The sequence below is a fragment of the Apodemus sylvaticus genome, chromosome 14 (genome assembly GCF_947179515.1).
Source record: "Apodemus sylvaticus chromosome 14, mApoSyl1.1, whole genome shotgun sequence".
Taxonomy (NCBI): Eukaryota; Metazoa; Chordata; class Mammalia; order Rodentia; family Muridae; genus Apodemus; species Apodemus sylvaticus.
In genome coordinates this window covers 38,969,238-39,041,326 of record NC_067485.1, presented here as the reverse complement: position 1 = coordinate 39,041,326, position 72,089 = coordinate 38,969,238, and the positions used below count along the sequence as shown (strand labels likewise).

General features: G+C 37.3%; 2 protein-coding genes across 2 annotated transcripts; one reads left to right on the top strand and one right to left on the bottom strand.

The window, feature by feature from the left end:
- Nucleotides 1-30,109: 30,109 nt before the first annotated feature.
- LOC127664542 (prolactin-7C1-like) lies at nucleotides 30,110-37,387 on the bottom strand. The gene is made up of 6 exons (XM_052156605.1): nucleotides 37,357-37,387; nucleotides 35,186-35,364; nucleotides 34,524-34,562; nucleotides 32,662-32,769; nucleotides 30,920-31,099; nucleotides 30,110-30,328 (listed from the first exon to the last, which is right to left on the bottom strand). Exons 1-6 carry the CDS (start codon nucleotides 37,385-37,387, stop codon nucleotides 30,110-30,112), a joined length of 756 nt encoding a protein of 251 aa, XP_052012565.1.
- A 21,545-nt stretch (nucleotides 37,388-58,932) lies between these two features.
- Nucleotides 58,933-65,281, top strand: LOC127664333 (prolactin-2A1-like). Its single transcript, XM_052156132.1, has 5 exons — nucleotides 58,933-58,963; nucleotides 61,097-61,272; nucleotides 63,010-63,117; nucleotides 64,137-64,316; nucleotides 65,090-65,281. Exons 1-5 carry the CDS (start codon nucleotides 58,933-58,935, stop codon nucleotides 65,279-65,281), a joined length of 687 nt encoding a protein of 228 aa, XP_052012092.1.
- The last annotated feature ends 6,808 nt before the right edge of the window (nucleotides 65,282-72,089 follow it).

The window sequence follows — 72,089 nt, the reverse complement described above, 5'->3', positions numbered from 1 at the left end:
TATGTTGGCAAACTTTTAAGTTCTTCAGCCTTTCAGAGCAAAGATTTCACCCAAGCCTTCCACCTCCACCCACAGAGAAAGGATCATTAGGACTTTCAAATCTCACAAATCTGTCATGATTACCAGTCTACTTCCTTGTCTTTATCTTGATTATGCAATCTCCAATAACTTAAACCAGTTAAACTCAAGAGGGAAGGGGGATTCATTACACCTCCAAGCATATAGGCACCCAATTGATTGACATCTATCATTGTTACCCTAAATGAACCTGAAGCACTGAGCAGCAATGGATATAATAGGAAATACAGTGATGGGGTTGAAAAATACTCTGATATTTTTTACATTATGCAGGACCCTTTTATTGCTGAAAACTATGTCAGGGACTCATTTCTGCTTAAGATAATGATTATGCACCACAATTGGAAAGTCCTGGCTAGGGTATGAAATGTCACTTAAACTTACTAGTTTGGAAAAAGTGGGAGCAATTGGTTTGGAAAACGTTAATGTAGCCCTGGTCCTTTGAAGTAGAAAGATCTGACCAATGGGACATGCAATGAACATAGGGATCTATAGAGGCAAAAGGACAATGATCATTGTAAACAAGACACTTGGATGGTACATGAGAATTGGCTTCTTCAGTAACTTGAATGACTTGCCAATGGAAGCGCCTGTCAAGATGCTCACTTCTTCACCCTCAGAAAATGAAGCCAAATGCTTCAGTGAAGTGAGAATAATTTTCTGCCTTTTACTTTGTAATTTTTATGAGACAAGGTTTTATCAAGTAATTTTGGCTTGATTGGACCTTGTTGTATAGACCAAACTGACTTTGAACACCTAGAGATTCACCTACCAGCTGTCTCCTTGAACTGAGATTAAAATCATAGGTCTTACCAATGGTGGTGAACATTAGTAATCCCAGCACTTGGGAGACAGAACCAGGTAGAACTCTGAGTTCAAAGCCAACCTAGTCTATAAAGTGAATTCCAGGAGAGCTAGGTCTATACAAAGAAACCATGTCTTGAAATGAGAAATACAGAAATTATTTTTTTAAAAAGGCATGGGTGATCTGAGAATGTCAGTATTTTGTAAAGTTCCAAAAGTTAGAGATCCAAACATTGTGCTGTCTCCCATTTACTCTTCTCTGCTCAAAATTGGTATCTGGAAGAAACAACATAAATAAGCTATGGGAATTTTGCTTTTTAAATTAAATTTTATTAGCTTTTACAATATCTAAAATGGAGGATGCAAATAGTAACTCACACTTGTTTGAAAGGGTTGCCATAGTCTCTTACAAATCTGGTTTATCTTCAGCAAACTTCTTTTATATCATAATAACATCTACTGTCTCAGCAATTCACACAATCAAAACCACCGATAACACAATATAAGTAGCAGAAATGAATTTAGGAAGACATCAGGCCTCAGTGGAGAAACATACACAACAACATCATGAAGTTACTGAACAAATCCCAGAAGCAGCATTGTCTACCCTTTACTAGGTTTGTCTCATAAGTGGTAATGAGCAAAAAACCAAAACCAACCAACCAACACACACACACACACACACACACACAGAGAGAGAGAGAGAGAGAGAGAGAGAGAGAGAGAGAGAGAGAGAGAGAGAGACAGAGACACAGAGACAGTGAGAAACAGAGAGAGAAAGAGAGAGAGAGAAAACAAGCAAACTACATGTGAAATAAAGAAGTTTTCCTTGACTAGCATGGCTCCATTGACATTGAAATAAAGGTCATTTCTGCTAACATGGAAAAGGAAAATCTAATAAGACCCACTTGTTAAAAAGAAAAAACCCAAAACAAAGCAAACAAACAAAAACAAAACTATAGTCGACTAGGTAATAAAGAAGGCAAGAAAAATTGTCTGTTCTAGGGATGAGCCCTATTATCAGTTATTAAATACCAAGTGTCTTAGATACATCCCAGAAATCATAGAAATGCATGTGCCACTAAATGGACTGCGTAAGTTGTATTTATATGTTTAGAAATAAATGCAGGAATCAACAACAACTAAAGAAAAAGAAGTCAAAATTCCAGAGAGAGGAAAGGCAGGTACAAGGGTGCAGTTAAACAGAGGCAAAACAAAGGGAGAAATGATATACTTTAATATGAATAAATGAGTGAATGAATGAATAAATAAATACATGAATAAATAAAAACTGGAGAAAGACTAGGAAGCACACAAATACCAATTCTGTTCCTGTTGTCTCCTATTCTTCAGAACTATACTAGAACTATATCAGGTGTTTTGATCAGATTCTCTGCCACTCTTTCCACTCCAACTCCTCACAGATATCCACGATCTCTTTTCCTTCCCGGTACCAGGTACTCTTTTTAAGGCATCAGAGTAGAATATCACTCCCAGGATGTGCATAGGTACAGATTCTTCCACTGGCACGTGGATATACTTTCAGGGCTGGTATCACTGATGAAAAGTGATTTCAGCCCAGTCATCATCATTTGCCAAAAACTCCTCAGATGAAAGTGAAGCCTAAAAATTCCACCCTAGAATTTTTGCTGATTTGATTTTATACAGATCATAAGTGAACAGTTGGAGTTGCTAGGACTTCTTGTTTGGTGGTACTGTCATTTCTTGGAAATGCTATTTCGCATCAATCCTCCTCTAATTCTGATTCTTAAAATGAAACCACCTAACCCTAACCCTAACCCTAACCCTAACCCTAACCCTAACCCTAACCCCTAACCCCTAACCCTAACCCTAACCCTAACCTAACCCTAACCCTAACCCTAACCTAACCCTAACCCTAACCCTAACCTATTATATATCACTTTCATATATCATATATCACATATTGTATATCACATATCATATATCACCTATCACATATATATTAAATGTTATGTATTAAACATTACATATCATGTATAATTTGTATTACTTATTCCATATAACAAATTATAGTATATATTATATTATATATAATATATTTGCATAATATACATTATATACTCAGTAACTGTGCAGTCCACAATGATGGAAGTCTTAACTGATCTTTAGTATAAGCCAAATTCCTAAAGAATTAGGTTTTATTGTCAGTGAATCAGTGGAATGCCAGCAAAAGTGAAAGCAAGCAGGCAAAGAGAGCAAGCTTCCTTATTGCATGTCCTTTATATAGGCTGCCACCAGAAGGTATGTCCTAGACTAAAGGTAAATCCTCCTACCTTAAAAGCGTAGATTTAAAATATGTCTTTCCACTCCAAATAACTTAATTAAGAAACTTTTCTTGAGCTGGAGAGATGGCTCAGAGATTAAGAGCAATGGCTACTCTTCCAGAGGTACTGAGTTCAATTCCCAGCAACCATATGGGATCTTACAACCATATATAATGGAATCTGATGCCCTCTTCTGGTGTGCTGAAGACAATTTCAGTGTACTCATATGCATAAAATATAGATAAATAAATCTTAAAAGTACATATAAAAAAAGAATAATTTCTCATAGATGTACCCAGATGGTTGATTTTTATTTAATTCAAGATTTAGTCAGGTTGACAACCAAGATGCAAGCAACATACTCCCGATCTTCCATTATGATCTTTGAGAATTTGGAGAAAAAGGTATAATACAGATTTGGGGCTTCGGAGTACATTTGTCTCATACTCTAGATTTTTACCCATGGGCAATCTTTGTATTAATCTCTACTACTACAGAGAAGTTGCTTCATCGATGAGGATTAAGAACTCTACTAATGTATGAGGATAGGTATCTGAGAAACAATTTAATAATAGTATTAAATTATGAAATATTATAGGAATATAAATTATGTTCACCATTAAAAGAACAGCAGCATTTTTCCTATAGACTCTAGGACTTACCTAGCCATGGGTTCTTGACCCATTTAACATTAACAGGTATGGTTCATTTTTTCGAGCAATCCAATCAGAAAGTACAATGGTTTCTCTGATAATGCTCATGCTGCTGTTATGCTGTTATACGAATGGACATAACCTGATAATCCATTCATTATTATAGCCAACAAGGATCGCATCTGGCAAAGACTAATGATTTATTTCCCTCTTCACAGACATATACATCCTATAGCACTTTGAAAGCTTGCTGATAAAGAATAAGCTTATTGACTGTTTGATTTCCCTATTTCCCATGATTCAGATGATATGGACTCTTTAGCAATTAGGGTCTCACTTACTGTTAAGTTCCAGAGCATACTTGACTGTAATGATAACAAGCAGTTTTGTTTTGAGTTTCTAAGGAATAAGCTGACAAAGAACTCAAAGGTAGGTAACCCATACTTGGCAATGTCCTCTCTGTTCAATAGTGTGCTATATCTGGAAGGGGCCTGACAGTCTTGTAAGAAGATTGCATTTCAATCATTTGTTTGTATATGTATATATTGGGAGAAGCTTCTATAATAATGTGTTTCCATGTGGCCCTTTTAAAACATTTTTAGTGTTATTTACTCTCATAAACAATCTTTTATTCTTCTCCGCATGCCACACCCACTAAACCCTTGCAGCCCCAGAATTACCCCTATCTTTTTAATAACTACTATGATCTTCTATTCACCCAACCCTGGAAATCTTGCTCTTCCATCTCAGGAGCTTTTCTCCTTTCCTGACTTCTACAGGTACTTCAATTTAAGCACACAAATTTAAAGACTCAAACTGGTATCCATATGGGAGAGAGAACTTGGTCTGGATTGGATAAGAGTAACTGCATCTATTTAGCTGTAAATGTCATAATTTCATTTTTCTGCAAAGGTGACTAAAATTCCATTCTGTATATATAACATGTTTTTAAAATTATCTTTTTATAATTTGTTGGACATGATTTCTATTTATCAACTATTTGTGAATATAGTTGCAATGAACACTGATAAAGTAATATTTCTGTAGTGGGATATGTTTTTTAATATAAGACTAATACTTATATAGCTGGCCAATGCAGTAGATATATTTTTGGCTTTGAGAATATCCACACTGATTTACAAAGTGGCTGTATCACTACTGTCTCAGTAGCAGGCTGTCTTAGGGATTAAGACCACTGGTTGTGTCATGAGATGCAGTCTCATTATGCTGAAGCAGAATCATCAGATGTTTTGCTAAAATAGGTTTATATGATAGTTTGCTGAAGCAAGACTTCTAAGAGGACATGTAATGTTTGCAGAAATTATAAGTACACTCAACAGACAATGACCACACACTTGGGTTGCTTGCCATGAAAGTATTTGTTGGTCTCAATTCTTAGTCAATATTCCCTTCATGGAGAGGGATATGACAGAGAACTCCTGGTATTCCTGCTGGTTCTGGTTGCTCCTGCTGACTCATGCTGATTCGGCAGAGGCCTGGTTGCTTTTGCTTGTTCATGCTGTCATTGCTAATTCCTCTTTGGTGAACTGGACTGTTGTTATCCTGACACTACTGAACTGGACTGCTGGAATCCTGACAATGCAGATTAGAATTACCCCCCCCCCCCAAAAGAAAAAAACAACTACTTCTAAACAGGTCCAGATCCGTCCAGATCCTCTTTGGTCTGGTAAGGGTTTAAGAAGCCTTATTAAAACAGGTTCTCAAAAATCTAAATCTATAGACAACCTTAAATGGGCAGCTCCATTCCTAGAGCTATATCACATCCCTAATGCATAAATCAGCCTTAAATGCATGAATCAAGTAGCTCACCAAAGTTCAACATTCTTTGCTTTTTGAGGTTCATATTCCTATAATGAACTGTCTCTTCTTAATAAAAATAAAAGAAATAAAACTCTAACCAAAATTGCTTGTGTTAGGCATTGATCTTCATACTCAAAACAGGAATTTGTACAAGTATCATTACCAATGAACCATTAATTTTCATCATTTTGAGGCTCACACACAGAACATTGACCTACCTTAATATAATCATCTCACATTGCTTACACTGTCCAGATGTAAACAGGAATGGACTCATTTTTAGCCACAGCACCATATCACCTTTATCCTTTTGTCTAACTGGCTCTATCCAGAATTGGTGACAACAACCTGTTCATCATCCACATCTCTCTTCTGAAAAGTCCTAGAGAATTTTATGTACCAACATTTATACTGCACACCTCTCATGGTCCAGAAGCCCAAAGTTTGATTTGATTTCAAGTTCTCCATTTCTAGTGTATGCAATATATCCATGCAGGATAACTACCTTAATATATTTCATTATAAGATATACAATGTATATCTTTCATTGATCTAATTACTCACTTCTAATTTTTAGTCACATATACTTTAACTTAATGTTTCTATCTACATATGCTTCTACATCTATCTCTAAATATATCTCTATCTTGCTCTCAAATTCTCCAGTGAATTTCAAGATTATATCCACTTAATATCCAATTAGCATACAGCACAGTATTAAGGTTTCAAGCTTTTCTCCCACATAAGTCCTAATCAGGCCCAAATCTGTTTAGCTTTGGAGATCAGACAAGATCAGACAAAATCAACATATATCAATACATCCATAATTTGATAGTAAGTCTAGTCACAGATGCTCTGTTCATACATGGGTGGGCAATACTGGGCATCCCTAAGGAACTACTTTGGAGTGATTCACATGCAAGGAATCACCTTTACAGTATTAGCACATTCAGTGTCAGAGTCTGTACCACTTGATTCTTCATTAAACTGTCCTTACTACATACTAGTCTTCCAGAAACACATATCACATTAAACTCTTTCAAACTTTCCTTGGAAACTTATTTGCTAAGCCTAGTATTCTCCAATGCTTCCTCTCAGAAACTTTTCTCATTCTTCTTACAAGTCCCATCTCAATTTACACTCCATCTACTATAATGTGGATCCCTCAGAGCATTTTCTGTTCCTATTCCAAAGCTCAGATAGCAGAGGAATATTCCTAATGGGAAGCATCCTAGTTAGTGCCTCCATAGCACCTCCTCTACAGTCCTCATTTGCATACTCACAAAGATTGTTTGTGAGGCACAGAGTATTTGGGAGTTGTTGCTTATCTTTGAGGAAACACATGACTATCTTCCAATATCTATTAACCAAAAGAATGCATCCAACTCTAACAACGAAGCATGACATTCAACTAGAATGTTTACAGGCCACAAGCAACACAGTTTCAATGTTTCTTGTGCATACAAAAATGTATTTAGAGATCCCACAATTTTGAGTGTTTGTTACACAATACAGCAAAAGAAGTATGGAGAGCTCACATTTCAGAGTATACAGAGATTTTATTCCTTATCTACACCTAATAAATAGTTAATCAAGATGATCCTAATGTTTTCTGTATTCTACATGTTAATATAGAAATTAACCCCATATCATTCAGGTGGATTCTGTAACTTAGATACTGGGAATATTACTGTAATAAAACTTAGAGTGTGTAAGATGAGAGAAATTAACCTAAAATATGAGCAAATGAATGCAAAATAAGCAGCAGAGATAACCAAGATGAAATCCTTCTCAAGAAAATGTTAATGTTTCATTCACATAAAGAAAACTCAGGAATGGCACCCCTCTAAAGAAAGGTACCAAGAGCACAAAACAATTGCTATCTAGACTAAAGGAATTCACTGGAGACTCTTCACTAACTTTACTGAGTAACTAGACTTTATTGTCAAGAAAGAAAATAAATAATTAGAATGTTTTTCCCATAGTAAAACCCACTTTATAACCCAAATCTCAGTGTAATTATATGCTAGGAAGGTGCAAAGATAAGACTTCTCTACACTCAAACCACTAGGAATAAATAATTAATCAAACTTGTATTTCTGACTACATTAAGTCAAAACTGTTTCTGGACACCTAGGTTCATATGCTTGTTACTACAATTTTCTATATTCCCCAACGGTTTAAGAAGCAATTTGTTAAAAGAAATCATTGAATTTTCCCAGACAAAAATACTGAAGGAAGGAGAACATTAGCAAATTTAATTCCCTCTGCAATGCATGTTTCCATTTTATAATTCATACAGAGTCATAAATATGTTATAGAGAGTAGTAGGGAATCTCAGTGGTGCATTCCTATGCATAGCATGGCTAGATACTGAGGCTTTTTCCACCGTCTAGTACAGATATAGAGTGTAGCATATATGATGCTTAATAACTGCTCACTGCCAGATTTGTGATGCTATTACCTATTACCATAATAATTGAAGAGAAAAAGGCCTTCAAACATTATTTTATTGGAAATATTGACCTTCCAATTCTTTTATGTTTAACAGATACACTATTTCTCTTACTGTAACCCTATTCATATAGGTAAGTGGTCATACTGCAGTGTTTCTCTGTAAAGAGCATCCTCTCCAGACAGGTATTCAACATAGATCACATATAGAACATCAGATATTTTGCTGGATCTCAGTGCAGAAACTGTCAAGTCTGTGGGGTTTGTGAAATGCTAAGCAATCAAGGTGTGATGATAAAAAGCATAAAAATGGATCACTCAAAAATATGGCAGGAGTTATGCCCATCCCACATAGAATTCCTAGGTAAAATGCTATGACAGGAAATGTTTTTGTACCTATGGGAAGTCTATACAAATTGAACAGAAGTTCATTGATTCAAGAAAGAGTTGCAAGTGGTAGTCTCCTATTGATCTGTACAATGATGGAATTTTGGTAAATGTAAGACCAATAAAATCAATTCACAATAACACCAAAATGCATTTGGGGCACTGCACACCAGTGGATTAATTTGGCTATAGAGAGATGAAGGTAGACACAAAGAAACATTTCTTATGTTGGGTGCTATCAATCCCTAAATAATATACTAATAAGTTTTCTCCAGGAAAAACAACAACAACAACAACAACAAAAACCCAACATTTATTGTTCCTGAGGGACATGATGTATACTAGAGATGAGAATGTTATCTGATGATATAAAGAGTAAACCTATTTTGGAGAAAATGAGAAACTTTGTGTGTTAGAAAATGGTGCCCTTGGTCTTTTAACAAAGCCCTTGGTCTTTTAATGTGTCTGCCTGATAGACAAATAATAGCTCACATTTATTGTTTTATAGATACTGGATCTATCCAAGAGAACAGTAAATAAAGCAGAAGAGGTTTTGTAGGAACACACCTTCCATGAGTGGAAAATGCACTCTACAAAGCATGAGGTTATTGAAGAGACTCACAGTGGTAATGTATTTTCTGTTACACCAAGGTCAAACACGTAGGTAACAGTAAGCAAAACACTAAAGTAATCACACAACAGTAAAGACATAAGCATGGTGCTGTTGGCTTTGATACAGGCTTCTAAATGTTTAATGTAACACTGTTAGAGTTCAATAGGGAGAAAGCATACTTACCAATTCTTATAGGATAGATTTATAATGTACATATTTTCTACACTGTTTTACTTGCTCAAATTTTTACAGCCTTATAATAACAATTATCTCAACATTCACGTATCTCAATATTTACTTCAAATAAATTCCCAAAGCAAGAGAATGCTATGAAGCTTATGCTTTTAAACCAATGTAACCCCAATATTAAAAGTAACAGGGCCAGAACGACAACAACAACAACAACAACAACAACAACAAAACTATAGAACTATTTCTTTCAGGTTAAATCAGAGATCATTTTAATTTAAATACTATTAATCCAAAATGAACAAGAGCGTTTAAAGGTCACTGACCATGATTAACTGAGTTTGAATCTAGTATCTTACATCTTATTCCATATCTTTGAAAGGATTAATGTAGTACATTCACAGTAAGTGAATAGACTCTTGAATTCAAATTGCATGATTCTGCCAATAGATATAAAGCAGCTTAAAAAATGTCAACATTTCTTCATTAAAAATGTTCAGAAAAAATAGGAAAAAAAGAATAATCCTATATTTATCTATTGGTTCTCTCAGCTAGCTCCATGAGTCTTTGTTTCAGAATATTTGTAAGGCTGTTCTGGTTTGGTATGTTTACATCTAGGATAATTTTTGCCTTCCTCTTTAATAGGTTTATATATTTTTATATAAGAACTTACATGCTTCTTTATTTCTAATAATTTTACTTTAAAATCTACCTTTATTCAATATTAAAATACTGATTTTTCTTCTTTACATACTAATAAATGCATGATACAATTTAATTTTCATATTTTCATGATATTTCTATTTTTATCTACATTTTAATTATACAAAATTATGCTTTTAGGAATAGCATTTCATCTTTACAGTTAATTGTACCTGGCTCTCATCGATTCCTACAATATGTCTTTTCTGTTGCCTTCTTGTCCTCAAAGAGGACAATGCATTCTTTTATATGACTTAATCTAAATCTATGTATGATGGAAAATGTACTAAGATATATTTATATATTCCTTTGATCCTTATTTGATTTTTTTCATTGTGAGCAGCTTTGGTGATGTTACCACCATCACATTCCCATTTCTACATTTGTACTATATGTGCATACATTATTTATATATACATATATGTTTAAATGTTAACAATATATTATTTTAATTTTTATTTTTATTGGTAATTTTATTTATTAACATTTCAAATGTTATTCCCCTTCCTGGATTGCCATCCGTCAAAACTCTCTCCCACCCACTTCCACCTGCTTCTATGAGGGTGCTCCCGTACCCACCTACCGACTTCTGCCTCACTGCCCTGGCATTCCGCTATGCTGGGGCATCAAGCTTTCAGAGGGCCAAGGGCCTACCCTCTCATTGATGCCAGATAAGGCCATCCTTTGCTACATATGCAGCTGGAGCCATGGGTCCCTCCATGTGTATTATTTGGTTGATGGTTTAGTCCCTGGGATCTTTGAGGAATCAGGCTTGTTGATTTTGTTGTTCTTCCTATGGGGTTGCAAACACCTCGGGTTCCTTCAGTCCTTCCCCTCCCTCCTCCATTGGAGTTGCCATGCTCAGTCCAATGATTGCCTGCAAGCATCCACATCTGTATCAGTAAGGTTCTGGCATACACCTTCCTCTCAGGAGACAGCTCTTGATCAGCAAGCACATCTTGGCATCACCAGTAGTGACTAGATTTGGTGGCTGCATATGGGATGAATCGCCAGTTGGGGCAGTCACTGGATGTCCCTTCCTTTAGCCCTGCTCCACTCTTTGTTCCTGTTTTTCCTTTACACAGGAGCAATTCTAGATTAAAGTTTTTGAGAAGGGTGAGTGGCCCCATTCCTCAAAGGAGGGCCATGCCTAACCTCTCCGTATGGTCTCTACAGGTTCTTTTTCCCCTTTGTTGGGTTTTTTAGCTAATGTTATCCCCATTGGGTCTTGGGAAGCTTTTGCTTTCCTTGAGTCTGAGATTATTTTTGTTGGCTGGCCCTGTTCCCCATTCCCCATTGCTACATAGCCCTGTTAAATTTCCTGACCCTCTGTACATCTCCCCTGTCTCCTCCCACAATCTATATTTTTCACATAAAAGGAAACACTTGACATTTGTCTTTTTCAGTGTGCCTTATTTCTTGTGTGTGTGTGTGTGTGTATGTGTTTAGAGCTTTATTTTTTTACTTTCTATATTCTTTGTTTACATTCCAAATGATTTCTCATTTCCCTGTTCCCCCTTCCCCATAAGTCCCATATGCCCCCTTCCCTCCACCCATTCCCCAATCAACCCCCTCTCATTTCTCTTTCCTGGTACTCCCCTACAATGCTGCATCAAGCCTTTCCAGGACCAGGGCCCTCCTTCCTTCTTCTTGGGAATCATTCGATATGTGAATTGTGTCTTGGGTATTCAGAGCTTCAGGGCTAATTAATATCCACTTATCAGTGACTGCATTCCATGTGTGTTCTTTTGTGATCAGGTTACCTCACTTAGGATATTTTCCAGTTCCAACCATTTGCCTAAAAATATCATGAATTCATTTTTTTTAATTGCTGAGTAGTATTCCATTGTGTAAATATACCACAATTTCTGTATCCATTCCTCCATTGAGGGACATCTGGGTTCTTTCCAGCTTCTGGCTATTATAAATAGGGCTGCTATGAACAAAGTGGAGCATGTGGTCCACTTATTGCATGCTGGGGAATCCTCTGGGTATGTGCCCAGGAGTGGTATAGCAGGGTCCTCCAGAAGTGTCATTCCAGTTTTCTGAGGAACCGCCCAATATGGCTTATTTCTCCTAAGATAGTAATGAGTTTAATCTTTTCCAACAAAGGGCATAATTTTCCTTTCTTTGTGCCTAAAGTTCATGTGTGTGTGTGTGTGTGTGTGTGTGTGTGTCTGTGTGTGTGTGTTTAAAAATCTCCTTTTATTTGTTGTTTTATTTTTCTGAATATCTGATGATATATGCTGTACTAGAATACCTACATTTGAGGGTTTTGCTTTCAGTTTCTGAACGTCTGTTAGGATTTCTATAATAGTTCTATTTGTTTATATACCCACTTGCAATGCATAAGCATTCATTTTCTTCCATTTCTTGCCAAAATTTATTTGCTTGAATATACGCATTCTGGTTGTGTGGGATGATCTTTGAACACATTTTAATTTATATTTAATTTATATTTTCCTGATGACAAAATACATTGAACATTTCTAAAATGTTCAACAGTATACCTAGGTATGTCAAAATTCAGATCTCTTACATCATCTCTTTATGAAGTGAATGTGTCAGTGTGAAAGATACAGATCTAGTCTCACTGTTCAATACATGCAAATACTTTCTTTAGTAATATTTTAATGTGTTTTATTTTATAATTTGTTTCTCAAATATTAAATAGGTATCCAATTGTGAGTTTAGATTAGCACATTTAAAGTAACTTTATGTGTGTGTATCATGTGGGTTTCCACACTAAATGTTGTTGTAGGATACACCAAAAGCATTTGTGGTGGTCAGAAGACAACTTGCAGGACCATTCTTCTCTCTCCACTTTTGGATCTCTGGAACCAACACAGATCACTTAGTGCCAAGCACCTTGGCCCTCTAAACCATGTCACCTGCCCTACTTCTGGATCACCTCTTTGCATGTTTGTTGGTGTGATGATACCATGCTGTTTGTTACTGTGGGTCTCTAGTACAAATTGAAATCAAGAAATTTGTAAACTCCAGCACATATTTTGGTATTTTTAAAAACCATTTTTTCCTCTTAATATGACCTTTAAATTTTTTTCACTATCTACAAAGAATCTCATTGGAATTTTACCCACTAATAAATATGACCTATTGATCTGATTCAGTAGCATATCTAGGTTCACAATATTACTTATGTCAAGCCATGAGCATGCCCCATTGTCTCCATCTTTTAGGGTCTCTTCTGTCACTCTTTACTATGTCTTTATGTTGTAGTTGTTGCAGTCTTTCACCTCCTTGAAGAGGTTTGTTTCTAGTTATTGTATGTAAGTTTTAAAACCATTGTAAAAGGCTTTATTGTTTTGTCTTCTTTGTTCCTAGTAATTATTTACCAGGAAGAAAGTGCATGTTAGTTGTACATGCTATGACACAGCTGACAGTCTTTATCATGTAAAAGATTTTTTTTTTTTGGTCAAGTCTTTAATATGTTTTAAGTATGAGAACCTGACATGTGCCATGAATGTTAATTACCGTTTCCATAGTTTCCTTTTGATCTTAATTCATCTGGCCCAGACCCTTTTTTCTTTCTTAGAGTTCACCACTGTTTCACTCTCACTGCTTGACATTGATAGGTTTTTTTTTTTCCAGATGCTAATTTTGGTATGTTCAACTATCAGCTATTTCTAGCATTGATTAATGATTTCAATGTATATCATAATTCTCCTCTGTTTCTTTTTTTTTCTTTTTTTTTCTTCGATATAATTTTTTATTTACATTTCAAATGATTTCCCCTTTTCTAGCCCCCCACTCCCCGAAAGTCCCATAAGCCCCTTTCTCTTCCCCTGTCCTCCCACCCACCACTTTCCACTTCCCCGTTCTGGTTTTGCCGAATGCTGCTTCACTGAGTCTTTCCAGAACAAGGGGCCACTCCTCCTTTCTTCTTGTACCTCATTTGATGTGTGGATTATGTTTTGGGTATTCCAGTTTTCTAGGTTAATATCCACTTATTAGTGAGTGCATACCATGATTCACCTTTTGAGTCTGGGTTACCTCACTTAGTATGATGTTCTCTAGCTCCATCCATTTGCCTAAGAATTTCATGAATTCATTGTTTCTAAGGGCTGAATAGTACTCCATTGTGTAGATATACCACATTTTTTGCATCCACTCTTCTGTTGAGGGATACCTGGGTTCTTTCCAGCATCTGGCAATTATAAATAGGGCCGCTATGAACATAGTAGAGCATGTATCCTTATTACATGGTAGGGAATCTTTTGGGTATATGCCCAGGAGTGGTATAGCAGGATCTTCTGGAAGTGAGGTGCCCAGTTTTCGGAGACTGATTTCCAGAGTGGTTGTACCAATTTGCAACCCCACCAGCAGTGGAGGAGTGTTCCTCGTTCTCCACACCCTCTCCACACCTGCTGTCTCCTGTATTTTTAATCTTAGCCATTCTGACTGGTGAAAGGTGAAATCTCAGGGTTGTTTTGATTTGCATTTCCCTAATGACTAATGAAGTTGAGCATTTTTAAGATGCTTCTCCGCCATCCGAAGTTCTTCAGGTGAGAATTCTTTGTTTTAACTCTGTACCCCATTTTTAATAGGGTTGTTTGGTTTTGTGGAGTCTAACTTCTTGAGTTCTTTATATATATTTGATTTTAGCCCTCTATCTGAGGTAGGATTGGTGAAGATCTTTTCCCAATTTGTTGGTTGCCGATTTGTCCTCTTGATGGTGTCCTTTGCCTTACAGAAACTTTGTAATTTTATGAGGTCCCATTTGCCAATTCTTGATCTTAGAGCATATGCTATTGGTGTTCTGTTCATAACCTTTCTCCCTGTACCGATGTCCTCAAGGGTCTTCCCCAGTTTCTTTTCTATTAGCTTCAGAGTGTCTGGCTTTATGTGGAGGTCCTTGATCCATTTGGATTTGAGCTTAGTACAAGGAGACAAGGATGGATCAATTCGCATTTTTCTGCATGCTGACCTCCAGTTGAACCAGCACCATTTGTTGAAAAGGCTATCTTTTTTTCATTGGATGTTTTCAGCCTCTTTGTCGAGGATCAAGTGAGCATAGGTGTGTGGGTTCATTTCTGGGTCTTCAATCCTGTTCCATTGATCCTCCTGCCTGTCACTGTACCAATACCATGCAGTTTTTAACACTATTGCTCTGTAGTATTGCTTGAGGTCACGTATACTGATTCCCCCAGAATTTCTTTTGTTGCTGAGAATAGTTTTAGCTATCCTGGGTTTTTTGTTGTTCCAGATGAATTTGATAATTGCTCTTTCTAACTCTGTGAAGAATTGAGTTGGGATTTTGATGGGTATTGCATTGAATCTGTATACTGCTTTTGGCAAAATGGCCATTTTAACTATATTTATTCTACCAATCCATGAGCATGGGAGGTTTTCCCATTTTTTGAGGTCTTCTTCCATTTCCTTCTTCAGAGTCTTGAAGTTCTTGTCATACAGATCTTTCACATGTTTGGTAAGAGTCACCCCAAGATACTTTATACTGTTTGTGGCTATTGTGAAGGGGTCATTTCCCTAATTTCTTTCTCAGCCTGCTTATCCTTTGAGTATAGGAAGCCCACTGATTTGCTTGAGTTGATTTTATAACCTGCCACATTGCTGAAGGTGTTTATCAGCTGTAGGAGCTCTCTAGTGGAGATTTTTGGGTCACTTAGGTAGACTATCATATCGTCTGCAAATAATGATAGTTTGACTTCTTCCTTTCTGATTTGTATCCGTTTGACCTCCTTATGTTGTCGAATTGCCCGGGCTAGTACCTCAAGTACAATATTGAAAAGATAAGGAGAAAGGGGGCAGCTTTGTCTGGTCCCTGATTTCAGTGGGATTGCTTCAAGTTTCTCTCCATTTAGTTTGATGCTGGCTACCGGTTTGCTGTATATTGCTTTTACTATGTTTAGGTATGGGCCTTGAATTCCTGTTCTCTCTAAGACTTTAAGCATGAAAGGATGCTGAATTTTATCAAATGCTTTTTCAGCATCCAATGAAATGACCATGTGGTTTTTTTCTTTGAGTTTGTTTATGTAGTGGATTGCATTGATGGATTTCCAGATATTAAACCACCCTGCATCCCTGGGATAAAGCCTACTTGATCATGGTGGATGATCGTTTTGATGTGTTCTTGGATTCGGTTGGCAAGAATTTTATCGAGTAGTTTTGCATCGATGTTCATAAAGGAAATTGGTCTGAAGTTCTCTTTCTTTGTTGGATCTTTGTGTGGTTTTGGTATCAGTGTAATTGTGGCTTCGTAGAAGTAATTGGGTAGTGTTCCTTCTGTTTCTATTTTGTGGAACAGTTTGACGAGTATTGGTGTTAACTCTTCTGTGAAGGTCTGATAGAATTCTGCACTGAAACCATCTGGTCCTGTGCTTTTTTTGGTTGGAAGATTTTCTATGATACCTTCTATTTCTTTAGGCGTTATGGGACTGTTTAGATGGTCTAGTTGGTCCTGATTTAATTTTGGTATTTGGTATCTGTCAAGGAAATTGTCCATTTCCTCCAGATTCTCCAGGTGTGTTGAGTACAGGCTCTTGTAGTAGGATCTGATGATTTTATGGATTTCCTCAGTTTCCGTTGTTATATCTCCCTTTTCATTTCTAAGTTTGTTAATTTGGATACTTTCCTTGTGCCCTTTGGTCAGTCTGGCTAAGGGTTTATCTATCTTGTTGATTTTCTCAAAGAACCAGCTCCTGGTTTTATTGATTCTTTGTATGGTTCTCTTTGATTCTACTTGATTGATTTCTGCCCTTAGTTTGATGATTTCCTGCCTTCTACTCCTCCTGGGTGAAATAGCTTCTTTTTGTTCCAGGGTTTTCAGGTGTGTCATTAAGCTGGTAATGTATGCTCTCTCCATTTTCTTTATGGAGGCACTCAGGGCTATGAGTTTTCCTCTTAGCACTGACTTCATTGTGTCCCATAGATTTGGGTATATTGTGTCTTCATTTTCATTGTGTTCTAAAAAGTCTTTAATTTCTTTCCTTATTTCTTCCTTGACCAAGGTATCATTGAGTAGAATGTTGTTCAGTTTCCACGTGTATGTGGGTTTTCTGTTGTTTTTGTTGCTATTGAAGACCACTTTTACTCCACAGTAATCTGATAGGAGGCATGGGATTAGTTCGATCTTCTTATATTTGTTGAGGTCTCTCTTGTGACCAATTATATGGTCGATTTTGGAGAAGGTACCATGAGGTGCTGAGAAAAAGGTATATTCTTTTGTTTTAGGATAGAATGTTCTATATATATCTGTTAAATCTAATTGGTACAAAGATTCAATTAGTATCATTGTGTCCCTGTTTAGTTTCTGTTTTCCTGATCGGTACATTGAGGAAAGTGCAGTGTTGAAGTCACCCATAATTAATGTGTTAGGTGCAATGTGTGCTTTGAGTTTCAATAAAGTTTCTTTTATGAAAGAGGGTGCCCTTGCATTTGGAGCATAGATGTTCAGGATTGAGAGTTCTTCTTGTTGTATTTTTCCTTTGACCAGCAAGAAGTGTACCTCAGAGTCTCTTTTGATGTCTTTGCGTTGAAAGTCCATTTTATCTGATATTAAAATGGCTACTCCAGCTTGTTTCCTGAGACCATTTGCTTGTAAAATTGTCTTCCAGCCTTTTACTCTAAGGTAGTGTTTGTCTTTGACCCTGCGGTGTGTTTCCTGTAAGCAGCAAAATGTAGGGTCCTGTTTACATATCCAGTCAGTTAGTCTGTGTCTTTTTATTGGGGCATTAAGTCCATTGATGTTAAGAGATATTAAGGAATAGTGATTGTTACTGCCTATAATTTTTGACGTTATTTTTTAGATTTGATTGCTTAACTTCTTTTGGGTTTCATGAAAGGTTACTATCTTGCTTTTTCCATGGTGAATTTTTCCTCCTTGTATTGGTGTTTACCTCCTATTATCCTTTGTAGGGCCGGGTTTGTGGATATATACTGGGTAAACTTGGTTTTGTCATGAAATATCTTAGTTTCTCCATCTACGGTGATTGAGAGTTTTTCTGGATATAGTAGTTTGGTTGGCATTTGTGTTCTCTTAGAGTCTGCATGATATCTGCCCAGGACCTTCTAGCCTTCATAGTCTCAGGTGAAAAGTCTGCTGTGATTCTGATAGGTCTTCCTTTATATGTTACTTGGCCTTTTTCTCTTACTGCCTTTAATATTCTTTCTTTGTTTAGAACATTTGGTGTTTTGATTATCATTTGACGGGAAGTATTTCTGTTCTGGTCCAGTCTGTTTGGAGTTCTGTAGGCTTCTTGTATATTCATGGGCATCTCTCTCTTTAGGTTAGGGAAGTTTTCTTCCATAATTTTATTGAAGATATTTGCTGGCCCTTTAAGTTGTAAATCTTCACTCTCTTCTATGCCTATAATCCTTAGGTTTGGTCTTCTCATTGTGTCCTGGATTTCCTGGATATTTTGGGTTACAAGCTTTTTGCATTTTGCATTTTCTTTAACTGTTGAGTCCATGCTTTCTATGGAATCTTCAGCATCTGAGATTCTTTCTTCTATCTTGTTTTCTGTTGTTGATATTTGCATCTCTGTCCCCTGATTTCTTTCCAAGGCTTTCTATCTCCAAAGTTGTCTCCCTTTGAGTTTTCTTAGTTGTTTCTACTTCTGATTTTAGATCCTGGATGGTTTTGCTTAGCTCCTTCACTTGCTTGTTTTTGCTTTCCTGTAATTCTTTAAGAGATTTTTGTGTTTCCTCTTTCATGACCACAGCCTGTTGACCAAAGTTCTCCTGTATTTCTTTAAGTGTTTTTTGTGTTTCCTCATTATTGGCTTTTGTGTTCTCCTGGATTTCTTTCAATGATTTTTGTGTTTCCCTTGCAAGGGCTTCTAATTTTTGATCCATTTTCTCCTGAATTTCTTTAAGTATGTCCTTCATGTGTTCCTGTACCAGCATCATGACCAGTGATTTTAAATCCAAATCTTGTTTTACTGGTGTGATGGGGGTATCCAGGACATGCTGGTAGAGGAGAATTGGGTTCAGATGTTGCCATATTGCCTTGATTTCTGTTAGTGATGTTCCTGCGTTTGCCTTTTGCCATCTAGTTCTCACTGGTGTTAGTTGGTCTTGTCAGTGCTGGACTCACCTGTGCAAGCTGCCCTTTCCCAGGTGGCCTCTGGTGCACAGCTTACCTCCTTCACTGCCTGGAGATAGGGTGCTGTTGCCCAGGCTGTTCAGATCCCGAAGCAGACACCCGAAGGCTCCCGCTGGTGCCCGCTGGATTCACTGGAGCACACAGACTTCTCCCAGCTGGCCGCCCAGAAGCCCCTCTTGCCTCTTGCAGGACCTGGAGAGGACCTGGGTGTTGCCACTCAGGCTGATCTGGATCCGGAAGTGGAGAGAGTTGAGCTGAGGACTCCAGCCAGAGGCCTCAGTACTGGGACCCAAGCTCTGGGCCACAGGAGCAAGCCATGCTGCGAGGTCCCAGACTGCCTCTGAGTGCACACCGGGTCTCCCGCACTTCTTGGAGACCGAGCACTGTGGCCCTGGTCGTTCAGATCCCAAAGCAGGCACCCGAAGGCTCCTGCTGGGGCCCGCTGGGTTCACCGGAGCACACTGACATCTCCCTGCTGGCTGCCCGGAAGCCCCTCTTGCCTCTTGCAGGACCTGGAGATGTGGTTTTGCTGCCCAGGCTGATCTGGATCCGGAAGCAGAGAGAGTTGAGCTGAGGGCTCCTGCCAGAGGCCTCAGGACTGGGACCCAAGCTCTGGGCCGCAGGAGCAAGCCATACTGCGAGCTCCCAGACTGTCTCTGGGTGCACACCAGGTCTTCTGCTCTTCCTGGAGACCGAGCGCTGTGGCCCTGGTCATTCAGATCCCAAAGCAGGCACCCGAAGGCTCCTGCTGGGGCCCACTGGATTCACCGGAGCACACTGACTTCTCCCCGCTGGCCTGCTGATGTGTTCTTGGGTGCCCTTGCAGCTCTAGTGTGCTTTGCCCCAAATTGTGTCTGTGAACCAGACGGAGCCGGTGTGTACCCCCAGGGAGCGCAGACAGTGTATGCTGCCGGGACCTCACCCGTGAGCTGATCACTCCGCTGGGCAGCTGATCCCCCAACCGGGCTGGCACACACAAGGCTAGCCTGGCCGCCCAGGCCCTGGGTCCATGCAGAAGCCTGGGAGGCCAAGGTCCGAGCAAAGTTCCCCTCGGGCTATGACTGGGGTCCACCAGGTGACCAGGATGGCGGGTGTGCGCGTTCGCGTTCCCGAAAGAGCCGGGAGTGTCTGCTGGGCTAACAACCTCCTGGGTGGGTTGACACACAGATGGCCCACCAAGCCGCCCAGTTCTTGGGGTCAGTCCAGGGCCTCTTGGGGCCTAGACCCCCACTTTGTTAGCCTCAGGCTATGCTTGTTAGCCGTCTCTGCCCTCCCAAGCACTCTGGGTCCTGTAGGCAAAATGGCGGTGCCCGCGCCAGCCAGGACAAAAAACCTCCTGGGTGGGTTGGCACCCGGATGGCTCCCGGAACAGGGCCTGGGTGCAGGCCAACGCTCGTTGGGCTCAGACCCCCGCGATGTTGGCCTCAGGTTATGTTTGTGTACCTCAGTCTGTCCGATCTCTCTGGAGTCCGAAACCAAGATGGGGGTGAGCCTCCCCTGACTGGCGGGAGGCCGAGTTCTGAAGTTCCTGTGTTTCATTGTACTTCCTTGCAACCATATCTGTAATTTTTATTAAATTGAATGGAGATATCCCTTGTTTTATTTAGATTGAGATTTGTCAACCTTCTTCATTTCTTTGAAAGAACCAAGACTTTATTCATTAGTTTTTCTATAATTCCTTTAGTCTTCTTTTTTATAATTAATTTCTTCCCTGACATTTACCTTTTATAAACATAAATCCTTTTGAAGTGAGATGTGTTGTTTGTGTTTTTCAGATGTTGTGATATATCATTTACTTTGTGTTTGAGATCTCTATGAATTTTTCATGTAAGCACACATCTGTGTAAGCACTTGTCTGTGTAAACTACGCTTTTGATTTGTGCTTGCTAAACCACAAATGTACTAAGAAACTGTGTTTCCATTATCATATTATTTCAGAGTTTAAATATCTCTGTGATTTGTTCAATAGCATGGCATACTGCTTATTTTGTACTGGAAGTACTTTTATAACAGTTTTGGTTTTTCTCATAACTGATGAATGTTTTCATTAAATTGTAATAATAATAAATACTAATATAATAATAATAAAGGCATTATTTTGTCTCCTTTGTACTTAAGGAATGTTTTATTAATTTGGTATATTCTTTTTTACTTTTTTTATTTGTTTCTTTGAGACAGGGTTTCTCTGTGTAGCCCTGGCTGTTCTGGAACTCACTCTGTAGACCAGGCTGGTCTTGAACTCAGAAATCCACCTGCCTCTGCCTCCCAGAGTGCTGGAATTACAGGCGTGCGCCATCACCACCTGGTAGGTATATTCTTTATTTACATTTCAAATGTTGTCCCCTTTCCTGGCCCCCCTCCCCTGAAAATCCCAGGAACCATCTCCCCTTCCCCAATTAACCCTCTCCTGCTTCCCTGTCCTGGTATTCCTCTACACTACTGCATCAAGTCTTTCCAGGACCAAGGGACTCTCCTCCCTTTGGTGTCTAACAAGACCATCATCTGCTACTGACGTTTCTGGAGCCATGGGTAACTCCATGTGTACTCTTTGGTTGATGGTTTTGTCCCTGGGAGCTCTGGGAGTATTGGGTGACTCCTATTGTTGTTCCTCCTGTGGCGCTGCAAACCCCTTCAGCAACTTGGGCCCTTTCTCTAGCTCCCCCATTGGGGACCCAGTGCTCAGTTCAATAGATGGCTGTGAGTGTCCCTCTCTGTATTTGTCATCCACTAGAAGAGTCTCCCAGGTGATAGCTATATGAGGCTCTGGGCAGCCAGCACTTGTAGGCTTCCACAATAGTGCCTGGGTTTGTAAGTGTATATAAGATGGATCCTTGGGTCATATCTGGATGGTCTTTCTCTCAGACTCTGCTCAACCTTTTGTCTCTGTATCTCCTTCTGTGGGTATTTTTCCCCTTTCTACAAAGGACCCAAGGATCCTTACTTTGTTCTTCCTTCTTCTTGGGCATCATTTGATATGTGAAATGTGTCTTGGGTATTCCAAGCTTCTAGGCTAATATCCACTTATCAGTGAGTGCATAGCATGAGTGTTCTTTTGTGATTGGGTTACCTCACGGAGAATGATATTCTCCAGTTCCATCCATTTCTCTAAGAATTTTAAGAATTCATTTTTTTAAATAGCTGAGTAGTATTTCATTGTGCAACTATACCACATTTTCTGTATCCATTCCTCCGTTCAGGGACATCTGGGTTCTTTCCAGCTTTTGGCTATTATAAATAGGGCTGCACATAGTGGAGCATGTGCCCTTATTACATGCTGGGCAATCCTCTGGGTATATACCTGGGTGTGGTATAGCAGGGTCCTCTGGAAATGACATGCCCAGTTTTCTGAGGAACTGCCAAACTGATTTCCAGAGTGGTTGTACCAGCTTACAATGCCACCAGCAGTGGAGGAACATTCTGTTTTCTCCACAACCTTTCCAGCACCTGCTGTCTCCTGAATTTTTTATCTTAGTCATTCTGGCTGGTGTGAGGTGAAATCTCAGGGTTGTTTTTTGACCTAATGTGAGATCTTTGTTAATGTGACACTTCTTCAAGAAGCAATTGGATCTCAGATTTTCAATCAGTCAGCAAACTACATTTTTCTTTTGTCTTGTAGAACGTTCTCTTAATTTTTATTGTGATAAAGCTTTCATCTTATATGTAAACTTCCCATCACAGCTTCCATCTCAGGGCTCTTAAACAGAGACCTTAATCTTTAATTAAAAAGGTAAGGTGCATTTCAATTATAATTATTATTTACAAAGACATTGATTGTGCAATTTGATAGATTGCTTTTCTACCTGGTTGGATTGCTATTTGTTCTTCTATATATTTTGTGTTCATATGCACATCCTTTCTTTTTTTTAAGATGTATCCTCTATTTTATTTTATCCCCAGATGGTTTTTCTTCTGTCCTTATTAAGACAGATAATTACATGGGCTTTGATAGAGTTGGTAGGGCAGGACCAGCAAGTCTAAATCATGATAGGGAAGACTGTTCCTTCATGGCTTCCAGGAATGCATTCTTAACCACCTTACAATGAATGGTACTGTTTGTGCAATAATGCAGTTTGACATGGCTTGGAAATCATATAAGCATCAAAGACAATAGTTTTGGAAATCTCTCTGAAAATAGTGAGATCTACAAGATTCTGAATGAAGACCTACAATATTGCAAATGTGACCTACCAGATTCCAAGTGAAGACCTACAAGATTACAAGTCAAGACCTTATTAATGGCTCTATCCCTGGCCATGAACTGAGCACAGTTGGCAGAACAAATTGCCTAAATTTGCCTGTGACCTTTTTTATGAGACCTAAATTTTGTAAGACCATTGTTTTCTCCTCCTCCTCCTTCTTTTCCTCCTCCTCCTCTTTCTCTTTTTCCTCCTCCTCCTTCCCCTCATCCTCCTCTTCCCTCTTGTAATATTAGAACATGCAATGGAAAAGACTGGCTATTTTCTTTTTCTTCCTTGTTTATGCACTCTGTTAATGGAATCTATCTTTTCTTATGTTCTTTTGGTAGAAAGTTTTTTCATAGAATAGAGGCAAAGCAGAAAGAGGAGAGGAAGGCTGTGGGATGGTGGAGCTTGTAGAGTGGTATCCTGAAAGTGGAATATCATTTAAGATGTAAATGAATAGAATGATTAATGCAAAATATTTAAAAAACATATTGTGCATGTGTGTGTATGTGTGTGTGTGTGTATGAACATGTGCACATGTTTGTATGTGGTAGAAGTACATGGAAGAGGAGGTCTAGTCACATCTGTATGTCATAAAAGAAAAAGAAAATCACATATAAATATGATGATTATATACTGATATATGGAAAAGAAAGTCATCAGAGACAAAGAGAACAGATTCTGAGAGACAGAGAGAAAAACAGATACACAGGGAGAGAGGGAAACAGAGACAGAGACAGAGAGACAGAGACATAGAGTTGAGCAGTGTGGGTACTGTCTCTGGGCCTTCTGGTTAGACTTCCTAATGGTTTATCTATCTTGTTGATTTTTTCAAAGAACCAGCTGCTGGTTTGGTTGATTCTTTAGATAGTTCTTTTGTTTCTACTTGGTTGGTTTCAGTCCTGAGTTTGATTATTTCCTGCTGTCTACTACTCTTGGGTGTATTTGACTCTTTTTGTTTTAGAGATTTTAGGTATGCTGTCAAGCAGCTAGTGTATGCTCTCTTCAGTTACTTTTTGGAGGCACTCAGCTATGAGTTTTCCTCTTGGCACTGCTTTCATTGTCTCTCATAAATTTGTGCATGCTATGCCTTCATTTTTACTGAATTCTAAATGTCTTTAATTTCTTTCTTTATTTCTTAGTTTACCAAGTTATCATTGAGTAGAGAGTTGTTCAGCTTCCATGTATATGTGGGCTTTCCATTGTTTTTGCTTTTAATTGAAGACCATCTTTAACCCTTGGTGATCTGATAGGAAATATAGGATCATTTCAATCTCCTTGTATCTATTCAGGACTATTTTATGTTATGATCAACTTTGGAAAAGGTACCAATTCATGTTCCCATGATCTGTTCATTGATGAGAGTGGGGTGTCAAAGCCTTCCACTACTATTGTGTGAGATGCAATGTGCACTTTGAGCTTTAGTAAAATCTCTTTTATGAATGTGGATGTATTTGCATTTGGAGCATAGATGTTCAGAATTGAGAGTTCATCTTGGTAGATTTTTCCTTTGATGAGTATGAAGTGTCCTTCTTTATCTTTTTTGATAACTTTTCATTGAAAGACAATTTTATTTGATATTGGAATGGCTACTGCAGCTTGTTTCTTGGGTCCATTTGCTTGGAAAATTTTTTCAAGCCTTTTACTCTGAGGTAGTTTCTGTCTTTATCACTGAGGTGCATTTTCTATACAGAGCAAAATGTTGGGTTCTGTATACATATTCAATCTGTTAGCCTATATCATTTTATTGAGGAATTGAGTCCACTGACAGTAAGATATATTATGCAAAAGTGATTGTTGTTTCCTGATACTTTTGTTGTTAGAGGTGGAATTATATTTGTGTGGCTATCTTATTTTGTGTTTGTTGAAAGAAGAGTACATTCAAAATTCCAAATTATTTCTTCAGAGAGTTAGAAAGAGCAATTTGCAAATTTATTTGGAATAGCAAAAGACCCAGAATAGCAAAAACTATTCTCAACAATAAAAGAACTTCTGGGGGAAATCACTATCCTTGAGCTCAAGCTGTATTACAGAGCAATAGTCTTAAAAATTGCTTGGTATTGGTACAGAAACAGACAGGAAGATCAATGGAATAGAAGTGAAGTCCCAGAAATTATCCCCCACACCTATGGTCACTTGATCTTTGAAAAAGACGCTAGAAAACATCCAGTGGAAAAGGGGCAGCATTTTCAACAAAATGGTGCTGGTTCAACTGGTGGTCAGCATGTAGAAGAATGCAATCAATCCATTCCTATCTCCTTGTATTGTACAAGGAGCTCGAGTACAAGTGGATCAAGGACCTCCACATAAAACCAGATACACTAAACTAATAAAAGAGAAGATGGGGAAGAGCCTTGAGCACATGGGTACAGAGGAAAATTTCCTGAACAGAATGCCAATGTCTTATGCTCTAAGATTGACAATCGACAAATAGTACCTCATGAAAATGCAAAACTTCTGAAGTTGAAAAAGATACTGTCAATAAGGCAAAAGAGCAACCAACAGATTGGGAAAAGATCTTTACAAATCCTATACTTGATAAATGGCTAATATCCAAAATATATAAAGAACTCAAGAAGGTAGACTCCAGAGAACCCAATAGCCCTGTTAAAAAATGGGGTACAGAGCTAAAGAAAGAATTCTCAACTGAGCAATACCGAATGGCCACGAAGCACCTAGAGAATTGTTCAACATCCTTAGTCATCAGGGTAATGCCAATATAAACAACCCTGAGATTCTACCTCACACCAGTTAGAATAGCTAAAATCAAAAACTCAGGTGACAGCAGATGCTGGCGAGCATGTGGAGAAAGAGGAACACTCCTCCATTATTGGTAGGATTGCAAGCTGGTATAACTACTCTGTAAATAAGTCTGGTAGTTCCTCAGAAAATTGGAAATAATTTGACCCGAGGACCCAACTATACCATTCCTGGGCATATACCCAAAAGATGATTGAACTACTGTGACTCCACCAAGTTCATAGTATCCTGACTTATAATATCCAGAAACTGGAAAGAACCCAGATGTTCTTCAACAGAGGAATAGACACAGAAAATTTGATACACTTATACAATGGAATACTACTTAGCTGTTCAAAACAATTACTTCATGAAATTCTTAGGCAAATGGATGAAACTAGAAAATATCATCCTGAGTGAGGTAATCTAGTTACAATAGAAGACTCATGGTATGCACTCACTGATAAGTCGATATTATCCAGAAAGCTTGAAATAGCCAAGATACAATTCACAGACCATATGCAACTCAACAAAGAGGAACACCAAAGTGTTTATGTGTCAGTCCTTCTTAGAAGGGGGAACAAATAACTCATGGGAGGAACTACAGAGACAGTGTGTGGAGCAGTGACTGAAGGAATGGCCATCCAGAGACTACCTCACCTGGAGATCCATCCCATATACAGACACCAAACCCAGACACTATTGCAGATACCAAGAACTGTTTGCTGACAGGTGCCTGATATAGCTATCTCCTGGGAAGATTTGCCAGAACTTGACAAAAACAGAGGGAAGTTCTTGCAGCCAACCATTGGAATGAGCATGGGGTTCCAATCCAGGAGTTAAAGGACTGAAGGAACTGAAGGAGTTTGCAGCCTCATAGAAAGAACAATATTATCAACCAACCAGACCTTGCAGAATTCCCAGAGACTAAATGATCCAAAGAATACACATGGCATGATCCATGGTTCTAGCTGCATATATAGCAGAGGATTGCCTGGTTGGGCATCAATGGGAGGAGAGTCGCTTGGTTCTGTCAATGCCCCAGTGTAGGGAAATGCCAAGGCAGGAAGGTGGGACTGGGTATATGGGCGAGCACCCTCATAGAGGCAAGGGATGTGGGATGAGATAGGGTGTTTCCCGAAGGGAAACTGGGAAAGGGGATAACATTTAATATGTAAATAAATAAAATATCCAATGGAAAAACAACATATAGGCAGAAGACCCAGTGCAAACCCACCCAGGCTCTTTGTTGCTTCAGCCTCTGTGAGTCCCTGTGAGCAGTATTTAGTTGATTCTCTGGGACATGCTATCCTGTCGCCCAGCCCTACAGCTCCTAAAATCCTTCCCTTCCTCTTCTGAGAGGTTCACTGAGATCCACCTGATGTTTGGCTGTGCATATCTGCATGAATAAAGAGTCACTCTCAATAGAGATAAGGTAACTATGGACTGAGATGATTGCTTGATTGGAGTTTCATTGAATGTGTGAATCAATGAAAAACAGAGGCAATACCAAATGATCTGAGAGAGAAATTCTGCCTGAGATGTCTGCCAGAACGGATATCTAAATGACATATAGGGAAACGGAAATTCTGGGCCAGAGTTCAAGCAGCTGCCAAAGAAGCACAGACAATGACCTCAAACCCCTGGAGCCATGGCCCAGAGTAGCACAGACTCGATGACTCAGTCCACATTGTGTGACTCTGTCACTTAGTACTGATGACTCAATGGAATCTACATCCTCACCAGAGGTTAGAGCAGTAAAGATTGTAGTGGAATGATATCTAGGCCAGGTGTGGCTCTAAGTGGCCCAGACAAGCACAACCAGGTCATCTCACTCCAGCCTAACCAGGGCCTTCTCCCTGGTACTGTCCAGCATTATTCTCAGTAGCAGCATAGCTTTCTGCTCCTGACCCACTCTTCATCAACTTAAATAATCACATGATCTCACAACAGGCCAATAATTTCAACAACTCCTTCAGATAAATGATGTTCTACCAAAGCAGCTGGCATAGCCTGAGATCTGTTCCAACGCCAGATTTTCGTTCAGCATCTTCAGCAATGTAGCGTACAGGATAACCTCTTTCTACTTCCAATTACTTCATCTTAATCCTTATTACCAACTACCCACTAAATCCTGCCTCCCTAAGGCTATCTGCAGCTGCCCAACATATTCAGTTTTAACTATGCTCCCAAAGAGTATACTAACTCCATCCAGCAATACCTACCTCTCTCTCTACCTCTGTCTCTATCTCTCTCTGTCTGTCTGCCTCTGTCTGTCTCTGTCTCTCTGTCTCTCTGCCTCTGACTGTCTGTCTCTCTGTGTCTCTGCCTCTGTCTCTCTGTCTCTGCCTCTCTGTCTCTCTGTCTCTCTCTCTCTCTCTCTCTCTCTCTCTCTCTCTCTCTCTTCCATTGCCCGCAGCATGGCCAACTGCTGTCTTTCAGCAGCCTTATTCATAGCCCATTATGCTTAGCCAGCAGGATAATGGCTTCCTATGGTATTCTCGGGGTTCAGCAGTCCCAGAACCAGAGTGGAACATGTGGAGCCATATGCAAGGGCTGGTGTTCAGTATCCTCCACTGCCTTCTTACCAACCCCTACTGGTCAGTGACCTACAAAAGCTTTGTCTAGCCCTATTTCCAGTACTTCCTGATTGTCCCTCACAGACAGCAGATGAAAGCAGGAATCCTAGAAAGGGCTATACTGAGTATGCTCAGTATGATCCTGCCAGCTCAAAAGAATTGTATGAGCCCTTCTCTAGTTTCTACATCTTCTGCGCTCTGAGTAGTATCAATTACTTCAATCTCCCTTTCCCTGAAGCTCACTTCAGATAGCTTAGCACTACATCTTCTTGACCAAATCTATTGATCATCTAATTGAATTAAGTTATGAACCAAACAACATACATACATATATGTGTTCACATCCATCCATGTCAGTACATGTAGGTCAGTGCAAATGCTAAAGTATGCATCATCAGGGCCAGAAGTATGGAGACTTGTATAATCCTGACTGTGAACCCAGGCCATCACACATAGATGCTGCAGCCATGTCACATCTCTTAGTTTCCAGCACCCTCTTCTGTCATTATACTGACTGTGGTTGGTATATGTGGAAGGTCAATCACCTTCCTTTTCCCATATAATTCACTGAGCCTGGGGGTCCTGCTTGGGGTGTTGGGGGGCTGTTTTCTCTTAAGTTCAGTTATTAGAGTACAGTCTCTCGATATTCCCTCCCTTGCTCTATGACTAATCGTTTTACATGGTATGTCAGAGACAAGAGTCAATTGAGGCAAGGAAACAGAAGCAAAATACACTCAGATTTGCCTCCAGTGACCTGGTAGACAGCAGATGCTCTGCTGGAAAGTGGGCTGGAAGTTTCCAATCTTCCTGAAGATTGGAGAAGAGGAAGATACATTCTACACCAAACTGGCCATGTCTGGCACTAAGATCCAATGATTTGTGCCACGTTTACAGACACATTATTTTGTAGTACACACAGGTGTTTGCTGAGTATATCTACTGTGAATGTTATTTAATCTGTTTTTGATATATTAAATTGTAGAGCTGGACTCTGTTTTAATGGTATTATTGGTTTTCTTGCTACAGAGGGGTTGTTTCTTCAAATACTGTCTTACATTGAAACTCATAGTATAATTCTACTTATACTCTCTCAACAAAGAAGTGTTTTAAAATGGCTAGTAGGTCTTCTAGTCACTTTTTGCTGGATCTATATAATTTATATAACCACAATAAATCTGTCTGAAAATTTTGATTTCAATTATGTACTACTTTGAGACCTAGGAAAAGCTGTCACACTGGAAAGACTTCCTGGAATTCTAAAATTCCTTCTTCTTTTAAACTTCATGACACAAAAAAAATCTCACAGAATGGGATAGCCATTTATTTTTTAGCTCACACCCACAACTTGGCATTGCTTGTGTTGTATAGATGACAGGTGTAGTTGAATGGAAAGACTATTAAGGGAAGAGAATAGTGTAAGATGCTTTTGTGTCTCTTTAAATTTTATAAAAGAGATCCATTACACTCAGGAATATGTTGAAAGTATAAAATTATAAGAAACTGCAAAAAAATGGTTCATCAAGTATCTTCATAAAATTTTACAGAGTTGCAGATGTCACCACTATAAAGCGTACACATCAAGTACCTGAGATAAAGGTCAACTGTAAATGTGTCAACACGCAGACAATAAAACAATTTATAAAGAGCAAAAAATTGATGTTCTTTGTCAGTTGCCTGTAAGGATGCCAGATCCTTCCATAAAGGGTAGTCATTATTTTCCTCCATCCCAGGATGAACCTAATGACAAAAATGATAGTCAGACACTTAATATTACCACAAATTATATGTATTTGTCATCTTTCCTTATAAATATTAAATTATATTTAGGAAAATAGTGGTAGTGCAAAATGTTGGAAAGAAACTTGGATTTCCATAAGTCTAGCACAGACTACTACAAATCTGTCATCTAAAAGCTAGTTTGGAGACACATAGATACATTTTCTTACAATAAATTGATATCAGTTAAAGTATGATATTTCATGACTAGACAGAGGGCCAGGAAATTGTCACCTGAGTATAGATTTGCACAGTCAAGGGATAATGAAAGCACTGTTGACAGTTTTCTCACATAGGAGGTAGATAGGCCAGGGGTGTATGTGATTTTAGAGAATGAAATAATCAGGATATGTCACTTTGCTCAGGAAAGTTACTCTCCAAATGATTGTGAAGATGAACAGCTTCATTTTATGTCCATCATTTTGGTAAGCCTGCATGTAAGATGGAATGTCTGCATTGTGTTCATGAGAAGTTCTATATATCAAAATTCCTCATTTATTACAGAAGTAATTTCATTTATGGAGAAAAGTGGACAGCAGGAATATTGCTCACCTTGTTGAGTATTATCATGATAGTCTTTAGAAGCTCTTTGTTTAGGGTACTGATGGTGTTGGCTCTCATTAAAATTGCATTAGGGGCACCTTTCATACCATGGAGTTTGGTCTCTAGGTGATACAGAGGTTTTTTCCAAGCATTCAATATGCTGAGTATAATTTTCAGGAAGTCTTCAAGCTATTCATCACAAAGGAACAACCACATTAAGATAAATAAAATATACTAGAATTAGCAACATGTTTTTAATTAGAAAGGATGAACTGATACAAATACTCTTGTGGACAAAAGTGATACACAAGTGTACATGTCAAGCATTCACTTATATTTTTGCTAGAATGAAACAACTTATATAAAGAATGGCTCTTTGTAATGATCTATAATATTGATCATATTCTGGTGTCCACATGAAATTCTACCACCTGCTCTGCATGTAAAGTGTACATACTTGACTTTTTTTGCTTGTTCACAGGCATCTGAGACTTTGCTTAGGATAATGTAGGTTCTTACAGAACATGATTTAAGAAAGACACATACCTCAAGTCCAAGATATAAATCGTTTAACTAAGATTTACCATTCTAATAAACTAGATTGATCACAACCATACTAGATTATGATAACTAGCTTATGTTAGAATGATAGTAGAAAGATATATTGAAGGCAACATGGTAGTGATAGATGTGATTTCTAGAGTCAAAACAACTTGGCCCCTCGCCTCTAGCAGAACCATCTATTTGTCAGCATGTACAGGAAGACAATGATACAAATGACTTTAATTACATCAAATGGTGATGGAATAGAGGTTGCTGGGAACTTGGTGGCATGTGACTAAGAATGGAGGCTTAAATTGGATAAATTGCAGATGCCCATTATTACTAGTCATGGAAAAGGACAATTATATTAATTTTTAAATCTTCACTTTTATTAACTCAGGTAGCTTTTAGGAGGGAATTTTTTCAGTAATATTAAAAAATAATAATACTCTGTGAATTGTGTAGTCCTGGAGTAGGTCACTAAAAACATCTACAAACATTCCTTGTTCCTTTAACCCCCTTTCCTTCACCTGTTCGCATTATTCAAAATGACATCAGATTAATTCATTAGGAGATATGTTATGGCATTGAATCAGAAGAAAGAGACCATAAAAATTATAATAAATCCAGTTGCTAGGATATGTAGACCTCATCACAAGTGAGTGTATAGAAACTTTACATATAAACATAGGACTAATTTGTACAAAAAAATTCACTACGCCTCAGTAGAAAGTACAAAAGTCATAAAGTAAAGAAAACACAAAAATCAGAACCAGGAGAGTTGTGAGAATTAAGAAGAGTCACTGTGAGGGTCAGTAATGAGAATATCACCAATGGGGAGACATAAGTGATAGATGGTGAAGACAATTTGTTTGCAAGTCTTAGAAGTAGACATAAATGGACTATTTTTTTTATCCAGGGATAGTCATCTAAGTTAATAAGTAATAATTATTTATTACATAATAATAAATAAAATCCAAATAATAAGACATTATTGTTCACTTCTGGAATTTTATGGTTCTCCTACAATATTTTTAACATTTGCTTTAACTTATAATTCAATGCCTACTTCACAGATTTTTTTCTTTAATTGTTCGCTCTTTCCCCAGTTAATTGCATGCTTAATTGTAGGTTTATAAGAACCTAAAAATGGCAAAGGCAAGGTGTCCCTTCAGTTATTTAGGAGAACCCCTGGCCTGAGGACTTACTGAGATTTTTCTGGCTTCCTCCACAGTTTCTGGAATGCTGAGGGAAAAGGTGTGGCAGCTGTTGAGAGTTGCAATCATGTGCTTCTGGTCCTTAAGAAAACCCAATACCTAAAAATGGCAAAATAGAAACTGAGTTAGTTCAGCATTTGGGATTGAGGAAATAAATCTGTGATGAGCATGTGGATTACCTCAATAGCAGTGTAGTTTTTTTTTTTCTTTTTACACATGAGTACTACATAAAATCTGAGATGGAGAAATTTGTAAAGTTACCTTTACTTATATTTTTTCTATTAAATTTGTAATCTCAACTTGATTTTCATCAAATTATTTTTAACTTCTCAGCCTTTTCCCCTCTTTACCATGCTCTCTTGTTTGTATACGTCAGTAATTTTTGTTTGGAGAGAAAAAGCTGAAAATATTAAAATTATAAACATAAAATGTTTCAAAGAAAATCTGTTAACAATATGATCCCAATGCCAAATTAAATAAATTAAATTAAATGCCATAAATTCAATTAATTTATTTATATTTATTAATATTTATTTATTTATATTTATTAATATTTTTTCTGTTTATATAAATTGAAATGCTTCTAGGCATTATAAAATTAAGGACATTCCTTTCACTATTATTGAACACATACAACTTGTACCATACTAACCTAAAAAAAGCATTTGAATAGAATTTTATTAATAGTAAGTATAAATTTATTAATCTCTGCTAATAATTTGATAAGAAGCATTTATCAATAAAAACAATAAAAGCCAATTAAAAACATAAAATAGAAATTAATGTTTACATACCCACACACACAAATATTATATTAACTTAAATGTAGTATTTAAAATACCTTTGATGTAAAATTAATAAAAGTTATTTTATGAAAGTTTAATGCATTACTAAGAATGTTAAGAATTAAAGGGTATCAGTCACAAATGAGGAATAAAAAAAAAATCTGCAGAGCTGAGTGGATGTGGTATACATCTATAATTCCAGCACTTTGGAGGCAGAGGAATGCAGATGTCTGTGAGTTTGAGGCCAGCCTGGTTTACAGAGTAAGTTCCGGGACAGCCATAATTATACAGAGAAACCCTATCTAGAAAAAAAAATCTCAGGATTAAAAAGATAATGTAAACACATATTTATTTCAAATACAGACATTCTTAGGATTCTGTTGTTGTACTCTTCATTTTCTCCTGCTATGACTGACTCTGAACACATATATATTACAACCAGTTAGAGAAAATCTAGTTCAGTTTGAAAATCAAACAAACCATCCAACAGAAGAAACTGTGGCTTCTGAGACCTGTCAGCAATGACTACTAGCAGTTGAGAGTTCATAAAAGGTCATTAGCTTAGGTCTTCTCTTTGGCTGACATGGTGTCCCGTTTACGTTTATAGTCCCTGTGCACAGACATTACAATGTATTTAAATTTTATAGGAAAGCAGTGGTACACCACATGAGGAAGCACACTGGAGCTTGAGTCCTGATGAGGATGGTTGGGAGAGAAGACTTCCACCACTCTATAATTCTTACACATAATTCCTGAGGCTTTAGAATCTAATCACATTAAAATCATTGTTTTCCTTTCCTTTTCTTTTCTCAACTCTTCTCTTTTTTTTCCATTCTCATCAACCACAGATTTCCCAAAGCTGCCCCCTTCTTGTTCTATTTTTAATGAGTATGGTTTTCTTTAACTTGTGGAGGAATAGTCTTGAAAATAGTTGGAGGGTTTTCCTCATACAAATTACAGTGCAAATCATAGCATGAAAATTCTGGGTTGTTCTTTGTTTCTTTGATTGTTTGTTTGTGTGGCTGGTTGGTTTTGAATAAGATAAAAAAAAATCACTGAAGTACTTACAATTTTCTTGAACATATTTGAGGAAAAGCCATGGGAGAACTGAAACAGCATGAGGGGATGAAAGGAAAGTTGTAAGTAAGTGTAGAATGAACATAGCCTATTGCAAATGCAGAAATGCATTCTCTGGCTCCATCATCTTCTCACTAACACTGCCTGGCTTCAAACAGGTAACATACAGCCATTGGAAAGTGATAGACTGTGCCACTTCTAAACCTGTCCTCTTACTAATAAGCATCCCCTGGAAAGCTTCTATACAACGATCCATGGTATTTAGGAATTTCTAAGAGGCTTTATACTATTTTTATATTTCCTTACTGGCACCGGTACATCTTATATTTTGTTCTATGTATTCTATGCAAGTCACTCTAGTCCACTTCTTTTCTATGGGATGTCTGCCATTTGAAGATGCCAATGAAGACCAACCTCCTGCAAACCAGGCAAGGAAATCTGAATTATTTTCACAAAAGTATCATATTACTAGAGAACAATTTTGAAAGTCTTTGTAATTGCACAGAATTGCCCCATTCTCCTTGTCCTATTTTTCAGTAGTTTGTGCTTTCTCTTTTCTATGAAACTTGTAATGTGAGAAACATGGTTTGGATATTTTCTGAAATATACTAGAATCCTTGGCTGAAGACACCAGAAGTAAGTGAGATACTTACAAATATCTTGCGCATTTCTATAGTGAGAGAAGTAGTGTCCTGTGACAGTTTGATGGCATAATCAAACAGGTCTTTGAGGTACACCTCACCATAGTCATCCTCATTGTAGTGAATGGTAGCAGAAGTCACATCCTCCCACTGGAGTAGGTTTGACATCAACAACAGTGGGAGTATTCCTACTGTATAGAAACACAAGTTACACTGGACTACCCATCTCAGGTTATCAGTGGTAATTCTTTCTTGATTATCATTTTTTTTTATCTCTTCAATTGCCTGCTACCATCTAGTCTGTCACTGTACAGCAGTGGTCATGAATATACAACTTCTAATAAAAAAACTTCAATTAAGTAATTACATTCACACAGACACATGGTTTCTGAACATGAAGACGTTATCTGGCTGTGGATGATCAAACTTGTCCTGAAGTTTTGGACATTAAACTATTGAATGTTTTTAGCTGGGTGGTGGTGGCACTTGCCTGTAATCCCAGCACTCTGGGAGGCAGAGGCAGGCAGATTTCTGAGTTTGAGGCCAGCCTGGTCTACAGAGTGAGTTCCAGGACAACCAGGGCTATACAAAGAAACCCTGTCTCAAAAAAACCAAATCCAAAAACAAAAAACAAAAAAACAAAAAACAAAAAACAAAAACAAAACAAAACAAACAAACAAACAAAAAAAAACCCTATTGAGTGTTTTTAACTCATTGTCTGAAGACAGACTAATATATTGTGAATTGAGGCCAATCTTAAATAGTCACTGTCTCCCAGAAACTCTTGTTACTGAATAGGCAATATTTGTCTCATTACAAGGACAGTACACTGCCATTTCAACTTCATTCCCAGCAAGAATGAAGACATGCTTGCCTATTGTTCAATACTGAGGTTGAAGAGAATTCTGTCATGGAAAGTATTATGTACCCTGGCTTTGCTTGGTCACAGTAATACATACGTTCATGTGCCATTCTACCAAAAGATACAGATTATTATCTTAATTAATTTGAGCTTTACAATAACACTGTAGGTACACTGGGCCAGTATAATATCCTTAAACTATATTGAGAAAAGAGGACACTTATTAAATTAAATAATTTTCTTTAAGTCCTATTCTTAGCTGGTATGGGAAGAAAAATGCCAGCACTATAGACATTGTACTCCACAGTGAGATGTCTTAATCATATTGTGCTTTCATATAAATTAGGGTGGCAAAGACGATGTCCATAATTAAATATAAATATCACCAGGCACTGTTCTTTGTAAAGTTCAATCTTTATTTGTTGATCACATGATCCAGTAGACTATATGTTTTTGACATCCATTCTCTATCAAAATCTTCTTTTCCTTTTCATAATGATTGATGTTGGATTCATCATTTTATTTCACAGATGGATAAAAACAGAACTGTAACATATCAGTAATTTACACACTCAGCAGGATGGACCAGCAAATGTCTCAGCATGAAAAATCCATTCACCTCTAGTGATAGAAATCTGAAAGAAAATTCTCTGTTCCATTAAACTTTTAATGAATGTAATTGGAAATGTGTTACATATAATTGGTACAAAATTGCGAAAGCAATATAGATCCACATCTTCTAGCAATGTCTATTATGTTTCCAGAATTGAAGATAAGTTTAAATTCACTCAAATCTTGTAACTTGTACCAAATACCCAGAAACAAGAACATACTACTTCTTTCTACAGTAGTTATAGATTGAACCCATCAACTTCTGTGTTATCATTACGGTCAAACATCAGTATCTACAATTTTGACTATTAGAGGTGGATCAGTCCACATTCTGGAGCTGTCCTGGCTGTACATTGTTGACCACACACACTGATGGTCTCTACCATTAGATTCAGGCACTATTCCTCTTTTTCTTAGGCCAACAAAAACAATGAAAAATGTCTATAGATATTGCTATCTCCAGGATAAGAAGGCTTCTCTTTCAGAACCACTGATGTAAGAGCATATTCTACAGTTGCCTTTTAGAGTAAGGCTTAGAAAGTACTTCTCAGTAAGATCTGGGCTTACTTTTGTGAGTTAGGCATAAATAAAGGTCCGTTCACTTCATGTGTAAAAATAACATCGACAAAGAAGCAAGTTGTCCAAACAAGCTTTACAACATAGTGCATTGTTTAAGCTTACTGAGAAGAAAAAGGTGAGAATTACTTACACAAGGATGGCTGAGTCAAAGACAGGAGCATCTCTAACAAGTCCAGCCACGGCTCGCCTGTTGATTCTGGAAATCTGCTTCCCAGTAGTGCTGCTTTAATTTTCCTGCTCTACATATTGCAGTATACCATGCCCAAGGCCATAAGCTGCTAGGAGGCAGGCGGAAGTACACACCTGCAGTCTCATGAAGGCTCCATATTTCTTTTGCCTCAATGATGTCAAAAGCACTATAACAATGGTAACCAAGGTGGTCACTTCTGCATCCTTTGACTTACTTCAAGGCCTAGACCAGGTTCCAAATTAAATTATGAATAAATAAAGTCATCTCTACCTGATGAAGATTCGTCAGAATTTCGTGACCTAGGAAAACATCCATGTCTTTCCTTTGGGTCTTAAGTATATCGGTGACCACTTCTGATATATTTACTGAATCTTGGATAAGACAATTTTTAATTAATTCTGAGCACTGGAAAACAAGGCCACAGGAAGAGTCACATATCATGAGTAGCTTAAGTCTTATGAGTCTCAGCAGATACCCATGAGACAACTCAACTTTTTGCATTATATTCTAGGCCCATTAAGAGTAACACAGCGTTCAAATTCAGATGTTTAGAAGGCCATCAGGTAGCAAGTTATATTCATACCTTCAAACACTATCAAAGAATTTCTGATTACTGCTTAAGATATGACCACTCTAGACCTTAAGCAAGGCTTACTGTAACAATCAGGTTCTGTCCATGAATCATTGCTTAAATCTAACTTAGATGTATTTGATGACACCTTTAAGGATTGTGATACCATTAGATGAGTTGATACATCTGGATTGGCTTAGTAATTACCTTAACTTGGACTAAATTAACATCTCTTAGTGACAGTTCTCAGTAGCTGCCTATCATGTGGCACTCTAGAATACATGCAACATTATGTTATTTTCTATAGGACACAATTTCTAGTTATGAACCCAGAGTATGTGACTTCTCATTCCATAGGCTCTTATTTGGGTACTGTTTACATTTCACACACTGTTGTATTTATTATACTGGTGGCCACTGGAACCACAACATTAAACAACTCGTTGGAAGTCTATGGGAAGCTCTGAGATCTGAAGAAGAATTCATGTAAATGGAGAAGAGGTACAATGTACAGTTTCCTTGTAGTGTGAAGTATTCTATGACTTTGATGACTACCAGACCAATGAAAAGTAATTCCCAATAAACACAAAATGATTTTTGGATCACTGTGCTTAGTCGGGTGGGCTAAAAAATGGGGCCATGAAGATGACCATGATGTCACACGTCCTATGTTAATTTTCCTGTCCAGATACATACTTGTCTTAAGTAAATGTTATATACTATGGACAAATCTCTGCTTGTGATCATGGTGTATATCAGAATTGGAAAAGGACTGCCTGGATATAAGACAAATAACCTGAATTCATTAGTTTGGAGAAAATGAGAGCATTCTTTATGGAAATATTTCATCCAATCCAGAATTCTTTCCACAGACAGATGTGACTAATGAAAAGGCAGTGGCCAAAGGGATTTCTGGAGGCAAACAAACCAGGATCATTCTTAAGCTAGCTGGGGTGGCAGGTGTGAGTTGGCCTTTCCCCCACTCACCTGGACTGGCCTTATCAATCTGAGTTCCTCCAAAGTTACATATTCTTTGGTGTACTGGAAGGTCCCCCACAACAACTTGCTCCTAAGAAAGGCTGTCTTATGAGCAATGTCTTATGGAGACATAAATGTAACTATAACTCCCATTGATTCTGCTCTATTCAATTTGATTTTTGAAGGAAAAAACTGAAATAAGTCATGGAGTACTTCATTTTAAAGTTGTATCTTACTTGGTTTTTCAAAGATTTCATTTAATTTAATGATTATATGCATGTGTGTGTGTGTACGTTTGGGTGTGGATTTACACACACAAGTGATTCCACATGAGGGCCAGAAAAGGATGTCTTGTTTACCAAAGCTAGATCTATAGGCAGCTGTGAGCCACCCTGCAGAGATGCTGGGGAAAAAACTCATTTCTCTGCCAGAACACTGTACTCTTAAACCACGAAGCCATCTCTGCTTCTTGCATTTGTTTTGTTGCTGTCCTGTTTTGTTTTGTTTTGTTTTGTTTCTTGCAGAGTTATTTATTAATGCTTTTTAGATAGAGCTGTGTCACTTCCTCCTCCATTTCCTTCTTCTAACCCCACACGATCACCCTTCCTTGAACCCCTTCTATGTAGCCCCCACTGTGAAGGAGACAGTCTCTTATGATATTTCTATCACACACATATATTTATGTGTATGTATAAATATATAAAATTAGAAACCAATTAATTTATTTTTGTTGTTTGTATGACTATAGTTTTAAAGCTGACCACTCTTCATTGAACAATCAGTAAGAAGGCTCATCCCTGGGAGAGGCTAAGTTTTTTCCCAGCAGTGAATAGTTGCCTGTGGTTCTTTGTCTAGGGGAAAGGTCCTATGGGTTTCCCCTTCCATATTAAGATGCCCATTGCTGTTCTGTTCTTGTTAATGCAGGCATTTCTAGGATAAAGTGGCTGACAGCAACTTTTTGACATTCTTGTTTTTTCAATTTTTCTGTACCTTCTTCTGCAATGTTCCCTAAGCCTTGAACATAGAAACCGAGATGTTTATGTATGTTTGTTAGAGCTGGGGTCCTTATGGTCCTTTGATCTCTGTGTTGTGTCCAGTTTTGGTTTTCAGTGATGTTATCCCTTTGTTGAAAAATGAAGCTACTTTGATGAGGGATGCTAGTTACACTTACCTGTGGGTAAGATTTACAATGTAGTAAGGAATTATGCTGGTCTATGATGTGAAGGAAATGAGCTTTTCTCAGATAACGACCTTCCTAGTACAAAGAAAGTTGGGTTTTCAGGAGAATGGATGGTTTTTCTCTTGTCGAGTAAGCCTTAAGTCAAGTTAGAAAACTATTTGTTATTCTCAAAATGTGAGTGCCATTTATAGTACCTTTATGCATATATTTTCTTGCTGATAAGTATTATAGTTCATACGTGCTGCAGTTGGTTAAGGCTGTTTAATTGTTTTTCTTCTCTTGGCATCTTGCAAAGTATTTTCTGGAGCCATGGAAGGTAGACCACAGAAAAGAGGATTTAAAGTCAGGTCCAACTTGAATGATCTGAGCTGTTTGTCCTAAGTGTCTGTTGTATTTATTAGTAGGGGTTCCAATTACTCCTGAGAGGCAAGCAAGGGCTATACTGTAAAGCTACCTTGTTTGAGGAGTCACGTGTAGTTCCATGACCAATCCTTCAAAAGCTTTCCAATGTCTTATAGTAGGGCTTTTGTTACGCTATTGTTGTTGTGGGAAACATCCTCAGTCTAAGTGCTTTAATTGCCTTTAAGGTGTACATGTGTGTGGATAGGGCAGGATATGTGTATATTTTTATATGCACAGGCACTTAAGTATATTGTGTTTAATGAAGGTAAATATAAAATGATTCCTTGAGGCTTTGTTTAACAAGCTTGGTGTAATCTGTCTCTCCATCTCTTATACTGATGCATTCATCTTTCCCATTTGAAGCCCTCTCCCTGTTTCTCAATTTATATCATCTATATCCTGTGACTTCTCTTCCAAGCCTTGCCATGTCACATTCACACTTATAGTCCCTTCATATGTTCTTGGCATCCATGCTTACTCCATATTGGACACTCACATCTGAGAAACTGTAAATGTGACATTTGTATTTCTGGATCTGGGTTACTTCATTCAAGATCAAGTTTCCTATATCCATCTATTTCTTTGAAAACTCCATGATTTGTTTGGGTCAATATTACTTCATTGTATATCAGTAACACATTTTCCTGATCTATTCATCAATTAAAGAACCCTTATATTATTTTAATTTCCAAGCTACTTTCAACACACTAGGAGCAATAGTTTTTTTGTTGTTGCTTTTTTTTTTTATAATTCTACACTGTACTATGTTTCAATATTAGCTCATAATTATTGGATTATTATCATTGACTTTAAGAATCTTGACCATTCTATTACAATTATTCATAATGTCATGCTAATATCTACCATCTCATAGATTCACACAATTGAAATCTCCTAGAAAGGCAAGTAGAGTAGATGATAATTTATCAAAACATCATTTATGAGAGGGAAATGCATATTTGAATGCAGGAGATTATTGAAATTCTACATTCAAGAGTTCTTTCTTTTGTACTAAGATTGTGTCCAATTGCTAGTACAAAATGAAGTATCAGAAGGACTATGGAAAGAAAGATAAATGCATACGAGATGACAGACAATTATCAAGAGTCTCATAGTTCTGTTGACTTTGGCATGAAGTTCAAAAGGTTTAACTGATCACTAGTTAGTTGATGTTTGAAATTCCATACATGTATATAATGTTTCATTTACTCCATTCCCTTGCAAACCTTCCTGTAACCCCCACCAATACTTTCCCTTCTCAACTTCACGCACACTTTTATAAACCTTCCAAGTATATATTGACAGTATATTCAATAGTATATGAACATCTACTGTGCCATGAGCTATCAACATGGGATATCATATCTTAAGGGGTGATATGATATCCTTTTAAAAATTCTTAATCTTCTTCTCCAATCAACCATTAATTGTAAACAACTCCTTAGTCTGGGATGAGACTTTATGAGCTGGAATTTTGACTGAGTTGATCTTGTACAGATTTTTTGCATGCAGTGACAACTGTGTGTACAAAGTCCCTGCTATGTCTCTAAAATTCTATTTCTCATCAGTATACCTTTATTTCTGTTTCTTATAATCAATCTCTCTTCCATGTTGACCTTTGAGAACCAGGAGTGGTACTCAATTATGTGGCAAATAGTCCATTTAAGTCTCATTCTCTAAGTTTTGACCATTTCTTAGTCTCTGCATTAACAACAATCTAGTTCAAGAAGATCCTTCTCTGATGAGATTTGATAGATGTGCTAATCTATTTTGTAGGTTGTTTAACACTATGTAAGTAAGTAAGCAGGATAGCCACCATATTTTCTCTTAGGGCCAATGGCTAGCTGAATCCTGCATTTCCCACCTAGTCACTGGTCATTAGCTTTGTATTTTGTAGCATTCCTTTACACCATTGAGAAAATGGTTGGCTAATTCTTATGACATTTCTGGTACTATTGCATCAATGATCTCATCCTTTCAGGCCAGTAGTTATTATAGCTTATAAGGTTCACATCTGGGAAAGATGATTGATTTATTTTCTTTCCAGTGCCATTCATAGCACCTTCTGACACTTTCACCTACACCTATCATAGTATATACATTTTCATGTTCCCAGTTTTAGTTTCTTTACCAGAAACAGAGAATTTTGGAATGAATGCTGACCTATGATAGTATATAGTGCAGCTTTCTTATCTTTATTTACTCTAGAATAGACTAGGTGTAAAAAGCTAGCCATGCATGAAATTAAGCTAGAATTAAGAAGTTACAAATTGATCATTTATTTCCCCTACAACATTAGGATATTATAAACAGAAATTCTAAAATATTTTCTTGAATCTTTATTTTAAAATCCAGCAAAAACAGTACCCCATGCATGATTCAAACCTCAGAGTCTCCAGATGATTTATCCTTTATTCTATCTCATTGCATAGTTAACCAAGAAGACTCTCAATGTTTGTTGTCACTGAAATATGGAGTTAGAGATTATAACAAGACCTGAACAAATGAAAACAAAACTAGGCTACATGAAAATAAATGGAGTATTCTGTTAAGCAACCTGAATGTTCCTGTTACACAATCAAAAGACAGAAAAAGCACTGTATTTATAAATGTGTACTAAGAACACACAGCAATACATATCTGGAGTCTAAGTGTCAATGAAGAACTCTACAAAACATGAAAGTTAAAAAAAGATTATTATTGGTAAGTAATAGAGTGAATAATTAGAATGTTTTTTCAAAAGCCCCCTTTCTCTACAAATTCTTCTTCATATAATTCATCATAAGTGTCATTTAACTCACATGTGCTTTAACTCACAAACCACCAGATTGGATTCTCTCCATTATAACTACAGTGAAAAGTTAATCAATTATATCTGTCTTAGTCAGGGTTTCTATTCCTGCACAAACATCATGACCAAGAAGCAAGTTGGGGAGAACAGGGTTTATTGAGCTTACACTTCCATGTTGCAATTCATCACTAAAGGAAATCAGGACTGGAACTCAAGCAGGTCAGGAAGCAGGAGCTGATGCAGACGCCGTGGAGGAATGTTTCTTACTGGCTTGCTTTCCCTGGCTTTCTCAGCCTGCCCTCTTATAGAACCTAAGAGCACTAGTCCAAAAGTGGTACCACCCACATGGGGCCCTTCACACTTGATCACTAATTGAGAAAATGCCTCACAACTGGATCTCATGGAGGCACTTCCCCAACTGAAACTCCTTTCTCTGTGATAACTCCAGCCTGTGTCAAGTTGACACATGAAACTAGCCAGTACAATATCCTTCTGCTTATATTAATATCAAGCAACTACTTGGCACTTAAGTCACAAAGCCTTCTCCCTTAGTTTTTGACTTTCAAAGATATGAAGAAATTTTTGTAAAGGAAATAGATTGACTTGATTTATCCTGGACAAAAATTGTAGAGGCAGCAAAAAATTATAGAAGTTAATGCCCTCAAGAATCATTGTTACTCTCTTATCATTCATCCGAAGCTGTATATGCTGTATCATTTATAGCCAAGGATGATTCAGCACAATCCTAGGATCAAGAAAACCAGTGGCCCAAGTTGTCTATATTCTCTAATACGGATACAAATATGGAAGGATATGTGATCTTCACCAACTGTAGGTCAGGAAAACAAGAACACTTGGTCCTTTGAGAATTGGATATTGAAGATTTCTCAACATTTCTCTGAAGATATTACTGAACCCCAAATTCCTGAGTGGCTAAAAGAGCTACTAATTTTGTAACTGTAAACTGAACAGATGGGTAAGCAAATGATGGGACTTCAGTGTTTCTCTTTAGAGTGTTTCTTTTCCAGACAGGGCTTCAGCATAGATCATGTATATAGCATGTGGCATTGCTCTAGAACTCAATGACAGATACTGTCCTATAACTTGGGTTCGAGTAGTTCTCAGTAGTCAAGATGAGATGAATGGAAAAATAGTAAATGAGTGTTGCACAAAAAAAAATACATAAAATTATTAAGACCTTAAGGCAAACTCCATTAGTAAATTTGAGAAGTGTGCCTGGAAATGCTTCTATGGCTCTGTGAGACTTAAGTTTCCAACAAGATATCGTTGGGTGTTGAAAGAGGTAAAAATGAGGATCTTATACCTAGTTTTAGAACTCTGGTATGTTGGGGAATGCAAGACCAACAAGAATCAATGCTAAGAAGAATTAATCAATTCCATAAGAAGCCTCAAATACAATTGAAGCATGGAGCAGCAGTCAATGGATTTGGATAGAGAGACATACAGATGCAAATACTTTACCAGCTCTTAAGTCAGATGTACCTCTGGTAACCGAAAATATGCTGTGAACTTTTCTTTGACAAAAGACTATGTGACAGAGGAGGATGTGCTCCAGGGACTCATGGTATACACCAGAGGTGGAAAGTTTTGCCTTATGGCACAAAGGAAAGGGAACATATCTGTTTGAGGAAATGACTGCTTTGGGATCTGAAAAAGATTTGTGCTCCCTGGGACCTTTCTGTAGACAGAGATGTGAGAGAAACTGTGGTAGACAGGAAGCCAGAGGCAACTAGAACAAGGAAGCATTCTGGAAAAATAACCAGAACACCAGGTGACAATGGGATTGTTCCCCTTTAGCCCTGAGAAAAGTGAGTCCATCCCAAATTATCCATTTCATTGGAAGCAGTCCCAGGTATGAAGGCCATCGGAGTCCTTGAGAATTACAGAATAGTACAGAGAGACACAGATGGTAGTGATTCTCCTGAGCCTTTCTCTATTAATATTTATTTTTGAAGAAAATTATTGCAACAGATCATAAAATCTTTTTAAAAAAATATTTGAGGTTTTTCTCTTCTTAAACATTTTTGATATAATTACACAATACTCTCCTCCCGTTCTTCCTTTCATACTCTCCCATATACAACTGTCACTCACACCCTGATTTCTTCTAAAATTTACAGGTTCTTTTTCATTCTCTCTCTCTCTCTCTCTCTCTCTCTCTCTCTCTCTCTCTCTCTCTCTCTCACACACACACACACACACACACACACACGCACACGCACACGCACATGCACACACACATATAAAACCTACCCAGCACATATAATATTACATGTGTGTACATCTTGTCAGGGCTGAACATTTAGTATTGGATAACAAATTGATGTGTTCTTCCCTGATGAAGGCTATTTCTCCTGCTCTAAGAATTCTGGTGTGTCTGAAGACTGCTACAATGTACTCATATAAATAAATAAATCTTTAAAAAAAACAAATTGGTGTGCTCTTCCCCAATGAAGGCTATTTCTCCTGCTCTCAGAATTCTATAATGACTGGTAGATTTTCTCTAGGCTTGGGATCTCTCAAGTTTTCCCCTTCCATATTAGAATGTCTATTGGTGTGTTCCTTACTCAGGTCATATTTAGTCAGCCATAATGGAGATATTTCAGGAGCACAGCCTCTCTGAAATTCTTAGGTAACACAGAAAACTTCCTGGTTCTTTCACTCTTAAAATTCTGCTCTCTCTTCCACAATGACCCCAAAACCTTAGATGTTAGTTAGGATTGTGCTGTAGGTGCATCTATTAAGACTAGGATCCACAATTCTGTTTTGATCAATTATGGTTCTCTGTAATGGTCTCTGTCTATTACCAATAGACATTTCCTTGATGACAAGTGAGAACTAGAGTTATATATGAGTTTAAGAATAAAAACATTTAGAATGAAGTGAGAAATTATATTATTACTTTTTACCCATGCACCCTAACTTCTGCATAATGGATCTTTGGAAAGAATAAGTGAAACAAATCTTGGCAATTTGTGATTTTAGTAGTCAATAAAAATAAAGAATGAGATGCTGAGTGCCAACATCAACTCATAATTGTTTTTTATTATATATTTTTTTATTTTCTATATTCTTTGTTTACATTCCAAATGATTGCCCCTTTCCCTCTTCCCCACTCCCCATAAGTTCCCTAAGTGCTTTTCCCTCTGCCCATTCTCCTATCAATGCCCTCCTACTTTTCTGTCCTAGTACTCCCCTACAATGCTGGATCAAGCCTTTTCAGGAACAGGGACCTCTCCTTCCTTCTTCTTGGGAGTCATTTGATATGTGAATTGTGTCTTCGGTATTTAGAGTTTCTGAGCTAATATCCACTTATCAGTGACTGCATTCCATGTGTGTTCTTTTGTGATTGGGTTACCTCACTTAGGATGATATTTTCCAGATCTAACAATTTGCCTAAGAATTTCATGAATTCATTGTTTTTAATTGCTGAGTAGTATTCCATTGTGTAAATATACCACATTTTCTGTATCCATTCCTCCATTGAGGGACATCTGGGTTCTTTCTAGCTTCTGGCTGTTATAAATAGGGCTGCTATCCTTATTGCATGCCAGGGAATCCTCTGGGTATATGCCCAGAAGTGGTATTGCAGGGTACTCCGGAAGTGTTATGCCCAGTTTTTGGAGGAACCTCCAGACTGATTTTCAGAGTGGTTGTACCCACTTGCATTCCCACCAGCAGTGGAAAAGTGTTCTTCTTTCTCCACATCCTCACCAATACCTGCTGTCTCCTGAGTTTTTAATCTTAGCCATTCTGACTGTTATAAGATGAAATCTCAGGGTTGTTTTGATTTGCATTTCCCTAATGACTAATGATGCTGAACATTTTTTAAGATGCTTCTCAGCCCTTCGAAGTTCTTCAGGTGAAAATTCTTTGCTTAACTCTGTACCCCATTTTTAATAGGGTTATTTGGCTCTCTGAAGTCTAACTTCTTGAGTTCATTATATATATTGGATATTAGGCCTCTGTCAGATTTAGGGTTGGTGAAGATCTTTTCCCAATTTGTTGGTTGCCGTTTTGTCTTTTGACAGTGTCCTTTGCCTTATAGAAACTGTAATTTTATGAGGTCCCATTTGTCAATTCTTGATCTTAAAGCTATTGGTGTTCTGTTCAGGAACTTTTCCCCTGTGCCCATGTCCTCAAGGGTCTTCCCCAGTTTCTTTTCTATTAGTTTCAGTGTGTCTGGTTTTATGTGGAGGTCCTTGATCCATTTGCAGTTGAGCTTAGTACAAGGAGATAAGAATGAATCAATTCAAATTCTTCTGCAAGCTGACCTCCAGTTGAGCCACCGCCATTTATTTAAAAAGCTATCTTTTTTCCACTGGATGGTTTCAGCTCCTTTGTCAATGATCAAGTGACCATAGGTGTGTGGGTTCATTTCTGGGTCTTCAATTCTATTCCATTGATCTACCTGCCATTCACTGTACTAATACCATGCAATTTTTAACACTATTGCTCTGTAGTACTGCTTGAGGTCCGGGATACTGATTCCCCCGGAAGTTCTTTTACTGTTGAGAATAATCAACTCATAATTGTAATGAAGCTCCTAAAGTAGGATGAACTTTAGTGATTTTAAAGGAATTCCATCTGTTAATGTAATAAACATTACATTAATGCTATGTTAATTTAATGTAAATAAAGGTAATAAACTTGCCTTTATACTAAGTCCAGGTTCATAGATGATCATAAGCAAGAAACAAAGCTCAGAACAGGGACAGTGCATATGGAATGAGTCTATTGCATAGACTACTGTGGTTTGCCTTGGCATTTCAAATGTTTGATAGAATGTTTTTATGTAAGAATAAAGGCGTACTTTGCCCACTCATTCTCAGAGAATAATTTTATAATAATGATTTATTATGTATATTATTAGTCACTATATGATTTAAGAATTTCATGAGTACTGTTTTACTTTATTCTTCCCCCTTGCTCTCCTCTTTCTTACACCTCCTGAGTCCTTGTCTCTATCTCAAATTCATGACCTCTTATTCTTAAATCATTATTGCTATGCACACACATATATAAATATATACACACCATATGCAATCTATTTAATGCTGTGTGTCTGTATATATGTTTGAAGATGGGAAACCAACTTCAGGTATTCTTTATGGCAGAGTGACTCCTCCTCTCTTAGCAGCCATTAGTTGCCTGTAGCTCATCACCTTGTAGTGGGCCTTCTGAGATTTACTATATTTACAGTGACACATCCACTTTGTTATTGTTTAGACCTAGGCAACCATATTGGTGAGTTTTCATAGGTGCATTTTCCATGTCACACATAGAAAACACAATCTCATATCAAATATCTGGTCCTCTGACTCTTACAACTTTTCCAACCTCTCTTCAGCCATGGCCCCTGTGACTAAACGTCAATGGTTTGGGTGTCTTGTACATGAATTAATCTGGACTTGACACACTCCATGAATAGTGCTGCATTGTGATAAGTTGTGGCAATGTGCCAAGTATCTCCATCTATTGACAAAACAATCATATTTAATGAGAAGTAAGAACCTCACTACCTGTTGTACCATTTTGAATATCTTGCTACTCTCACCATCATTGTTTTTCATATATATTGTAGCTGGGTAGAACTATTGGCATGTGAACCCCTCATCACAGCTAGCATAGCAACTTCCAGTATTACCAGATCTAGTCCTGAAACCTATCAACTTCCATTATTATGAGATCCAGTCCTAGAAGAGGAGATTTTGAGCTAAGATATTGCTATATTCCTTCAAGTCCAATGTCATCAGTGTGTTGTGGCTTCATAAATAGGAACTAGCCTTAAAATTATGGAAGGTAACCAAGGGCAATAACATTAGTCTATATTGTTTGGGGAAGTCTCTCAAACTCCTTTTATTAAATGAAAAATGAGGTTTCTCATGCCTGGTTGATGCCTATTCCACATAATCCTACTCAATATAAGAAGAGTGTTTTATCAGAAATATTCCTGTACAAAGAAAAGAGGGACAAAAAATGGTGCAGAGACCAAAGGAAGGGCCATCCAGCAACTGACCTACCTGAGGATCCATCTTGTCTGCAGACACCAAACCTGAAACTGTTGCTGTGGTCAAGAGGCACTTGCTGAGAGAAGCATGGTGTGGCTGTTTCTTGAGAGGTTCTACTAGCAATTGACAAATGCAGATGGGAAAGCTTGGAGAATACCATCTAATTGAGCTTCGGGCCCAGGTTGGGAACTGGTTGAAGGACTGTAGGAGCTGAGGGCAATTGGAACCCTATTAAGAAGAACAATGCCAGCTGGCCAGACTACCCAGTGCTCCTAGAGAGTAGACCACCACCCAAGGAGTGTACAGGGAGGGATCCATGTCTCCAGATGCATATGTAGCAGAGGATGGCCTTGTTTGACATCAATGGGAGGGGTGGCTTTTGGTTCTGTGAAGATTTGAAGCCCCAGCATAGGGGGGATGCTAGAGGGATGGGGTGTGAGCGGATGTGTGGGTGGGAGAGCATACTCACAAAGGCAAAGTGGAGTGAGGGGGAGGACTTGGGGTGGGGAGTTTGTGGAAGTGTATTCAGGAAGTGGGATATCATTTGAGATGGAATGATGGAATTATCAATTTTAAAAAAGAAGGGTGTTTTAAATTTTACTAAACTTTAATTATTATACAAAATAATGCTTTACATATAATATTGTGATCTACATATTTTATTGGCTCTACTTTACTCCTATACTGCATTTGTCTGTTATGTTTCTTTGGTATCCTCAAAATAAGTATAAATTATCATTTCTGATGAAAGAACTATTCTCATTACAGTTTCTATACCATTATCTTAGAATAATGTCTGTGAAAAATGAGCATTGACTACATACCAATGTCTTATAAGAAAGCTTAACTTCTTTTGCAGATGATGTAGGATATACATATGTCACACAAACATTGTACATGGATAAATATTCTGACTTCCAATTTTTCTATCAAAAGTTCACCAAAATTTAAATACTTGCCTTAAATCATGAAAATTATGAGAACTTGGAGAGAAAACTGGGACTCAGTTATAATTGATTTGTTTCTGTATTTTTCTTAATTCATTTGCTTTCTACACTTAGCAGTATCAATGGCATTGGTCATAGAACACTCACCCTTTTACAATTATGTTTTCTTCTATATAGAGCCCATAGTGTGGGGCTTGATAATTTGAAATCAATTTATTTGATGGGGTTCATTACTTTGATATGACCATTGTCATTTCAGCTATAGAAGAAATGTCTTCATATGATGTCTGATGATGAAATCCACAGGAAAGCATACTCACTCACATAAGGAACTTGGTGTTTTTACCTTCTGAAGTATCATCATAAATATCCTCTTTTTGATCTGTATTATCTTCAAGGCTCTAGTAAATCCTTTCTGAAAACTATGATTTCATTTATGCCTCACTACTGAACACAAGACTTGTAGCACCACATCTAAATGACTCATCAAATGTAAATTTTTATACACATGATAAATTATATTTTATAAAGTTGAATTGTCGTTGTTTTCCTAATTGTCATCACCTGACAAGTTCTCATCTTTTTTGCTTGAATCATGTTTAAAATGATGGGGATATTGTTTAAAGGGAAAGAAAATAGAGTTAGGTGCTCCTGATAATCTGAGCTTAGATGTAAATTATCAACAGTGTTCATCACATTCTTCTGCATTTTGGAGAATATATATCACTGAAACTAACATTTTCTATGCATTCAAAAGAAAAGTAGAAGTTGAAAGATTTTTAAGCCCTCTATATTCTATTGAGGGCTTTGTGGTTAAAAGAAGAGACAGTATTTAGACAAAATAACCCCAGCTATGAGGAAAGGACTTGTTTGTCTGAAAACAATAATCCTAAAAGCACTAAAAAATGTTATAATGATATAGATTTTTTTTAATTTTAATGTGGAGGGGAGTTTAATTCTTCATTTCACTCAAGCTGTAGTAGTTCACAGAATGGGGAAAAGGATATCTTTTATTAAATATATTATCTATTTACATTTCCAATGATTTCCCCTTTCCTGGTTCCCCTTCCCCCAAAAATCCCATAGGCCATCTCCCCACCCCGTTCCCCAAACAATCAACTCCCACTGCCCTGTCCTGGTAGTCCCCAATACTGCTGCATCTAGACTTTCCAGGACCAGGGGCCTCTCCTTCCATTGCTGTCCAACAAGGCAATCCTCTGTTGCCTATGCATCTGGAGCCACAGGTAACACCATGTATACTATCTGGTTGATGTTTTTGTCCCTCCGGGCTCTGGGAATCCATATCATTGATCCTCCTATGGCACTGCAAACCCCTTCAGTTCCTTGGGCCCTTTCTCTAGCTCCCACATTGGGAACCCTGAACTCAGTTCAATGGCTGGCTGAAAGTGTCCCACTCTGGATTTGTCATGCATTAGCAGAGCCTCCCAGGTGACAGCTATATCTGTCTCCAGTCAGCAAGTACTTGTGGGCATCGATAATGGTGTCTAGGTTTTGTAACTGTATATAGGATGAATCACTAAGTAAAGTAGTCTCTGAGTGGTCTTTCCCTTAGTCTCTGCGCCACATTTTGTCTCTGTATCCTCTTCTGTGGATATTTTGTTCCCCCTTCTAAGAAGGATCAAAGTATCCATACTTTGCTCTTCCTTCTTCTTGGATACCATTTAATATGTGAATAGTGTCTTGGGTGTTTCAACCTTCTGGGCTAATATCCACTTATCAGTGAGTACATACCATGTGTGTTTTTTTGTGATTGGGTTACCTCACTTAGGATGAGATTTTTCCAGTTCTACCCATTTGCCTAAGAATTTCATGAATTCATTGTTTTTAATAGTTGAGTAGTATTCCATTGTGTAAATATATCAAATTTTCTGTATCCATTCTTTCATTGAAGGACATCTGAGTTTTTTCTAGCTTCTGGCTATTATAAATAGGGCTGCTATGTACATAATGGAGCATGTGTCCTTATTACATGACGGGGAATCCTCTCGGTATATGCCCAGGAGTGGTAAGCATAACAGGGTCCTCCAGTAGTATCATGCCCAGTTTTCTGAGGAACCATCAAGCTAATTTCCAGAGTGGTTGTACCAGCTTGCAATCCCACTAGCAGTGAAGGAGTGTTCCTATTTCTTCACATCCTCACCAGCAGCTGCTGTCTCCTGAGATTTTGATCTTAGCTATTCTGATTGGTGTGAGGTGAAATCTCAGGATTGTTTTGATTTGCATTTCCCTGATGACTAAGGATGGTGAATATTTCTTTAGGTGCTTCTCACATGATATTCCTCAGGTGAAAATTCTTTGCTTAGTTCTGTACCCCAATTTTTAATTTGGCTTTCTGGAGTTTAACTTCTTAAGTTCTTTATATATATTTGATATTAGCCCTCTGTCAGATGTAGGGTTGGTAAAGATCTTTTCCCAATTTGTTGGTTGCCTTTTGCCTTACAGAAAGTTTGTTATTTTATGAGGTCCCATTTGTCAATTCTTGATCTTAGAGCATAATCTATTGGTGTTCTGTTCAGGAAAATATCCCCTGTGTCCATGTGCTCTTTCCCAGTTTCTTTTTATTAGTTTCAGTGTGTCCAGTTTTATGTGGAGGTCTGTGATCCACTTGAATTTGAGCTTAGAACATGGAGATAAGAATGGATTGATTTGCATTCTTCTTCATGCTAGCCACCAGTTGAACCAGCACCATTTGTTGAAAAGGCTATTTTTCCCCACTGAATGGTTTTAGCTTCTTTGTCAAAGATCAAGTGACCATAGGTGTGTGGGTTCATTTCTGGGTCTTCAATTCTATTCCCTTCATCTACCTGCCTGTCACTGTACCAATACCATGCAGTTTTTAACACTATTTCTTTGTAGTACTGCTTGAGGTCTGGGATACTGATTCCCTGAGTTCTTTTACTTTTGAGAATAGTTTTAACTATCATGGATTTTATGTTATTCCAGATGAATTTGAGAATTTCTCTTTCTAACTCTATGAAGAATTGAATTGGAAATTTGATGGGAATTGCATTGGGTGACAGTGGGGCCCTCGTGGGCCTAGCCCCAAATGATCTGACACTCTGGTATTTCCTGTGTACCTGGCTGTAACAGCCTGATCATTCGCAGGAGTGAAGATGGTGGCCCCCAGAAAAGAATATTTTTAAAGCAAATAAAGCTTTCTGAAAAGCATGAGAGAGGAGACAGGGCACCAGAACCAGAATGGAATTTGCTATGAAAATCTAAAACTTAAGTTAGTCTTTGGTTTTTATGAAGTTTAGCATCTTAACAGCATCGTATCAATCAAAGCATGTTTTTTATTGGTTCACTTTACTTTAGTCTCTTTTTCCTTTGCTTCTGGTCTAATAACCTTATTTTCTTCATGCCATTTCAATCTTTTTTATTTTGTCTGTCAAGATGGTAAAGGAAGTGTTTCTATTTTTCATTTTCTAGAAACCCTTGCTTATTTAAATCACTTTGTAGGTTCCTCAAAGTAAGGCTAAGCTCCCCTAAGTAATAATAATCCTCAAGACTGAATGAATATAACATTTCATATTATAACTGTATTGGGGTAGGAACAAGAAAGTATAATCTTAAGAAACACCTATGTGGCTGCCTCTATGATCTCTATAACTAGAGAAACTTACACCTAGGATTCAAGGGAAGTGAACAGTAACATATCCTCATCCCTCAGCTGATTTTAGGTATCTGGAGAAAACTCTAGATTATCCTATTACAGAGATAATTTTAAAACTGAGTGTGAATTCAAGTTGAGATTTTGTCATCAAAAAGTTATTTGTTTTCACCACATAAACAGTTTGAAGGAGAATTTTCACTTTTTGCACAATCCTTCATTGCATTCTGACAAAATGAAAGGGATAGACACTGTGAAGTAAAAAGGGAAGAAGCTGAGGTCTTCTCTCAATTCTCTGATATGTGACTTGAACCAGAAGAGGAAGGTGGGAATTAGTAAAGTTTATATATAGATGCAGTTGAATGTAGACAAAGGAGACTTGTTAGACAGAGTGAAAAAGGAATGTAGAATGTATTTAAGCTGGTGATGATGTGACGATATGAATTAATGGGATCATAGTGCAAGGAAGTTAGGAGAGAACATCTGTAGCTACTTAAAACTGTATTCTTTGAAAACCATTTTCTTTTCAAAGAAGTTGTTATTGTTTAAGCACAGTGGTAATTGCAATTTCTGCCATTTCATTGTGATAATTGGCTCATACAAATGGCTGACTTTCTTAAGATATTGAATATTTCAATGTTCTAAGTAATATTGCTGGGCTTTAGCAGTGATCTTAGCCATGGTGTTAAGTGAATCATGATGGTAGACTAGAAACTACAACAGGCTGAACAGCAGAATGAAGTCTGTGATATAAGAAAATATTAATATTTTATTGCTCAATATGCTGTATCTCCAGTCCAAGAATTAATTCAATCAATACTGTACCACACTTAAAATGGATGGAACTGGAAAATATAATCCTAAGCGAGGTAATGCAATCACAAAAGAATGCACATGGAATGCAATCATTGATAAGTGGATATTAATTATCCCTGAAGCTCTGACTACTGGAGATACAAATAGCATATCAAAGGATTCCAATGAAGAAGGAAGAAGAGGGCTCTAATCCTGGAAAGGCTTAATCCAGTACTGTAGGGGAGTACCGGGACAGAGAAAAGGGAGGGGGAAAGATAGGAGAATGGATAGAGAGAAGAGGACTTATGGGACATATGGGGGGGAGGACTGGGAAAGGGGAAAGCTTTACAATATAAACAAAGAATATAGAAAATAAATTAAAAAAAAAAAAGAAGTAAGGGGCATGGGGGCAGGAGCTCCATCTCCTGCCTGGACCACAGCAGAGGAAAAAATGGGGTTTAAGATCAGAAGAATGGAGCCCAGAGTGAATGTTGGGCTGACAATGTGCTGAAGTTTTTTAGATTCGATGACTGTACAGATGTAGAGAAGCATGTTGGGAGGTTGTGGTAGCTGTGAAGGAATACTTGCTAGGGACAGTTTGATTAAAGACTTGATGTCACACTTCTCTCTTATAGAACAATACACCGAAGACAGGAGAAAGCATGGGTGTTTGCAATGAACCTGCTGTTGTGGTGAAGGAGATTCCATTGAAGGAACCAATACAGGTATTTCATTTGCAGATTCATCTTTTTCTGGCATATATGGGAATAGAGCACTACTGACCAGCCTCCTACTGTTAATCTATACATATATGACCCACCACTGATATATTGAAAGCTGCTCTTTGGCTGAATGTTCAGCCAATTGAGCCTAAATCCATAGTAAATAAAAATTGTGGAATACAACAGATGGAGTGATTAGCAAGGTATACTTAGATACATAGTAACATTCAAGTGGAATTGATTCAGCTTGAGCTAAGTGAGGGAAATGATCTCTACCACACATGTGTAATTTAATGTAAATTTATGATGAAAGATATGTAACTTGGGATAGGAATCCTGTTAGGATACAGAGTGTGTCCCCACATTGGAAAGAATCAAGTGAGGACATGAAATCAGGTTGAATTTTCTGATCATGGAAAATTAAGAACTATTGGATGTGAACATTGCTCTTCCAGCTCTGGGGCCCTTTCAGCAGACATGCATGGCGAAAACAGGATGTGGCCACAGGGCCAGCCTGAAGCTAGTCTGACTCAAGTAGCCAGGTGAAATGGCAAGGATATGCAAAAAAGAATGGGTCTGGTTTTTCATTATACCCTGACCAGCACAAGTAATGCAAGCTATGCAAAAGCACTTTAGTTGTCCTGGGGAAGTGCCTCAAAATGACAGGCATGAATGTTTAGGATGATGACATTTGTACAAATTCCATTTTTCAGTAATATGATAAATCTATTAAAAACCAACATTATAGTCATAGAGTTAATTGTGGCTGATATTGCAGTGGGATGTCACCATGACAGGGCAGGTGGCACAGCTGCTCCCATGTCTCCCACCATTGGGAAGCTGCATGGCTCAATACTGTCCCTACACTTCTCCTGTCCTTTCCTTTCAGTTGGAGGCAGAACCCAAGAAGTATTACTACCCACAAATTTGTCCTTTTCCTTGAAATAGCAACATAAAGAATCTTTCTCACAGAAATACCTAGGCTTATCTTTTTTTACAATTTTTATTAGATATATTCTTTATTTACATTTCAAATGTTGTTCCCTTTCCTGGACCCCCAAGCCCCCAAAATTCCCCTAACCCATCTCTCATCCCCCTGCTCACCAATCCACCCACTCCCACTTCATTGTCCTGGCATTCTCCTATACTGGGGCATCTAGCCTTCACAGGACCAAGGGATTCTCCTCTCTTTGATGTCCAACAAGGCTATCCTCTGCTGCATATGCATCTGGAGACCTGGGTCCCTCCATGTGTACCCTTTGGCTCGTGGTTTAAATGGATATTAGCCCAGAAGCTTGGAATACCCATGATACAATTCACAGACCAAATAATGTTCAAAAAGAAGGAAGAATAAAGTATAAAAGTTTATCTCTTATGTGATTCTTTAACCTACAATGCTGCCCATCTATGTTTGCCATCATTGTTCTGCTGCTTTCGCTTAGCTGAAATATATTATGCAATGATTTCTATCTCTTTCCTCATGGCTAATACCCTTGTCATAGCACATGACTTGATAGGCCCATTTGTAAGTACTCATAGTGAATCACAGTCTCAACATTGTTCATACATCCACAATCTCTAGACTAAAAGCAATTTCCTAATTCTGGAATCCTTATCATTGGATTGATGCAATGCCAAAATGAAGTACTCTCTTGCACAAAGAAGGAATATGGCATATGAAGGATGATGCCAACAAAGCATATACTCTTTGGAGGAAACAACGCAAATAATTAATTGGGACTTTTCATTGTATAATATAATAAAATAACAGTGTTATTTTAAATGCTTCATATGCTTCAAAGCTATAGTGCAAATTAAGCTTCATCTCCACCATTTTGCCTTCATAGTGGGGACAACAAACATGATATACACTCATCTTTCAAACTCTCAGAAATCTTGAGAAAAGTCTCAATCTTGTATCTTTTCATCCCTATGAATCCATGCCGCATGTGTAGTTTTGTTCAGTCATGGCAGAAGCTTTAATATAGCACTGTTCCACACAGTTCTGAAGTCATTCTTGAGCCTGTGACGTTGACAGTGACTATTAAAGGTGAGAATGATGTATTATCTATAACTATATAAGGCATTGCCTGGGGTATACCTTACTGTCCACAATATACTCTTTGGAGGAAACAACGCAAATAATTAATTGGGACTTTTCATTGTATAATATAATAAAATAACAGTGTTATTTTAAATGCTTGCAATGTATACAATGATTCAAACCAACTTGTACTTGTTTGTGACAGAGAAAACTGAACTCTTGATGGCTGTGATAACCACCTCTAAGGGTTTTACTGGACAAAGATACCATCTAATATTGCACAGATTTTCAAGCCATCTTCAAGCAAAGACAGCAATTAATGTAAAGACAGTAACTTGCCATGGTTGGAAGAAGTGTAAGATAAAACTACATGACTATCGAAATATCCCAAGGTCCAGTTACTAGGTTCTTATGAGCTATACAATAGTGAGGCCCTATTGTCCAACCATTGTCAGTGGATTTGATGTAGATGGCACTAAGTATAAGAGACTTTGGAGTGAGAAGCCACAAGTTCTGATTGCTTTGAGTGTATTAATCAAGCTGAGATAAAGGGAGAAGATCTAATGGTGATGTTTCACTTCCATATTGCTAGATCAAAATATGCAGGCTACTGGTAGGAAATGTCACTAAAAAATCTGATCAGACAAAATTAATGATATTACCAAGCCAAGCAAGATGTTTAGATCCACTGGTAATATAACTTTTATAGATGCAGAAATATTTTTGTTTGGATTTTATTTAAATCTAGTTCCATGTGCATGACCAATGTTTATAGCAAATCTGGCTGAAAGTCTCTGAATCGGGATATTGTGGACTCAACTAGTATGACTTTGATTCTTTTTCTTATAACAAATGTGATCACCTATCAAAAATCCTTGTAAACATCTGTATCTGATCCTAAATTACTGCTCTTATGTGTCTGATATATAAAGGCAAATATTATACAATGTTCCATAGATATTTGAAAAGACTCACAAGGTGAAATTTCACAGCATATGTCACTCTTTTTGACCTTGTTTCTAATGTTCCAATAATATTTTGACAGGTTTGAGAATTAGTGAAAGTTTTAGAATTAATATATATGAAGAAAATAATGAAGGCTTTGGGCACCGTAAGAAATTCACATATGTCTTCATAGAGCAGAATACTGTTGTACTTTAAAATGTAATTTAGACCCTAATCAATTCTTGGAAAAGTCAGCAATGCAGTTATACATAGCTTAATCATCATAGCAATTGGGCTGTAAACAGCACCTGAGGGTGAGAGTCAAAGGATTTGCATATTACTTCCTTCTGCCCCTTAGCAATATATGGCCTTGAGGGAGGTGTGAAACACTATATATGAGGAAAAATTAACTTAAGGTAGGACTGTTGTAGGAAGATTTCCTGACTCTGTGGCCAGGGTGCTACCAGACTCCTCAGAGATGCAGCTCTCTATAACACATACTTGCTGTGGTAAGTAATTCATCTCTAAACTTTCAAATGACAACCTTACACTTTGCATTGATTTACAAGGCTGGATTAGATAGTATACTTTTCCTAGTTTTATTGTTCCTATATGGTGTGCTGGTTACCAGCTTTTGTACAACTCTTCAGAGCTTCAGCTGCCTTGAATTAAATTATGCTGCTGTCACTAACTCTTCTTCAGAGTTCCTCCAATTGACATGAAACGCTGAATCATGTATCAAAGAGGCTGGTTTTAGCAGGTTGGTTATGAGGGTATTTTGTTTGTTTGTTTTATAGGGGCAATTTGTTCTCACATATGCAGCGAATGGATATTAGTTCATACCTCGCCCAGTGAAGTGAAAGTAATGTCAAAAAGAACTAAGAAATACTTTCTAGTTATTGCTCTAGAAAACAATTGCACAATAAGCTGTTGCATCATTAGTTCTGAAATGGAAGTTTTCTTATTTGGAGACATCTGACAATGGCTAAAGACATCTTGCATTGCCTGAGCTGACAAAAGTGCAAAAGAGTAATAGTACCTGTGTGCATTGGTAGAGACCAGGAAGGAGTCTGTTTAACAATGAGTAATAAGAATACCAGACCATGGAATGATCTATCCCAAAGAATCAAACTTGTAAACACCGATGTTTCCAGTCACAATAAGACAAGAGTGACTACAATTTGTAACATCTACAGAATAAAGACTATAAATGAACTTAATCATACTTGCAGTTAGATGGATATAGTAGATAAAGCTAGCAGATCTGGCTCTATACAGCCTGAAGTATTTCAGGTATGCGTAGTAATTTTTTAATACAAAGTTTATCTTGCATATCACAAGGTATTTTTGATAGTTTTATTTAGAGAATATTGTTTTTTGTATTTTCCATGAATAAATATGATTAAGTATCTGAATTTCTGACATACATTTCAAATTGCATTTATTCTCAGATCAAGAGTCCTTTTCAGACATTTAGATACATTGATGCTGATTCATAGTATTCAAATTAGAAATCATTGACATATTAATGTTTTTTTGTTTTTTATAAAAGAGAATTGATTACAACACCAATGGAGCTCATTTAAAAACAACTCATTAGTAACACATTTTATAACTATGTTAAACAAACCAGAGAAAGAAGATAAAATCAACTTCCTAACACCTGTGTTATCACATTGCAAAGAGAATTTGTAGCTGTGTAGAAAGCTAACCACCTGTTACAACAGAGCCTATGGTAATGTACAAAACACTACTATTAGTATGTTGACTCCTCAAAACTACTGAGAGTAGAGACAATAAAAAAATTAAGATGTCTACATGTAATCTATTCTTTCATCATAGTCTAGTCAATATAAGTCATAAATTCAGAAAAAATATATGAACATTTTGACAAAAGAAGATGTATAACCTTATCACAGAGAGCTGGAAGATCCTTATTATGGCCTCCTATTTAATACACCACTCTCTCCTTCATAAGTATTAGTAAACAATCATGAATCTATTCCTGTTTGTCATGAAAACAAACCAAATTATTTTTCTTACAGCCTTAGGTATTCAAAATCCTAATATTTAACATTGAGTTAGAGTTACAAATTAGGCATCAACATCATGAAATGAGGCCAATGGCTTCTCTTGAACAGAAATTGGGTTTGGCTCCCAACACCCACATGACTTATCACAACGGGGTGTATATTCAGTCCCTGGAAAATTGATGCTGTTACTGGCCTCTGTGGGTACCAGGCATGCAGGTCATTCATGTATAGATATAACACTGCTACAAATCAAATGAAATTAATAATTAGAAAGTGACATGAGTGGCATTACTAAAAATCAGCAGAAAAAAAAAGACATTGATCTATCTAAATAAAGTAACTTGGACACACACTATTTCAACTTAAGTTAGCCTTCAAATGATTGCAGAGGGCTGTGCCACCAGAAGTTATGAGAAACTGTGAAGAGACACTCATTACAAAATATGATCCTCTAATTAAATATCCATATTGGGAAATTTCTGTATTTGTATAAAGTAAAACAACAGTTTGTATAAAGGAGGCCAGCATTAGCAAAGGGTTAGATTGACAGTGTCACTCTGGACAAATTCAGCTGGTTACATCTTAAGAGTCTTTATTCTCCTTTAACAGGGACCCTGCTTCTGCTACTTGTTTCCAACCTGCTTCTGTGGGAGAGTGGAGCTGTGATGCCCTTATGTTTAGTAAGGAATGGACTCTGCTTTGGCTCCTTTGAAGAAATGCTTGATAGAGCTGTTGGTTTGTCCGAAGAGATAAGTAAACAAGCTTTCGAACTCTTCACTGAATTTGTAAGTACTGTTGACTGACTTCCACAGTTTTGAAAACTGTTCTTCTGTGAAAATGATTGGGTTATAGTATAGTTTAAATCATCATGATCCATACTTCAAACAATACAACTTCACAGATAAGAAAAGAAGCTACTAGATGACAGGACCAGAAAATCGGGCATTCTCATGTAATATCAGATAGTTTCCAAGATATAATGATTTTTATACTTTTATTTCAATTTATTATTGTTGTTGTTCAGTAAATTCATGCAGGACATGGCTGAGGAAAGTTTGATTCTCTTTTGGTATATCTGGTGGGCTCATCTTTGCTTGCATTATTCACCTTATGAATCTATATTTTCTAATAAAAGAAAATGCATATCAAATGATGCCCAAGAAAAAGGAAGGAGAGGCCCCTGATCCTGGAAAGGCTCAGTGCAGCAGTATAGGGGAATACCAGGATATGGTAACAGGAAAGGGGTGTTTGGGGAACAAGGGGAGGAAAGAGGGCTTATGGAACTTTAGGGGACGGGGTATCCAGGAAAGGGGAAATCATTTGAAATGTAAATAGAGAATATATCAAATAAAACAAAAGAAGTCTTGAGGAAAATGAGAAAGATATAAACAACTTCTAACAAGCAGAAGAACAAGAAAAAAAAAGAAACTATTTTGGGCTGAATTTGTTACTGATAGGATGTTCCAAAGGGATATAATATAGGACACTGAAGCCATAATCCTGTTAGCTTGTGTTAAACACTAGTTATTTATGTGATGTTTTTGTCATATCTACAAGGCTACAATTCTCAAACAACACTATTAAGTTCAGTGAAAAGTAAAAAATATTTAAAAAAGAAAAAGAAAAAGAAAATGCATTGTAGTAACTCTCAAATGTTAAATAAAGACACTGAGGCCATGATGGGAGAGGGGAGTAATTTAATATCTAATCTTCATATTCATCAATGATATTAGTAATTTTAAACAATTCAAGATATGAGATTTAATAACAAGGTGGTCTGAGGCGAGAAATAGGTCAGGCCTTCATGCCGAAGGCATCTCTAACACTTTCTGATGCATGTTTTACTCCAGTAAATGAAATAACAAAAATGATTTCTGTACCTCAATGGGCCCATGAGATGTTGGCTTAATGCTGGCAAAGCCTATGTACTCCTAATATTTATCTCTCATATTACTGTTTCTGACATTTACATGGTCTGATGGGTCTCTTAGGAATTCAGAATCCTTCTAGAAATCCATTCAAACTACCAAATATGTCACTAACATATTCAGATAATGGATATTTAAAACAATAAAGATTTAGAAGTACATAATGAATAATTAAGTTTTATCATACATTAGTAAAATAATTTTATTTCTTAGTATGTTCTCTATAGGGTTAAGACTCATTTTATTGTAATCAAATACAATAGCCTTCTATATTCCCAGTGAATTAAGGAAGGTAAACTTGCATAGGTTCCAAGGTATTTGCAAGTAAATTGTGTAGATGACATTTGTTACAAATGATCCTTAAAAGAATTGGTACTTGGTAGCCTTGCTAGTTTTAAATTTTACATGAATATAAAATAGAACTACAGATTAAATGCAAAATGTAGTTAAACTGCTCCTTTCCTTATTATATTAATTTTAGCTTTAATTGCTTATTTTTTTAAATGAAACATCATCAACTGCATGAGTATGCTATGCTTCAACTCATTTATACAATTTCTAGTCACCACATAACTACATATTTTATCATGCCAGGACAAGCAGTATGCCCAGAGCCAGAAGCTCATTAACAAGAACCTCAAAAAATGTCACACGTCTTCTCTCGAGCTTCCAAAGCCAGGGAGTGAAACCATGCAGACACAGGTGAGTCTCCACCCAGAGTATTTATTTCACCAAATATATACACTGCTTTTGTCATACGACAAAGTTGTTTTAGTCAATATATTGGCAGGAAATGGACAGTGAATGAATACCAAAAGGAAATTTTATTATGTAGCTTATAAGTTGTAAGGAAACATTAACAAATCTATAAATTAATCATGCAGAGGATCCCCTTTCAATGCTGAACCTTAAGGGTCTACAAAGTCCATAGAAAATTTTAAAGTATTGTTGACATTGATTGCAAAATGTGAAGTAATATGGATTTATAGAATGTCGATGCAGTTGTATTTATTATGTTGCTAATAGACTCTGTGTTGACAGTTCTTTGCATTATTAATGCATCTACCATTTCTTCCTGGCTTTCAAGCTCTTCTGGTTCTATTTCTGTTTCTGATACTAAATGTTGTTTCTTAACTGATTGTTCTGCCTTCACCCATGTCATACCTGAAAGTCAGCTAAGGAAAAACACATAGTTATCATTATAAGATGTTACACAGTGTGTAACCATCTCTACTAGGTGCTGACAAGGCTACATATCATGTCTCCTCTAATTCCTAATTTTTATCATTTCTCACTTCTGATTTCCTGCCACAAATTATCTAAAGATAATTGAAATCGAAAATTATTGTACATCCTTACACTGAGAATGCAGCCTCTGTGTTTAGCTTAATGGCTAAAATATTGTGTCTCCAAATTTTTTATTTAAATAACAATGAAATAAGGAAGAAGAGTGGGAAAATGGAACTGAAGATGAGAATATCTTTAAAAAAAAGTTACTACTTTGCTAGAAACTTTAAAGCACGTTACTGACATTTTGGAATTTAATTCATTCAAATTCTATAACACAAGGTCAATGGCCACATTTCATTTCGTTATGTACTTTACAAAATAATGTTTAAAATATACACATGAGTAACAAAGAAAGTTTATTCAACCTTTTTGAGCAAAAACAGCCTGTGTCTAACTGTTTTTTTTTTCACTTATTTTAATATGATTGTCAGCCTATAAACCTACTGAAATTAGCAAGCAAATTATTGAGAGCCTGGAAAGTTCCTCTTGAACATCTAGTGAACAACCTGCCATCCTTGAAAGATGTCTCTCCTACTATCCTCTCCAAAGCCAGAGCGATTGAGGCAAAAAGCGCTGGACTCCTGGAGGGAGTTAAGAGCATTCTCATCCAAGTAAGCAATCCCTTTGCACTTCCTCATTTTTTTTATAAATAGGGTGATTTGAGCAAGGAGAATTGAATTTTAAAACATGTCTCTTTACAAAAAATCCTGTAGATATTGAAATATATCTCAGATACATTATTTAAGGATATGTTGTCAATTCCAACTATCTGTGGGGTGTTTCACACAGATTGTCACATCCCAGAGACCTCTGAAGCAAACAAGTGCCCATAATCTATATTCAGAGAGGACCATTTGTAGTCCAAAAGTCAAACACCCAGATACTTCAACAGATCTTATCTTGGTCATGATAAGACTTGACGATTTGCATCTTACAGCATACAAGCATCACTGAGTCTCAGGTTTGAGATAGGCACGTTTTGTGAAGGATTGATTTGGTTGAAAATAAGAGAGGACACTGTTTCAGTATAAAAACCTAATAAGAAAGAATGACAAGGAAAAGCCTTATTGAAGGCACGTAACATTATTTAAGAGACAGAATGAATGGTGGATCTTTTCTAGGATTTTCATTCCACGTCTAAAGTCAATTAAATTCCTGATGGTCCATTCTTCAGCTTTTGTAAGAAAATTGTTTATAAGACATAAAATTCATCAATCAATTCTTCAGATTTTAGGTACCTTGGTCCAATTCCCATGAAAATCTATGAGCTTGACTGATTTTGACAATACTAAATCTTTACAACTATTCAGATCACATTTAGAAAAGGTATGCACCCCAAAATAGTAAGATATAATTGATAGTTGACTATCTTTTTGATGATCAGATGGAAAATGGAGATCCAGAAGATGAGAACTACCCTGGCTGGTCTGGACTGGCAGCCTTGAAGTCAGAAAGTGAAGAAATTCGCCTCTTTGCATATTATAACATGATCCGCTGTGAGGGCAGAGACACCCAAAAGGTTGAAACTGCTCTCAAGATGGTGAAGTGCAAATTTTCAAATAAAAACAACTGCTAAGCCCTTTTCATCACATCTGTGTCTAAGCTGCTACTTGAAGATATGTTGCTGTGAAACTTTCTTTAATCTTGTTCTCTTTTAAATGCATGCTCAGTGTAATGGTTATCTTCTTTCACAATAAAAATTGACCCCATGTATGTGACCATCTGAGAAGTCAAATGGCCAAAATTTCTCTATTTACTTTAACAAAAACTTTATGCATACCCTAAATTATGTTTCAATATTTAGTCAAATATTTCACAAGTAACAGAAGTGAGGCATGAATTTAACACATTTCACAACTAATTTAACAAAATGTAAATTATTAGGAGATGAATCCAGGGGTGTTATTTTTCACAAATTTCCTTTAGTAAGCATATTCCAAAATTGGGAATTCCTATATCCTTCATGAAACTCGGATACTCTTGACTTTGGAACATTTAAGGTTCTCATGAACATCAAGTGCAAGGAATTGTATTTCCCTAGCATTGTGGTAATTTGTAAAAACATATATAGCTAGCCTCCTTTTAGAGTTCCTATTCCATTCAGGGTCTACAATCCTTCTCTTACCTCTCCCACAAGAGTCTCCAAGCTCCATCCACTGTTTGGCTTTGGGTCTCTGCATCTGTCTGAGTCAGCTGCTGCATAGATCCTCACAGAAGACAGACATGCTAAGCTCCTGTCTGTAAGCATGACAGAGTATCATTAATATTATGAGGGATTGGTACCTGCACATGGATGAGTCTCCAGTTGGGCCAGTTATTGGGTGGTTATTCCCTGAGGCTTTGCTCCATCTCTATCCCAGCATTTCTTCAAGGCATGATAAATTTTGGGTTGAAAATTTTGGGGTGGGTTGGTGTCTCTATCACTCTACTGGGCTACTTGAGGAGGTTGCCTCTTCAGGTCGCCTATCCCTGTTACTATGAGTTTCAGGTAAGGTTATTCCCACTGATTTTTGGAAACCTTCTATATCCCTGATGTCTGGCATGCTTTGAGGTAGAACAACACTCTCAATATATATTCATTGCAACTTCAAGCCCATCTTTTATCATAATTTGTGTCTGTATATTTAACCACTCAGTACATTTTAGTGTTACCCATAACACTAAAGTAATCTAACTGTCCTGCCCTGACAACCATCTATTGCCAATCAGAAAGTGCTGGGATATCAAAGCCTGTTCAAGTGCCATGCTAGACATTTTAAGTGTCTTAATCTTGTGCTAAACTTGTGTATGTAACAACAAATGATCTGAGTTCATGTACACAACTGTTGTCTCATGTCCATAGTATAGCAGTTCATAGTACTTCACCCAACTTCTCAGGTCTTATTTTATCTGCCCATTCTTCTTCCTACATGTGCCTTCGGCATTGCTCAGTAGGTGTTGATATAGAGCCTATCTGGGGCTCAACACTCACAATTGCTTATTCTCAGCATTCTAACCAACAATCGATCTCAGCACCACTCACTCCATGCCCCAGTAGGAAGATTTTCTAGGCAATATTGGGGCAGCACAAATCTATGGATGTAAAGCTGAATATTATAAGGCAGTTTGACACTGAGGCAATAACTCAGAGATTAAGAGCACTGCTTGTTCTTCCAGAGGTCCTGAGTTCAGTTGCCAGCAAACATTTGGCACCTCACAACAATCTATACTGGGATCTGATGACTTCTGGCATGCAGGCATACATATAGACACAGCACTCATATACATAAAATAATGAATCTTTAAAAAACATATGTAAAAAATAAAATAATAAAGAAATTTGGCATTATGACCAGTGCAGAAAACAAAATGAGTAGTATTTCTAGATGGCATATGGCTTCTGAACCCATGGAGAGGTTTATTTATTTTATTTATAGATGAATACTTTAAATTAATAGATTGAGTATGTGTCATACTTTTTTATTAGATATATTCTTTATTTACATTTCAAATTTTGTCTGCTTTCCTGGATATCCAACCCCCCCCCATCCCGAAAATCCCCTAACCTATCTCTCCTGCCCATGCTCACCAATCCATCAACTCCTGTTTCCCTGTCCTGGCATTCCGCTATACTGGGGCATCTAACCTTCTCAGGACCAAGGGCCTATTCTACCTTTCATGTCCAACAAGGCCAACCTCTGCTGCATATGCATCTGGAGCCATGGGTCCCTCAATGTGTATTCTTTGGTTGGTGGTATAGCCCCTGGGAGCCCTGGAGGTAGGTGATCAGTGGTTCAAATTGTGCCTTCTATGGCATTGCAAAACCATTCAGCTCCATGGGTCCTTTCTCTAGTACCTCCATTGGGGAAACCTGTACTCAGTTCAATGGTTGGCTGAGAGTATCCCCTTCTATATTTCTCATGCATTGGAAGAGCCTACCAGGTGACAGCTATACCAGGTTCCAGTCAGCAAGCACTTGTTGGCATCCACAATAGTCTGGGTTTTTTAAATGTATATGGGATAGATCCCTAGAAGACGCAGTCTCTGAATTGTCTTGCTCTCAGTCTCTGCTCCACACTTTGTCTCTGTATGTCCTGAGGTGGGTATTTTGTTCTCCCATCTAGGAAGAATCAGAGTATCCATACTTTGTTCATCCTTCTTCTTGAGCTTCATTTGATCGGTGAATTGTATCTTGGGTATTTCAAGCTTCAGTGCTAATATCCACTTATCAATGAGTGCATAACATGTGTGTTCTTTTGTGATTGTGTTACCTTACTCAGGATGATAATTTCTAGTTCCATCCATGTGCCTAAGAATTTCATGAATTCATTGTTTTTAATAGCTGTGTAGCATTCCATTGTGTAAATGTATCACATTTTTCTGTATGCATTCTTCTGTTCTGGGACACCTAGATTCTTTTCAGCTTCTGGCTATTACAAATAAGGATGTTATGGAGATAGTAGAACATGTACCCTTATTACATGCTGGAAAATCATCTGGGTATATGGCCAGGAGTGGTATAGCTGGGTCCTCTGGTAGTACTATGTCCAATTTTCTGAGAAACCTTCAAACCGATTTCCAGAGTGGTTTTACAAGCTTGCAATCCCAGAAGCAGTGAGGGAGTGTTCCTCTTTCTCCACACCCTTGTCAGCACCTGCTATCACCTGAGATTTTGATCTTAGCCATTCTGACTGGTGTGAGGTGAAATCTCAGGGTTGTTTGGATTTGCATTTCCCTGATGACTAAAGATACTGAACATTTCTTTAGGTACTTCTCAGCCATTCGATATTCCTCAATTAAAAGTTCTGTGTTTAGCTCTGTACCCTATTTTTAATAGGGTTATTTGGTTCTCTGGAGGCTAACTTCTTGAGTTCTTTGTATATATTGGCTATTAGCCCTCTCTCAGATGTAGGGTTGGTAAAGCTCTTTTCCAAATTTGTTGGTTGCCATTTTGCCCTATTGACAGTATCCTTTGCTTACATAAACTTTGTAATTTTATGAGGTCCCATTTGTAAATTTTTGATCTTAGATCTATTAGTGTAATGTTTAGGAAATTTTCCCCATGCCCATGTGCTCAAGGCTCTTTCCCATGTTCTTTTCTATTATTTTCAGTGTATCTGGTTTCATGTGGAGGTCCTTGATTCACTTGGACTTGAGCTTAGTAAAAGGCGATAAGAATGGATTGATTTGCACACTTCAGCATGCTAACCTCCAGTTGAACCTTGTTGAAAAGGCAATCTATTTTCCACTGGATGGCTTTAACTTTTTGGCAAATATTAAGTAACCTTAGGTATGTGGGTTCCTTTCTGTGTCTTCAGTGCTATTCCATTGATCTACATGCCTGGCACTATACCAATACCATGCAATTTTTATCACTATTTGTCTGTAGTACTGCTTGAGGTCCAGGGTACTGATTCCCTCAGAAGTGATTTTATTATTGAGAATAGTTTTAGCTATCCTGGTTTTTTGTTATTCCATGTTAATTTGAGAATTGCTTTTTTTTAATTCTCTGAAGAATTGAGTTGGAATTTTGATGGGGATTGCACTTAATCTGTAGATTGCTTTTGGCAAGATGGCTGGTTTTTGCTCTATTAATCCTGCCAATCCACAAGCGTGAGAGATCTTTCCATCTTCTGAGATCTTCTTCTATTTATTTTTTTCAGAGACTTGAAGCTCTTTTCATATAGATTTTTTATTTGTTTGTTTAGAGTTATACCAAGATACTTTATATTATTTGTGACTATGGTGAAGGGTGTCTTTTTCATAATTTCTTGCTCAGCCTGTTTATCCTTTGACTTTAGGAAGGCTACTGATTTTTTTGAATTAATTTTATATCAGCCAACTTTGCTGAACACATTTATCAGCTGTAGGAGTTCTCTGGTGGAGTTTTTGGGGTCCCTTAAGTATAGTATCACAGCATCTGCAAATAGTGATAATCCTTCCTTTCCAATTTGTATCCCTTTGATCTCCTTTTGTTGTATAATTGTTCTAGCTAGAACTCCAAGTACCATATTGAATAGGTATGGAGATAGAGGGCAGCCTTGTCTAGTCCCTGATTTTAGTGGGATTGCTTCAAGATTCTCTCCATTTAGTTTGACGTTGGCTACTAGTTTGCTGTATATTGCTTTTACTATGTTTAGGTATGGACCTTGAATTCCTGATCTTTTCAAGAAAGGATGCTGTATTTTGTCCAATACTTTCTCAGCATCTTATGAAGTTACTATGTGTTTTTGTTTTTGCTTTTGTTTTTGTTTTGTTTTGTTTTGGAGTTTGATTATGTAGTGGATTACATTGATGAATTTCCATGTATTGAACCATCCCTGCATCCCTGGGATGAAGCCTACTTGATCGTGGTGAATGATCATTTTAATGTGTCTTGGATTTGGTTGGCAAGATATTTATTGAGTATTTTTGCATCAATATAAATAAGGGAAATTGAAATGAAGTTCACTTTCTTTGTTGGATCTTCATGTGGTTTTGTTATCACCATAATTGTGGTTTCATACAATGAGTTGTGCAGTGCTTCTTCTGTTTCTATTTTGTGGAATAGTTTCAAGAGTATTGGTGTTAGGTCTGAATTCTGCACTAAAAGCATCTGATGTGCTTTTTTTGGTTGGGAGATTTTAATTATTACTTCTATTTCTTTAGAGGTTATAGGACAGTTTATATGGTCTATCTGATTCTGATTTAATTTGTTATTTGATACCTGTCTAGAAAATTGTCCATTTCATCCAGATTTTCCTATTGTGTTGATTCTAGGCTTTTGTGGTAGGATTTGATGACCATTTTAATTTCCTCAGTTTCTATTGCTATATCTCTCTTTTCACTTCTAATTTTGTTAGCTTGGATACTTTCTCTGTGCCCTCTTGTTAGTCTGGATAAGGGTTTATCTATCTTGTTGATTTCCTCAAAGAACCAGCTCCTGGTTTTGTTGAATCGTTTTATAGTTGTTTTCATTTCTACTTGGTTGATTTCAGCTCTAAGTTTGATGATTTTCTGCTCTCTACTCTTGGGTGTTTTAGCTTCTTTTTGTTCTAGAGATTTCATGTGTGCTTTTAAGCTGCTCGCATATGCTCTCTCGAGTTTCCTTTTGGAGGCACTCAGAGCTATGAATTTTCCACTTAGCACTGCTTTCATTGTGTCCCATAAGTTTGGGTTTGTTACATCTTCATTAAACTGCAAAAAGTCTTTGATTTCTTTCCTTATTTCTTCCTTGACCAAGTTATCAATGACTGGAGGATTGTTCAGCTTCCATGTGTATGTGGACTTTCTGTTGCTTTTGTTGCTATTGAAGACCAGCCTTAATCTGTAGTGATCTGATAGAATGGACGGGATTATTTCAATCTTCTTATATCTGTTGAGGTCTGTTTTGTTACCAATTATGTGGTCAATTTTGGAGAAGGTACCATGAGCTGCTGAGAAGGTATATTATTTTGATATAGGATGAAATGTTCTACAGATATCTATTTAATTCATTTGGTCCATAACTTCTGTTAGTTTTACTGTGTCTCTGTTTAGTTTGTGTTCCCCTGATCTGTCCATTGATGAGAGTGGAATATGTTGAAGGTAACATATTCCAAGCAAATGGTCCCAGGAAATAAGCTGGAGTAGCCATTCTAATATCAGATAAAATCAACTTTCAACCAAAAGTCATCAAAACAGACACAGAAGGACACTTCATACTCATCAAAGGAAAAATCTACCAAGTAGTCACAATTCTGAACATCTATGATCCAAATGCAAGGGTACCCATGTTCATAAAAGAAACTTTACTAAGCCTGTATGCAACAAAATGCTGGGTTCTGTTTAAGTATCCAGTTTGGTAGTTTTGTCTTTTTATTGGGAAATAGAGTTCACTGATGTTAAGAGATATTACACAATAGTGATTGTTGCTTCCTGTTATTTTTGATGTCATTTCTGTGTTTGTATGGTTATTTTCTTTTGTTTGTTTTGGTTTATTGAAATAATATTACTTTCTTGCTTTTGCTGTGGCATAGTTTCCTTCCTTGGGTTACCATTTTCCATCTATTATCCATTGTAAGACTAGACTTGTGGAAGGATATTGTGTAAATTTGGTTTTATCATGAAATATCTTGCTTTCTTCATCTGTGGTGATTGACAGTTTTGCTGGGTATAGTAGTCTGACCTGGCATTTGTGTTCTCTTTGGGTAGGTATGAGATCTGTCCAGGATCTTCTAGCTTTCACAGTCTCTGTTGAGAAGTCTGCTGTAATTCTAACAAGTCTGCATTTATATGTTACTTGACATTTTTCCCTTACTGCTTTTAATATTCTTTCTTTATTAGCATTTTTGGTGTTTTGTCTATTATGTAATTGGAGGAATTTATGTTCTGGTCCAGTCAGTTTGGAATTCTATAGGATTTTTGTATGTTCATGGGCATCTCTT

Coding starts and splice junctions, on each gene's coding strand:
- LOC127664542 (XM_052156605.1), bottom strand. CDS start 37,387: ATGCTCCTGTCTTTGACTCAGCCATCCTTGT. Junction 34,563..35,185: donor TAGAAATGCGCAAGATATTT/GTAAGTATCTCA, acceptor ATGCTGTTTCAG/TTCTCCCATGGCTTTTCCTC. Junction 30,329..30,919: donor TCATGATAATACTCAACAAG/GTGAGCAATATT, acceptor TTTTGTCATTAG/GTTCATCCTGGGATGGAGGA.
- LOC127664333 (XM_052156132.1), top strand. CDS start 58,933: ATGCAGCTCTCTATAACACATACTTGCTGTG. Junction 63,118..64,136: donor GTGAAACCATGCAGACACAG/GTGAGTCTCCAC, acceptor TATGATTGTCAG/CCTATAAACCTACTGAAATT. Junction 64,317..65,089: donor TTAAGAGCATTCTCATCCAA/GTAAGCAATCCC, acceptor TTTGATGATCAG/ATGGAAAATGGAGATCCAGA.